A 72,089-nucleotide genomic window follows, 5' to 3' on the forward strand; every position below is an offset into this window, starting at 1 on the left:
AATACACAGGAATAGATTGAAATCGGTTAGAAATTATACAGTAGTGTTGCTGGAATATTATCATTTATTTCTCAAGTTCGGTCATGAGATTTCAAAATCATAATGTATTTGAATATGTATAAAAATGTGCATAAAACACAAGGTCAGAACTTCAATAAAGGAAAGCCCTAAAGGGTGTTTCAATATTTATTTGGATTCGATACAAGAAGTCGTTTAAAATCCAATCTTTATTTTATGCCGGTGGTAAAATACATACAAGGGAGAAAATCCGAGTCAATTGACTGGTGTAAAACTTGAAACAAGGTTGGTCGGTCGTAAAATGGGATCTTTTCCGACCCAAGACGGGTGAAATTGACAAGTAGTCGTTGTAAACAGGGCGAACGTCGTTCGGCCCTGTCACATGTGATTTCCTTCACTAGCTCAAGTATTCACCCCAGTATTGCCTTTAGTTAATCGCAATCAACACAATTAATCAAATCGTGTTCTATTGCCAGCCTCGCAGTTTTAAAAATGTGTCTATTACCAAATTTTTAGTCTATTTTCAATATTGGCAATCACAGGACGAGCGCCTATGAGATTGACCGAACTGTAAAAGTACAAAAGGTAAAGTGGATAAAATACAAGCATTTGAGAAGTCATGAGTGTGGAGACAAGCTACTTCCGGTCTCTATATTAACAACGGATGTCGACAACAATAAAATCACTCTTATTACTTGGGAAACTATTTATTAAGTAGTAATTCATTGTTGGTTTGAAATTGCAGCTGTACTATTAACGGTAATTACAAAGCTTGCACTACTATAAGCTCCACATGGTGTCCCATAAATGTTGATCACGCCGTTTTGAGATGATCCTGGAAGTAATTTCTACCAAGAAAAGTTGTGTTTATTGTAATTTCCTGTATGTATTTAAACAATCGTTTATAATTTTATAGATATTTAAATTTATGCAATTTTCACCAGAATTACGTTTCCAACAAGAAAAATGTTGTTTATTGTTATTCTCTATTTATGTTTTATCATATTGTTGATATTTTTATAGATCTTTAGTTTTTATTATTTAAATCAGAATTACGTTTCCAACAATAAACGTCGCGTTTATTGTACTTCCCTGTATATGTTGTTCGTTGATAGTTTTATAAATATTTAGATTTTGTGATTTTCAACAGAATTACGTTTTCAAAACGTAAACGTATTATATGATTATAAATTAATATTTATCATATTGTTATTATTTTATTATTATTAATATTATTATTGTAATATTATTTTAACATATTGTGCTATTAAAATACTTTATAATTACCCTGCCTAATAAATGTTAAGACCATACAAATTATTTAATAATTCTGTAAGATCCATATTGACATATTTAAAACAAGTACTTAATGGCCTATCGTATTTTTATTTTATAACAAAAACGTAAATTTTCGTTAAAGTGAGATGTTTTATTCAAAATGTTCATAACATTTTTGGTTTTAGTGCTGTTATTTATCTGAAATTAATAAAGAAGTTTTTATGACAGTTGATTACTATTTGTGAAACTGCTGTTTTTATCATGGGACCATTTAAATGTAGGTGAACATTTTTAGTAAAGCTCTTGTAAAATAGGTTTATGTTTCAATATAATAAAATAGCTTAAAATATTACTGTATTTTAGAAGATTGTTTTAGTCTATTACCAAACAATTATAGCACAATAGGTTTTATTTTTCAATCATTATAAAACCTCTGTGTAGCTTTTTAAACATAATTATTTTAAATTTAACAAAATTAAATAACTAATAAACTATCAACAATTGAGAATCATATTCAAAGTTTTTTCCTTTCCGATGCCATTTTAACGTTTGGTCCTACTCTTTTGAGACATTCTATATATTTAACTCCTTTTTTGTTAAAAATTAAATTATTATCAATATTGCTAATTTATTGATTATAACCCGTTCTGTAATAGTCCAACTCGTAATTGTATTTTTGACGATATGTAATTTTTAAAAGTAATTTTGGATCTTCTTTATTACTTCAAACGTGTTCTGATTTTAATTATCTATCCCGCACTTGTTTCGCTCTGTTCAAAGGACAATGAATTAAACAAATTAATAAAATTAAATCGAAAGTACTTGGACGATTATAAACGATAACAGCATTTACGAATTAAACAAAAACGTCCCTTATGTGAATGATGAGGTATACAAATTACACCCTGGCAAATGATTAACATCGTAATGTATCCAAATAATTTCAGCGTTGTTCATGATAGGTATTATTTAGTTTGAGACAGTGAGTTTCAGTAACGTTTTTACTCATAATTTTCTTATAATGGGCCGTACTTGTATTAAAACGCTATCAAAGAGTGTGGGATTATTAAACACTCCTGCTTTCTTTCAAACAGATAATTTTGAATAATATATTAACCAGTCTCCAAACAAAATATTGATTTAGAGAAGATTGTTTATTACATTATTTATAATAGTTTTTAATGACCGGTGATATTTTTCTTTGGAATATGTTAGCCCTTGAGCAAACCTAACAAGCGGTACTTCACGTTTGTTGTGAACGTACTTTGGTATTTTCTATTCTGCCCGGCGTCTTAGTAGTGTCATTAATTACGACTGGTATTGTCTATTCCGATTTATATGAATCTTTATACTAGACTATTGTTATTAAAATAGTTATTTTTAGCACACAATATGAGTAATCGATTTTTTACTTTGCTAATAACAAATTCACGTTTATGAAGCCGTTAATTTATCAAAGCATTTATTAATAATGAATGTTATTTATTCCGTGTCAATTTTTTTGAGCAATGCTTCACTGGCGTGCGCCAATATCTGATTCCAACTGCAATTATTTATGATTAAGCATATACTGACGGAGTGCTTAGTATTCCGCTTAAATAACTCCTTTAGTTAGTATAAATATTTTACAAATAATAAGTACGTTTCATGTATTCAGTTATGTGTTTTGACTTTTATTGTTGTTATTGCATCTTGTTCATGAATTATATTGTTCTTATACTAACTACAAATTAAGAATGGGGATTTGTTCAATTATTAAGGATTAAAAAGTTCTTAAAACAAATCTTGGATTTTAAATGATATCTCTTTCCAATTAAGTATAAAAATAGAGTATTCGTTATAATCTCATTTTAATGAGACGTGATCATTTTACAAGTGTTTCTGCGAGATATAATTAGTAATTTGCGTAATTGATGGCTTAAAACTAATAATGGTTGTAGGAGATATTGGTTTTAACAGTGAACCTGTGAACCAAGATTTACAGTGTCGTTAATTAAAGGTTGGGTGTCCTGAAGGGTAGGGGTTCGTGTGGGGGGGGGGGAGAGGGTACCCAATTAGAACCTCTTGACATCGCACCCGACGGTCACTAACATTGATTGGGATTGGGACGCAGTTCAGTTCTTTTCGGTCTCTTAAATAAATCATGCTACCAATAAAACTGTCTCTTTTATACTTAATCTCGTATAAGCTCATGCCAGAGTAGCGCATTAGGTGGTTTTAATATTCTACGAATTTGGGCACTATTAAATTCCTAAAACGTATATATTATAGTACAAATAGAAATATTTGTGTTAAGATTATAACTTTTATTATAAATCTTGTCACGGCTAAGTTTTCAGGAGTTATTAAATTTTGTATTTATAACACGTGTCAGTGAGTGTTTTTGCAACACATGTGTGAAAACACTGGTAAATTGGATTTATCGTGGTATATGCTACCCTCGCAAATACGTTGCAGATAAATATCAACTAATTATCATCTTCTAATATGTTATAATTTATAACACAAAAATTGGCAGTAGCTCAAGTTGCATTCTTAAAAAACGACGGTAATAACAAGTTAGGGCTAGCCAGACAAGTCCTGGGGCGCGTTCACAGCAAATTACAGACTTCAATATTCTGAACAACTTCCTTTCTCCGTTGGATAGCCATATCATGTCTTGTGTGTCGAAAAAGTCCTTAGTTTTTTCTAAATCGTCTAATGATCTAAGGTCACGATTTGTTTCACAAAGTGCTAAACAATTAGAGTAAAATATTTATCATTATTTTATTTTTGTTCCTGCCAGTTTGCGAGCGGAATTGATATTTTACACGTTTTTTATGACGCAGAGATCTCATTTATTTATAACATATTCACCCTGACGCCTGATATCGTGTCGTGTAGATTTTACCTCTTTGTGCGTACAACATATCGTGCATGAAGAAACTTGTATGGAAATACGTACGCCCTGCGACCCTAGCGTAAAAGGTTTCTATTTAAGAACATGCAAATAAGCCTGTCTATATTAGCGGCGTTCGCGTGCACGAAAGTGACAGAATTTAGATTAGCTACTTTCGTTTTGGCGGATCACTAACTTAATCGCGCAAAGATTGTTTTGCTGTCTCTTACTAACTCTTGTGTCGTGCTGTCGTCGGTATTATTGTGGCAAAATTATTGTTGTTAAGTTATCTGTTAATAGGTTTGACATCAGTGAAATTATATCTTAATGTATGTTTTACAGCTGTGTTTATATTAAACACTCAAGAATTAACTTCCTTAGTAATATTTATTTGTTTGCTTTTTTTACTTAAATGCGTTATCTTAATTTACTTTTCACTCGTTTGTGCCATGTTGAGTTTTCCTAATTATTTGTTTTATTCCAGGTTGGTTGCCGGATTGAATTAGACAAAATACTTGTAGGTAAGTAGGTCTAATACTTAAAGTAAAAAAGGTAAAAGTAAAATACATCCCGTATTGTACTAGCACTGCATTCATCGTATTCATCTGTAACTAGACTTGAGTAGTAAGCTCGAATCAAGAGTAATAATAAAAGGTGGATGTGTAACGTCACTATGTTAAAAATAGACTTTTACAATACATATTTAAATTATCACTTATGTGTTATCCACGGTACAATTCTGCAATTATCGGAAAAATTCATTTCTGTTCGCTTTCGCATGAAATTTTTAAAATAAGCTATAGGCTTGAAATTTTCCATGAAGCTCTTTCTATATACGAAACAGCATGTTCAATGATGGTGCATGTCACTCCGTGTAAATTTGCTGAGCGTTAGTGGACATTTCCACGTTGGTCTTATGGGCTAACCATAATGAAATTGAGAAAATGTCATAATAAATACATTTGTAAATGTATAGTAAAATGGAATGAAATTTAACAAGTGGCCTAGTAACTCATGTAGCCTAAGCAAAAAATGTATTGAGATAAATTTTTAAATTTTGATGTCTGTTACGAAACGTGTGTTACGTAAATTTTTCGATTTCCACATGGCGTAATGTGAGAATCCGAAGGTTAAAGGTATACAGGGATGGGAAATATGAAATAGACGGATCTTCAATTATCCAACACCATGGTTGTAAATGTTGTAGAGAAACTAAATACATTTAATGGTAAGCCTCAATTATATACCCCACAGTGGTGAAAGATATTATGTATTGTGTACAAAATATGGAATAGGATTCATAAACTGTGAGTTCCCTAATGGATTGGCTAGTTCTATTATAATTCCGTAAAGTACGTGTTGCATGGGAAATACTACGGGTCTATATCACGGCAGAGGTATGAAATATTTGTTGAACTATTCAATACGTCAGTGGGCGGGTGCCAAATGGTTGGCATTGGTGTACATCAACATCCAGTCCGATTTGACTCGCTAAATTGACTTTATCGTTCCATTACGGAGCCGCAAAGTGTTTAGTCACCGCAGTAAAACTAATGGCGAGTGCTTCTATTGGATAGCGGTGAACAAATGCGTATCACTGAAAATAGAAGCGTTATTCAATAACTTTTCCAACTGGTTTTGTAAATTGGATATAGCTACTCCAGCTGCATCAATAGGCTCCACAAAGGAATTGGCACTAATAATTCGTATAGGGAGTCATATTTTAAAGTGATGTTTGAATAAGTTAGGTGAGGTGGCACGAGGTTTTGTTTCAATAATAAATAAAACCGTAATATTCTTATACACTCTTAAACGTTAAATGTACAATATAAAAACTGTATTGACACTGAAACACATTTTTTATCTTTACTTTACACTGCATCCATCTCAAAGAAAGAGAGGTAACAGAAAGTATTAACGTAAAAGCTTGATTAATTGTGTAATGTAATCCGGAGTGTTTAAGAGCTGCCAGGATCGATTTCTCCCTTTCAAAAGGCATCTGCAAAAGATTGCAGGCAAGACTGTGAAGCTTGTACCAAAGCTTTGTCAAAATCAGCTTGTCTATATTCCGTTTTTGTAAATATTATTATTTCAGAGAAATTGATCATTTTATCATCTAAACAAGGCCATGGCGGTCTGATTTGTAACCTTCAGGCCACCTTCTTTAATGGATTTCAGCGTATATTAGTAATGATATTTGGATTTAAAGGACGAATTCAGGTAAACCTCCCTACATTAGTTGTATTAAACGGATACAAAGGAATATCTTACCACCTAACGAAGATCGTAAAAAAAACGTAGGGCACAGAAGGACAGGGTGGACTGACATTGGAAATTTTGGCATAAAAATCCATGAACACTTTTTCTTAGAACGGAGAGAAGCGTGTGTGCCAAGTTTCAAGTATCTAAAACCTTTCTACAAAAGGTATCGCATAGACGGAGCTACAAGGACACGATTTTTAGAAAACTCTTGAGGGGTTTTTAATAAAAAAAAAACGCAGTTACACTTGTTGACAATTATTATGAACAATAAACGCAGTTTTGTTTTTTTCCTGGTGACGTTTTAATTTTTGCATGTTACATCTCTTAAAGTTAAGTGTTATAATACTTATGGATCAGTTAGATTCGTGTAACTCATCTTTACCTCTCGAAAAAGACTGCTAAAAAAGCTTAGGTCATCAAAAATGTTCTTTCTTCTTCCAAAAAACGTTGAAATGAAGTTTTATTTTTCAATTTATGTTAAGTCATCGATCCCACTAACAAATTAATAATCAATAACTAAAGCACCTGTTGGTATTGTTTATTGCTTGACTCAATTTTCATTTCATTTACATTTTAACCGTCTGTTCTACGATGATGATCACGTATATAATGAATTGTACAATCGTATAAAACTTACTAAAAGGGTGTTGCCGAATGACGATACGAGTCCTTCATATGATGGCTTGAACAGAAATTTTTGTTATATACTTTGCCTTTATAGTATTCTAACATAGTATCCTATGTTATGAATATTGAATACATTATAAGTATATGATACATGTTTAATATTGTACTTAATCATATGTATCACACTGTCTTTAGCATTACTTATGTGCATGACACACACATATTTAAGAAATTTGTCATCATTACTGGAAAGCATAAATTCCGTAAAATGTTATCAAATTTTTCGTGATGGTTTTGTATTTGAGTAAAATTTGTGCAATGTTACTGAAACACCCAGAACACGATTCTACTCAAGTCAGTTAGTACCATCGTTGAAACCATTTGAAAATACCGAAAACCTTCAACTTGTATTCTTGGGGAAGAAATTTATTTGAAAAAGAGTATAAAACCTTTGTTGAAATGTTACAACACTAAGAAAATTATTCTTCTGAATTCAGTTAATACCGTCTTTGACACCATTTGAAGATACCGAAAACCTTCAACTTGAATTCTTGGGGTAGATACTTTACTTGAAAAAGGCTATAGCAATTTTGTTGAAATTTTGCAACATCCTTCTACTCATCAGCTAGTACCATCGTTGAAACCATTTGAAAATACCGAAAACCTTCAACTTGTATTCTTGGGGCAGAAATTTATTTGAAAAAGACTATAAAACCTTTGTTGAAATGTTACAACACTAAGAAAATTATTCTTCTGAAGTCAGTTAGTACCGTCTTTGACACCATTTGAAGATACCGAAAACCTTCAACTTGAATTCTTGGGGCAGACACTTTACTTGAAAAAGGCTATAGCAATTTTGTTGAAATTTTGCAACATCATTCTACTCATCAGCTAGTACCATCGTTGACACCATTTGAAAACACCGAAAAACCTCAACTTACATTCTTCAGCCAGATAATTTACTCGAGAAAAACTGTAGCAATTCTGTTGAAATGTTGCAACAACGAGAACATTGCTTCACTGTAGTCTAGTAGGCAGGTACAACGTTCACTGTTGTGTTACTGAACACCTGTGTAACATTGATCCTTACGAGTTACAACGATTGCCTTGCAAAGTTGTTAATTAAAAGTTAGATGACACGTTGAAGGGAAACCCAATTAGAACCTCTCGACGCTGTAACTCGCCACGGTTTGATTGGCCTCCAAATGTTCATATTTTCTTACAACTGGTACATTATTCACGTTTCTCGACCAATATCTATTATATTACCAACTGTTTTAAAATGTTAACCTCCCTCATGCGTTCATTAGAACACCCTAAAAATTACCAAGCTTTTTGTCGTAAACACACATATTCTACCGATATTCTTGCCATCGATTAATTTTACCTATTTAACACACACTGTCGAGAATATTGTAAATCTTTTGCAATTTAAGAATATTGTATTATTTCAGTTTTATATTCACATATATTTTTTAATTTCAATCAGACACCACCTTAAGATTCCTAAAAATGTTTCAGCAACAATAATTAATTAAGTATCGTTTTCTCATTGTTGTCGTTGTGGTTCCTGTAAAAAAAACCGAGTAAAAGAAATGAGAAAATCATGTTTAAATTCAATACAGCTGATACCTTAAGTTTTAGAATTATTATCCTCGCACATTTGTAGTTCTCATCAGCTCATTCACACGGAATATTCAGCAAAAAAAATGCTGTGATCGATTTGTTTGGTTTGGCTGCTGTTGTGAAACACAACTATAACTGTGCATCTGATAGACAGATGGACAGAAAACATGTTCTATAAACGAAATTGATATCGATATATGGATGATAACATCCGTTCAAAAATCGTTGCAATTGAAGCTATTTTTTGTAGGAGTTTAAAAGAATGTTTGATACAAACAATCTTTTTATTTCCCAATATTAGCCTTCATTCCGCTTCTTTATATAACTCGTGTATATAATTTATGTAATAATTCTTTGTTATCAAACATCCAAGCGTACTATTTTGTGCCTTATATACATACTCGTATATACCTGTCATATTTTGTTGCCAAACTACATCAATCGTATTCAGACGTGTTTAATACTCTTATTATGTATAATCAATCCATATAATTCCTGCAGGTATAAACATTCGATGCCCTAGCCCAGCAGTTGAATGTAAAGGTCAGATAAATATAAAACAGGCGCATACGCACGAGCGCCACGCACACGTAAAGATGAACTCATGTAGATGAGATTATGACAGGTACACATACAAGTGCTGGATTGTGCAGAGATACAGCTCTGTGATGGATGTAACACCGAGGGTTTAGCGAGACAGAGGCTGTGTGTGTATGGTTGTGTAGGAATGATAATAATTAGTTCCAAGTTCTTTACGCTTCACGGTTATACCACGCAGTCACGATTTATTTTACTGACGAATGTTTTAAAATCCATAAAGGCCAGGTCATTTATTACTTGAACTTTCATATATTATATTATTAAACACTTATGTTGCAATAAATCAAAATTATTGTTAACTTTAGTACTATGTTATTGAAATCGCTACACCTGACTTGTAATTGCAATAACAAAAGGCGTCAGAATAAATTTAAAAAGTATTATCTCACAGTTAGCGAATCCTATCACTCGACGAGCTGGAAAATTTCATTACTGTTGTTTTGTTTTCCTGTCCGAACGATATGGAGAAAACGAACTAATAGACTTTTAAGTGTGGAATGAGCCTTCATGTCTTTATACGCATCACTGATTTCGATGTTGGTGCATGTCACTTCACAGGATTTCGCTGAGCGTTATTGAATATTTCTACATTGTTCTTAACAGTAACCGTAATGGAAACGAGAAAATAGCAAAATAAAAATTTGTAAACAAACTGAGTATAATATTACGGGATTTTCAAATTTGTTACTTTTATTCAACTTGTTACTTTTTTTGCAAAATAATCAACGTTAAAAGTGAGTGACAAGGCTTTTTTTAACAGCACACTCTAGCGTTGTAGTACTTTCTCTAGTTCAAAGGAATTTTTATTATTTGAATGCTGCTATGAATCTTTACTTAAAGAACAAAAATTCGAATGTATTATGTTGCAAGATATCTCGAGAAAGATTTTATTATGTAGACTTTAAGGTTTGAAGGGTACTTCATAGTCGGGACTGGGTTCATCTTCAAGTATAGAATTTGGCTGAGTGTAATTGAAGGCTAACACTCTGTAGGCTGACATGATTTCTGTCTGCCATAAATTTAGCGAGCAACTTAAGTGAAGGCGTCCTCCTAACGAGTGTAAACATGAGAGTATTTTGTCGGTGTTGCTCGGTAATTTAATTAAGAATTATTAAAAATCACAGGGTATTGGCTCATATATATTTATCAAACGAAGCAAGCAATGAAATTTGAACTCATGCGCGCATTAGGTCTCTTTCACGATTATGGATGACCGTATGGACCGATGGACATATTTTTTATTGGACGTTCCTCGTGAACAGGCGATAATACAGTGTGTCTGTCTGTATGTTATAGAGTAGCACGATTATGGACGACCGTGTGGACCGATGGACATATTTTTTATTGGACGTTCCTCGTGAACAAGCCGATAATACAATGTGTCTGTCTGTATGTTATAGAGTAGCACGATTATGGACGACCGTGTGGACCGATGGACATATTTTTTATTGGACGTTCCTCGTGAACAGGCCGATAATACAATGTGTCTGTCTGTATGTTATAGAGTAGCACGATTATGGACGACCGTGTGGACCGATGGACATATTTTTTATTGGACGTTCCTTCGTGAACAGGCCGATAATACAATGTGTCTGTCTGTATGTTATAGAGTAGCACGATTATGGACGACCGTGTGGACCGATGGACATATTTTTTATTGGACGTTCCGCGTGAACAGGCCGATAATACAATGTGTCTGTCTGTATGTTATAGAGTAGCACGATTATGGACGACCGTGTGGACCGATGGACATATTTTTTATTGGACGTTCCTCGTGAACAGGCCGATAATACAATGTGTCTGTCTGTATGTTATAGAGTAGCACGATTATGGACGACCGTGTGGACCGATGGACATATTTTTTATTGGACGTTCCTCGTGAACAGGCCGATAATACAATGTGTCTGTCTGTATGTTATAGAGTAGCACGATTATGGACGACCGTGTGGACCGATGGACATATTTTTTATTGGACGTTCCTCGTGAACAGGCCGATAATACAATGTGTCTGTCTGTATGTTATAGAGTAGCACGATTATGGACGACCGTGTGGACCGATGGACATATTTTTTATTGGACGTTCCTCGTGAACAGGCCGATAATACAATGTGTCTGTCTGTATGTTATAGAGTAGCACGATTATGGACGACCGTGTGGACCGATGGACATATTTTTTATTGGACGTTCCTCGTGAACAAGCCGATAATACAATGTGTCTGTCTGTATGTTATAGAGTAGCACGATTATGGACGACCGTGTGTGGACCGATGGACATATTTTTTATTGGACGTTCCTCGTGAACAGCCGATAATACAATGTGTCTGTCTGTATGTTATAGAGTAGCACGATTATGGACGACCGTGTGGATCGATGGACATATTTTTTATTGGACGTTCCGCGTGAACAGGCCGATAATACAATGTGTCTGTCTGTATGTTATAGAGTAGCACGATTATGGACGACCGTGTGGACCGATGGACATATTTTTTATTGGACGTTCCTCGTGAACAGGCCGATAATACAATGTGTCTGTCTGTATGTTATAGAGTAGCACGATTATGGACGACCGTGTGGACCGATGGACATATTTTTTATTGGACGTTCCTCGTGAACAGGCCGATAATACAATGTGTCTGTCTGTATGTTATAGAGTAGCACGATTATGGACGACCGTGTGGACCGATGGACATATTTTTTATTGGACGTTCCTCGTGAACAGGCCGATAATACAATGTGTCTGTCTGTATGTTATAGAGTAGCACGATTATGGACGACCGTGTGGACCGATGGACATATTTTTTATTGGACGTTCCTCGTGAACAAGCCGATAATACAATGTGTCTGTCTGTATGTTATAGAGTAGCACGATTATGGACGACCGTGTGGACCGATGGACATATTTTTATTGGACGTTCCTCGTGAACAGGCCGATAATACAATGTGTCTGTCTGTATGTTATAGAGTAGCACGATTATGGACGACCGTGTGGACCGATGGACATATTTTTTATTGGACGTTCCTCGTGAACAGGCCGATAATACAATGTGTCTGTCTGTATGTTATAGAGTAGCACGATTATGGACGACCGTGTGGACCGATGGACATATTTTTTATTTTATGTTCCTCGTGAGCAAGCCGAGAATACAATGTGTCTGTCTGTATGTTGTAGAGTAGCACGATTATGGACGACCGTGTGGATCGATGGACATATTTTTTATTGGACGTTCCATCGTGAACAAGCCGATAATACGATGTGTCTGTCTGTATGTTATAGAGTAGCACGATTATGGACGACCGTGTGGATCGATGGACATATTTTTTATTGGACGTTCCTCGTGAACAAGCCGATAATACAATGTGTCTGTCTGTATGTTATAGAGTAGCACGATTATGGACGACCGTGTGGATCGATGGACATATTTTTTATTGGACTTTCCTCGTGAACAGGCCGATAATACAATGTGTCTGTCTGTATGTTATAGAGTAGCACGATTATGGACGACCGTGTGGACCGATGGACATATTTTTTATTGGACGTTCCTCGTGAACAGGCCGATAATACAATGTGTCTGTCTGTATGTTATAGAGTAGCACGATTATGGACGACCGTGTGGACCGATGGATATATTTTTTATTGGACGTTCCTCGTGAACAGGCCGACAATACAATGTGTCTGTCTGTATGTTATAGAGAGTAGCACGATTATGGACGACCGTGTGGGCTGATGGACATATTTTTTATTGGACGTTCCTCGTGAACAGGCTCGATAATACAATGTGTCTGTCTGTATGTTATAGAGTAGCACGATTATGGCTACTCGTGTGTGAGTAGAACTTGTGAAATACGTGAGTGCGATGAACTGTTGAGAAGCTACCAGTTTGTTATGTGCCTTCCCGTTTCAGACAAGCTCAGCTACGCTGATCGACTTGGTTTGTGAAGTTGGCTGCTTGCCTACTTACTCTTTGCTTCCTTTCAAGAACCTTCTTGTATCGGTACAAGTTGAGTTGAGAAAATGTATTTCTTCTTCGCAGTAAATCACGACAATAGAGATGAACTTTTCCTTTTTATTATTTGTTATAAACTTTTTTTGTATGGGAACATGCTCAACCTATTACTTTTACACGTTTCATAAGGCGTATTGAACTCAAGAAAAATGGCCCTCCAGCCTTAGTCGGTTTTTGTGTCAACTGAAATATTAATAATTTTATTTCTTATGCGATTTAGAAGTAATTGATATCGTAAAACCCGCTCAATATAAAACAATGTTTATTACCAGGTGTTTAGGATTTTTTAGACTCATTCCAGAATATTTTGAATTTGTCTAGATCCACAAATAACGGAGTTGTGAATTTAAACATGTCAATGCCCCTCTCTTCCCATATTGAAACGAAAAACGTACCAAACTGCCAAATAAATTGGGCAATATAAATATAAGATAAACATTTGTACTATGTCTGAACTTATTTCAGCATTTATTTAATACTTAATTAAATATCCGGATCTCTAACTTGTCGGACAAGTATGGACTGTATGTGTCTCACATACTAACTGGTGACCAATAAGAGATCAAATGCAAATCCAGCCATTGGTATTCCCAAGACTTTCTACTGGACTTCGGCCAGACGAAAGAAGACCTAATAAATACTATGTTGTTCATGTTTTTGATTCTTGTAATAATTTGTTTTACGATTTGGTGTCGTTGGTTCTCAAATTAGTTAGAGAATGAATGTTTAATTAGTCACCAAATTTGTAGAGACCTTTAGTTCTCTTTATATATATAAAATAAAGTTCTAATTTAATTGTAATCTAGTCTAACTTTATTTTGCTCTTTATCTGCCAGAGATCAGTCCTTAAATCTATAGCCTTTTACAACAATCTACTACTTCCGTACATGGAAGTGTACAGTTTATTTCAATCATACTAGTTTGTATTAAAAAAATGTATTAAAAGAAATATCAGTATTACAAAGTGTTAATATTTGTATGAAAATGAATTGCTATTTAACAAAAAATTCCAACTTAATCGTTTACTATAGCGTACATTGTATCAGTAATGCCGTATACCTTAAACATGTTATCATTTCAAACTCTGTTTCAAATCACAACCACTTTATTGACTGTTTACCGCAGATCTCCCGAGGCAAGAAGATGGGATTGGGTAGGGCTGGAAACGTACGAGACAGTTCAATCTACAACAACTAACAGGCTCGATACAATACAAGTTCTAAACCCTCAAGTTTATGGCGTACATACACGTGGCTATATGCGATTCAATATACCCGCTCCTGCTCACCGCTTTCCAGTACACTACCGTTCATCATTTTGTGTTATCGGAACCTGCACAGCCACCTCTATGTTTGCTGCTGTCTGACAACAAATGTTACAAGTATTTTACTTCCTTGTAATAACGAATTGATCAAGATTATGTTAGCATACTGTAAGTTACGTTATTGCTGTATTCTATTAAGAGAAATTACAAGTTTCCGGTTACAGTTGCGTTGAGTTGAATGCACGCTCTTTCCTGAAAGGAAAACTGTTCAGTTTAATTAATTTCTCTTCGTGCATAACTAAATAACGTAACAATGTAGGAGTACGCCACAACACTAAAGGCAGCGAAACAGGCTTCGCTTAGGTTGCATGCAAAATGTCAAGTGTGTAGCTTATTTCTTTGAGATTTCCTGCAGACAGATATACAGAAAAGACATATTTCCTTTCCCTCGGCAGACAACCGAGGAATCGTTCCACGCTAGGGAGTGATAGCCTTCAAACGTGCGATTAAATTTCATGGATGGAGATGCATCGTCATATAACTAATTCTTTTCTTTTTTGAAATGAAATTTCATCAAAAAATTAAAGTTTATATATACAATCTTTCTAAATATATCTTGTAGATAGTAGAACACGAGTTACTATGCCACTTGTTAACATATAATACGACTTAGTTGTTTAAAAATGTATTTACTCTGCGATTTTCGTTGCCATCATGGTTACTCATAAGGCCTATGTAAATAAATTAAGTAACGGTCAGTCGATGTTAAATGGAATGTCATCCACCATCATTGAATTTTATGTCACTTATATAGAAATTTGACTTTATGCAAATTTTTATTTATGAATTTTGAAAACATATAGGTCAGTTCGTTCCCAAAAAAATTTGAGAACATTCAAAAATAACATTTTTTAATTCCTTGAGTGATAGGCTTAGCTAACGCTCAGCCAAACACGTTTCTTTTATTGATGTTTTGCTAACCATTCAATCAACTTTCGTAAGCAAAAATGACTATCATTACTGATTTATACTTCAAAAGAAGGCAATATTTAAAGTCATTCCTTGTTTGAAGTTTGTTTTTTTTAATAGAAGGATTGTGCAGGAAAACACGATTATTTCCATGCATTTGCCATAGTACAGTGATACAAAAAATCAGTCACACTACGTTGCGAGATCTGCAATCCGATTTATTCTTAGGTGAATAACTAACATAACACATAATAAAAATCTAGGTAAAAACAAATAAATCATACCACAGCTTCGTGACACGCCTAAGTGTAGTTGACACACAGCGCGTCGTGGTTGTGATTCCTGACTTGTGCGGGTCCACAACGCTCTCTTTTGATTTTTTAAAATTTTAGTCTAGATTGTCGTTATTCACTTGAGGAAGAAATCAGATTGCAGATCTAGAAAGGTAGTGTTTCTGATTTTTTTTAACACAGAAAATTGCAAATGTCCGGAAAACCCCTATTTTATTTTTAAAGTCATGTTAACACGAGTGATTTCCGGCTTGCCTCATTTTCAATTTCTTATGTTTTTACTGAACAACTTCAATACTGAAGTGGTTAATTAAATACCAATGCCTCTTGGGAAGGCTCATTCATAAGGTTTTTTTGTTCTGTCAGCAATCAAGATATGTTGACTAACGCATCCCAAAGTTGTTATAGACTGGTATTAGTTCCAAGTTAAAGAGAAGACGAGGTTTTAAGATGAAAGCTCTTCTAAAGTGGAAGAACACCATATTTCTTTGCAAAAATTAATGACTTTTTGTGGGATGGAAAATAATTAAAAAGTAAAAATCAAAGTTATGATACGCTTAAATTTAAGTCTAAATTAAGTTAAAATTAAGGTCATGTGCTTAAGCCTTAATGGAAAGAAATATATTTTAAATATAGATTTGAATAAGTTAATAGAAACTTTAAAACATGTTTTTAACATAAACATATATGCCTCTAAACAGTGTCTAAAATATTTGAATTATTATGGCCATATCTATATTTCTAATAAAGGGTGTTGGGAAGAAATTACTTTTTAAACAATTATACCAAAATAGTTTGATAGTTGGTTCACTTTGTAAAAATATAAGCACAATTTTAAAATTAAGCTCCTTAAGCGTTTAGTCCTTTGGTAATGTTATAGAGAATAAATAAATAGATTGTATTAAAAACGTGTATTCGTTGAGCAAAGAAGTTTTAAATATTTTACTTTTATTAGTTTTTAAATGCCGTGCAGTAATAAGTTGAAAGTTTTATTGAAAATTGGTGAAACAAAGTTTTGAAACAATGCATTCACTACGAAATGCAGAGCCGTGACCTTTTGCTCTAGCGTGAGTAGTCGCCAGTATCCAATGTGTAATTTTCTGTCATTCCCTGAGATAGTAGTCAGTTTCTCTGTTGTCTCCGCTAGCGCAGAGGAGAAGTTGACACGAACTGGAACTGGAACAGCCGACTGGAGAGTGAGATCTATTGGTGGTGTTTCCTATGTTTAGTGCCCCATATCTCTGTCGAGGAGCCGGTTTATCATCGGAGGACGACTGCTCTTCGTTTTATGAGTTACAGTCATTATGAGGCTTCTCTTAAACTTTGCGTCTGTTAAACAGAATGTACGCGATCCTTAATTGCATTCTGTCGATAGCAGAGGACTTAACAGCTCAAAGTTTTCATGACGTTTGGATTCGATATCACACTAGAACATTTCGCACCAGCTTAAGTCGATTGTCGTGCACATCTTTACACTTTAAGGAATATAAGTTTAGTCTGAATTACAGTTCAAAAGAATCACTTTTTGAGATTAAAATACCATACAAACCATACATAGTTTTCATAAAAGAATGGTGGGATGTCAATAATTTAGAAGAAGTATGGAAATTTTGAGATTTTTAAATACTAGTATTATTGCCCTACTATTAGCCATCCAATCCAATAATTTGTTTTGGAGTTTTTGTAACAAAACATTTTGTTGTTTAGTACATAACTATTTTTTTATGATAAATGAAAAGCAAAGTTTCTTTTTTTTCTGGCTGAATCCGTTATTTTTTGTTCAACGTGAATTTCGACGCGAGTGCAAAACAGATCCAAATCATGAACATAACTTACTACGACGTTGGTTCAAGAAATTCGAAGAATTTTGATCAGCCGTGAAGTATTAACACTATCAAACTATTCGGTTGATCTAATTAGACAATCTGCACTGAGAATTCATAGCAAGTCCATATCTGGATGAAGCTTAGAGTTAGGGCCGATAAAAAAAGGAATTCACAAAGTAATACGTAAAAGGATGAAATTACACGCATATAAAATAAAGTTGTTGCAAGAATTGTTGGCTGGTGATTGTGCAGAACGTTTCAATTTCGCTGTTGAAATTATTAATTCAACATATTTGTTTTTATTTTTTATATTCAATTGTTGTGAACTTAAAACATTTCTTTAACTAAAGCAAGATATATTTAACATGTGGTTGTTATCTGTAACTGAGTTTAGTTTAGACGTTTAATTTCCATAAAACACATGGGACGACAGCTCTCAAGATTGTCATGTTAATATACTTGTAACACTGAGACAGATCTCGTCATAAGCTTAGACATTTCTTTTGTAAAACCGTAGACTTGATGTGTTTAATCACAGTCAATTTAAAATTATATTTATGGACCTATTCTCATGTAACGGCCCATAGTAATGAAAATGGTGTAAAAATAAACGGTGAGTGCCGTATACAAATATTAGTTCATCGTGTTTTCACCATCACTAAAAGCATTATTATATAACGGCTCGTAATCGGTTTCATCATCATCACTTTGACTGACAGTTAAACATGATCATGTCACTCAATTGTTTTTCGTGTATTTACAGAACTGAATCGGTTTTATAACACCACTGCCAGCAGTTTAAATTTTTAATATGGATGTCTGTATATTAATTACGGTACGGTATTAAAATTGAATGGTTTTGTAATTTTGATAGAACTATGCGAGGAAAGGGAAACACTTAGTAATAGATATTTATTTGTTGAATGTTCTTTCTGATTGTTTAATATGGGAAACACGGATTAAAAATAATGGTAATTAGTTGTGTCTCTCGTATTTCCAGTAATAGATTGTTTAAGATATTTTAAACAGTACAATAACCGATATGAAGCCTGTTATCACTTCACCGGTCACGTGGTTAGGATCCTGTTGTCTGTCGGCTACCTGTTAATCAAGTGTCTCGCACGTGTCAGTTATCTTCATGTGGCTATTTTGTTGGTAAGGATCTAATCAAAAACGTTTTCACCTTTCGTGATAAACACATGTGCTTGTTTAAAACTGCTTGTTATAGTTCATTACAGTTTTGAGATAACACGAATACTTATCGTATGAGAACGTTGGCCCTTGAAATAACATTGACGTCATAGCGTTTAGTAGTTATGCTTTGATTATAAACATCTCCTACAAAATAGGTTTCTATAAATAAATAACGATTGTAGGTCAATGAATTGAATCGTTGTAGGAATTATATTTATTAATTGTTATACTATTTGTTTCGTGTTTTAATGGTGAAAGAGCACTATTATTAAATAGTTCAAACCTATTTCCAGAGCACTGAGTAGTAAGCAATATTAAGTTATCTAGTTGTATCGTGGAACAAGAGCAGCTACTAAAAATATAATGCAGTGACTAATAATTTATTATTAAGAATCGGACAGATGCTTTTAAAATTGAGTCGTTGTTGTTGTCCATCTTCTGTTTGTCCTTGCGATACCTCCCGAAAAAAGGTTCCTAGAAATTTGAAATTTGGTAAATAGGTCCCTCTTGGCCCAAAGAGGAACTTTATTGATCTTGGAATTAAAACGATCAAAATTACAGGTAAGACAAATCTAATTCATTGGTATTGAGGGCAACTGTAATTGAAATGAGAAATTTGCAGGATTAAAAAATTGTAAATAATCTGACCACAATCATATGAATATTTTTAGAAACTTACAAATACTTGATAATGTCTAATTGATTGTAAGACTTTCGTATCGTTTTGTTTGGATTTTCGATTTATTTATTGGCCCAAAAGCCTTCGGTATTTATCGCCTTTTTCTTACATTCATTCTATTTATATTTTGTTGAAAAATACTTAAGATCTGACTAAGCATACGTTAAATAATTTGCTGCTAAAAACATTATATATCTTCAACTTTTCCATAGACATTCCCTTTAGCTCCCTTTAGCACAGATTTTGACATTTTGTGAACTCAAGTTAATTCAGAACTGATTGTTTGTGCCAAAGTAAAAAAAAAAAAAAAAAAAAAAAAAAAAAAAAAAAAAAAAAAAAAAAAAAAAAACTATATCTTTTACATTCTATTCAGACATACACACTCCTGCTTACAGATTTTGGTATATGTTGTATTCATTCATATTTTACATGTACAACAAGAAATTGTTCTGAACCGTATAATCGGTGCTCATTTAATCCATTAATTGCTTGGGAGTTACTACTAAACTGACTGCAATAATTCATTTCCGCTGAATAAATCAGCTGACATAATTGCCGAGGTTAAATCCCTAGAGTTTAATAAAATAAAAACGCGACCGTAAATATAAATTAAATGATAATGCATAACAGCATAGTAGCAATAGCTGCCTTTATGGCTGATTGTGTTAGCGAGTAAAGCAGAAGCCACCTTGGAGCAGGCTAAGCTGCAATTTACACCAATAAGAGGTTCACTGTAAGAAGCTTCTCTCATTTACATGGTAAACAGCTTGCATATCCTTCTATCCAACATCTAGCTTCTATGGATGCCTAAATTAGTGGATATAACAATTTATTCCTCTTTTAACTTGTGTATCCAGTTATTGCAAAGTGTATAATAAGTCATCGATCTGAACTTTGAATCAAAATATAATAATTCTTTAACACGATCGTAAATTTTCTTTATATTGAATTAATATTTGTAAGTTTACTTAAATTAAAACAGTAAATATATGTATTATAAAATAATAAACCAATAAGTGTTCCTTTGTTTGTTTGTTTGTGTTGTTCGGAAAAATCCTGTTTCCTTCACAATAAGTGTCTATGTTTTGTGATTCATTCTTATTCGACTTTTGTATTTTACTCGTGTATTGTTATTTAGAACTTAGGTCTTTACATTGTGTTTTTAAAATCCAGTTTCATTTGAGTGGATTGATAACCGAATGTGGTGAATTTGTGATATAATGTGGACAATTATATTCTCCTTCGAATCGATAATCGGATTATTGACATATTTTATAGAATTACCTTATCAAACAAATTGCTCTAGATACATGTTTAGAAAAACCTTTTTTGTAGTGTGAAGCTCTATATTAGAACCTCTTATCACATAACTTAGAGCTAGACATATTATTTTATAAAAGCGTGAGATTAAGTAGTACCCGAATCAGGATTCGAACTAGGATCGTTGGGTGACAAAGTTCTCAGCTAAAATAACGTTACTAATGTTCGATTATTAGGGACAGCAAATGTTAGCAATTTTAATCTGTTATTAGATTAGTACATACGATAAATTTTATTGGAATTCAGTAGTAAGGTTTGCGATTAATTACAAATGTATTGTCGGTGTAGAAAACTCTTTAGTAATCAGAAAATAAAGCACCTTATATACATACTGAAACTGCTAGATTTTATGATAGTGATTCCGGAAACCTCTACCCTATGTAAAATAGCGGCCGTTCAATATCGACTATTTTTCAACAACCGCCATTTTGTTACAAGCTAAAGCTGATGAAGTGTGGTTTGCGGCGCTATGTTTTAGTAATAAAGAGGTTTAAAATTATATACATATTGATGTAAGCTTGCATTTAAAATTTCTATGACAATCCCCATGAACCATTCTCCCAATTTAAACATGTGCTGCTTATTCAATTAAACAGGAGTTAAGATCGCCCTTTAATTTTGTGCAAAGGTTTTATATTTTATCCGTTATTATTTAACAAATGTTGAGGTGTTTCCAGGCATTTCACACAACCTATATGTTTAAGATTCAAAATGTTAAAGAATGAAATATTTTGATTTTGATATTTCTAAAATTGATTTTATATAATTTGTCATGTACTGTAAGAATTTTAACTAATCATAGGCTTCAGTTTATTAGGTAATGAATGAATAAATCTTTGTAAACGTTTAAGTTTAAGTTAATATTAGAGATGTAGCCCCAAAAAGTGTTGAAATTATGTACAATAAAAACCTTTGAACACTTTTGATATATTTTTTATTTTCGTACGATGTACATTTCAAATTATATGAATTCATTTTCAGGTACATGTTTAGGTTAAGGTACATTATGGTAATAAATAATTGAAACCAGATTGTCATATGTTTAAACTACCTTGGTGGCTAGATTTGTTGTAATTAATTTTATATGTGATCAATGTATATTGTTTAAAAGTCTATCGAATAATACATTTTTTGTTAGAAAATCTTTGTCATTTAATAATACATTATGATTAATTTTGGCACTTTTGTAAATTTCAAAATGTTCTAAAGTTGACAAAACGGGACTATTTTGCATGTGTGTAAAATTTCAAGATTTTTTTCGGTGTTTGTGTATGTATGGCCGGTGTTATTTAAATGGTCTGCATATTTTGAATTTGATGATGTCTTCAATGCTTTTATATGTTCATTAAATCTAATTTTGAAAGATCGGCCGGTTTGTCCAATATAGTTTGTCCACTATATTGGACAAACCTGAAGATGAATTCGTAGAATTTGAAATGTACATCGTACGAAAATAAAAAATATATGAAAAGTGTTCAAAGATTTATTATTGTATATAATTTAAGTTAATACCTCTGCTTGCTTTAATATTGGTGGAGGTCTCAACGTATACACAAAACACCACTCGCCGGAGGTCAAAGTAATCCGTAAATCCGTAATGACCGTAGAAACCTTGCTCTGAATGCTTAAATATGCGCGCTATTCACAAAAACACCGTGGACATTAGGTAAATGTTGACAGGCTCGCGATACAGTGGGACAAAATTGAATCGTGCTAAGGCCACTACTCTAGCCATATGCGATAAGTATAGTGTTTTAATTGTGTGGAATTGTGGGGAAATGAAACCTCTGTATTCGGCGAGACACCTAGATGTGGTAACTGGAATCTGAGATGGAACTCGTTGACCCTGTACTTGTAATTTCTTTTTGTCATTGGTTTTTATAACATTTCTTATACCTTGATTGCCCAGCATTATCAGATTATTGGCTTGAATCACCCCCTTCCTTATTTCATTTTACCCACCCCCTTTGACTACTTATAATTATTCTTGTTCCAAATATCCTGTCATTCTCTTTTATCGCTTTCACATTTGAGTTTCTCCTTTGATATTTCGCCAACTGTCATAATCATCATAGGATCCTAATATTCACCCTTCTGTATTGTCCTATACCTCCCAGCATACTGGTTCTCTTTATTAATTTTTATTATGTACTCAAACATTCCACGGAATATATACACTCCTTGTTCTTTTGGGTATACTTTCCCGCCTAAACTAAAATACTACAATAGTTTACCCTATTCTTTCTCCACGTTTGTTTCTCTTCTTCTTATATCTAACCGTTATGTAATTATTTTCCTTGTATATTTTCACAAAATTATATCAACACGTAAAGAAAGTAAATATCCCAAAACGTTAATCTGTAAGTATATACTTAGTTGTTAGTTAACTGTGAACGCTTTGAATTTGAATTATAGATAATCAATAGTCTGAGGTAAGGCTAGGCGGTTGAACTTTGTTTGTTCTCCTGCCTTAAGCAAAGCTTCTTAACTTTTCAAACTTCATTATCGTAGAATTGATCGTTCAAGCGATTCAGTGGTTTTCCAGCAAAACAGAACTATTATACTTTAGTTGAGTCTATAATACCAGAACTGAACCGTTACATTTTGCGAAAGTTTTCAGTTGAACTGTGTTTCTCGAACTTTAGCATCCTAATAAGATAGCGAAAGTGTTAAAACCAACCAATTACTATCTTTGGTGAAAAATTATTACCATATAGGAATATTAGTCATAGTGTTACAGTTATGTTCTTAAACAGCTAATGTATAATTCATTAATGTAATGAGTGTGTTTGTATTTGTCTATAGTATTCAAAACGATTATATAAAACCAGCGATTAGCACAACTATATTACTTATTTTATTCTCGGCTATATAGAAAAATACTGTAAAAATAAATCTAATTATACATCGGAACAGAGTGTAGCCACAAACACAAAAAGAATCGTTTTAAAATCGAATTAAAGGTTTTTTATTAAACGTCGCCAGAATAAAATTTATTGAATTTATTCTACATCAATTCACCAATTTTTAATAGGTATTAAAAACCAATTTTCTACACCTTCAGTAAGCTATTCTTATAATATATGATTCTCATAAATATAAAACTCAAATCAAATTCGTTAAGATTTTTTTAGGAAACTAATATTTCTCTTACAATTTAATTATAAACAATGTTGGAAATATCTTACCTAAACATTCCTGAAATTGCTTATTTCTCGGTCAGATTGAGCTGCTTAACGAAACTATTCGAGCGAATTGATAGAGGAAGCTTCTTGACATAGCCTACTGTAAGAACATTTTTAATATATAATACTATATTGATGATACAACTCGAAATACCTATTACAGTAAAGTAATGTGTTACTGACAGTTACGCGATTGTAACTGGTAAACCAGAGAGAAGTTTCCCAACAACAAGATAACAGTTAAACCACACTCACCATCAAGAGAGGGTTATACAGGGTAACGGCAGCCTAACTGTAGAACTTGGGCTCAGCCAAGGCGATAACTACTTGGAACCTACTATTCAATCAGATACTATTATAGGAACGTATAGCATTCTATCATGCGGTATCTGCTTTTCACACAATGCAATTTTTATGTAGAAATAATAAAATTCTAAATAAGTTAAAGCTTCTGCAAACCACGTATTCAGGTACTTAAAAATGAAACAAAATGTATTGCAATATACATATGTAATTGTCATACATAGTTTTTTATATGGAAAGCACAGTTTGTAGTTGTATGTCTTCTTCGAAATTTACTCGTATCGTGTTTTGACATAAATAGAGGCAAATGAATTAAATTGTTATTATCACACGTAAAATTCACAATATATTAAAATAAATAGTTCTTAAATAATAAATCTTTTTTATTTTATTTATTTTTATATTAAACTTGGAAGTTCAAAGCAGTTAATAGATGATAAAAATCTTCTTTTTTTTCGAGAAATGTTTAATCTGTAAAATCGATAAGTGCCTTAAATATTTATATTCTTAATGAAACAAGAAGTGTTTTCTCAAATGAAATGATCCACCCAATGAAATAGATAAATCATTTTTACAGGCGTGTAAAATTAATTTATTAATTACAACATATTTTATATAGCCACGAATATTTTAGTGTTGTTTCAAAATAAACTAACTGGAAACTTAAAAAATAAATACACAGTAAGCCCAAACTTCGGAAATTCGTAGAAGCGGGTAAAGTTGCAGTGAATTAGTAACACTCATTAAGCCCTAAGTAGTTTCGCTAATTCTTGACTACTCTCTTCTTCTACAGTCGTTAAATTACAGCTGCCTTTACAGATTTAATCACTCAGTTACTTAGAATATTTCAATTTTATTGGTGCCAGAATAAGGTTCAGTGGGCTTTTAAGTTTCTTTGCATCACACGCAATATTTTTCAAAATGAAAGTATGGATACTTCGACAATAAAGTAAATTTGTGGTTATAATAAAATCCGCCATGTATGTGTGCATATTTTTACATGATGTGTTACTGCCATGAATACATCCTGCAATGTTAATGATGCACTGACACAGCACTCTACGTGTATGTGTATTGCATAAATGATTGAAGCTGTGTTTACTCTCTGTTGTAAACATTTATTGATTTATGGTTGTATTTCGCAGCTCTACTTACATCTCATATCATTTAAATGTAACATATGTATGGATATGTAACTTCATCATTATTAATATACTAATATAAAGGAGAATGTGTTACGGCCATGAATACATCCTGCAATGTTAATGATGCACTGACACAGCACTCTACGTGTATGTGTATTGCATAAATGACGGAAGCTGTGTTTACTCTCTGTTGTAAACATTTATTGATTTATGGTTGTATTTCGCAGCTCTACTTACATCTCATATCATTTAAATGGAACATATGTATGGAATTCTAACAATCATTATAAATATACTAATGTAAAGGAGAATGTGTTACGGCCATGAATATATCCTGCAATGTTAATGATGCACTGACACAGCACTCTACGTGTATGTGTATTGCATAAATGATGGAAGCTGTGTTTACTCTCTGTTGTAAACATTTATTGATTTATAGTTGTATTTCGCAGCTCTACTTACATCTCATATCATTTAAATGGAACATATGTATGGAATTCTAACAATCATTATAAATATACTAATATAAAGGAGAATGTGTTACGGCCATGAATACATCCTGCAATGTTAATGATGCACTGACACAGCACTCTACGTGTATGTGTATTGCATAAATGATGGAAGCTGTGTTTACTCTCTGTTGTAAACATTTATTGATTTATGGTTGTATTTCGCAGCTCTACTTACATCTCATATCATTTACTGGAACATATGTATGGTACTGTAACTTAATCATTATTAATATACTAATGTAAATACTTTGTTTGAAGCCCGTCATTTTGTCTGCCGTGACGATTGCCATTGGCTAGTGCCCTCTGGTCAGTTGTAGATGGTTAGTAGACGAATGCAGACGTATTTTGACCTGTATTCTGTAGTTCAGTTTTTAATGATTAGTGTTGTGTATAGTTTTTTATTTGGTGCATGTTTTTAGAGTTAGTGAAGTTGACAAACAATATGGTGGTTGTGATTCCTGACTTGTTTATTTAAACCTAGTTTGTAATTATATATATATAGGCCCAGTACTTTTTATAATCTACATAAATGATCTTTGTGATTAAAATTTAAAGGGAAATATTACATCTTTTGCAGACGATACAGCTTTATCGTATGTAAAAAATAATTGGGATGATATAGAGCAAGAGATGAATTCAGACCTTAAAGCACTGCAGTGGTGGTTTTCAAAAAATAACATGTTATTAAGCCCAGAGAAAACTAAGTACATCAATTTTAGTTTAAAAACAGATCAGCAAATTTTTAGTAATTCAATTTTGTATCGATGTGTCAATTGTTTGTGTATTAACATTCAGTGCCAACAGAACTGTGCTGTAGTATCCCAGTGCGAAAATTTAAAATATTTAGGAGTCATGCTAGATAGAGAAATCAACTGGAAGACACATATTGAAATTTTAAAACGCAAACTAAACAATATTTTAAGATTTTTTTATTTTTTACAATACATTTGCACTGAAGAAGTGTTAAGAATGCTGTACTTCTCTTTGGTCAATAGTAGGCTTGACTATGGAATATTTTGTTGGGGTGGAGCCTATGAAACAAATCTAAAGCCACTTCTAACTCAACAAAAGAAATTCATAAGGTTGATTAAACGAAAACGAAGAATGGAGAAATCTTTTCCTCTTGTTGTTGATTTAAATATTCTTCCCCTTAAATATATGTTTGTTTATAAAGTTTTAAAAATATTTTATGTCATAAGTGGCAATTTACCAGAATTAAAAAATAATTACAAAAACAAATTAAGAAAGCAAGAACCAATACCAGTTCCAAAGCCTAATTTAGCATTTTTTTCAAATAGTTATTGTTTTTTGGGACCTAAAATGTTTAGTATAATTTCTTCAATTATTAGTTGTGAGAATATAAAGTTATTTTCAAAAACATTAAAGAAGTGGTTATTGGGTTTTGATAAATTAGATTTTCTTCTCTGCATAGATTCCTAGTTAATTAAAGAAAGTAACAGTAAATTTTAGTTTGAATTTATTTAAGTGGATTTTCATTTGCTTTGTAACTGCAGCAGCACACTTTTAATACATTTTTTTAGGAGCTTATAAAAAAAATCAAAGTTTTATTGAAATTTTCTTGTATGTACAAACATATTTTTGTAATAAAAGGAACCTCTCCACAGGCACTTGCCTCTAGAGGCCCTAGTTATTTTTGAAAATATTTCTTTTAATTTACGAGTGTTTTTGTTTTAATTTTATTTACAAGAATGTTACATTTTTATTTAAGTTTGCTCATTAGGTTTGTACATTGTGTATGCATTTGGTTGTTTAGGTTACTTTATTGATGTATTACATTGTGTATACCAATGTATATAATGTGTTATTGTAATATTTTCAAAAATAAATTCTAATCTATTCTATTCTATATTCTATATTAGGTTAGTTCTGTACCTGAAGAAGAGATCAGATTGCAGGTTTCGAAACGTAGTGTTACTTATTTCTTGTTTCATTAATGTAAATAGCTGAACCAGTTAGAATCGTAAATAATGATAATAGAACACTAGCTATAATAGTGTTGTCACTCTAGAAATGACTATCATGGACACGGTGGATATGGAATTATATAAATATAATACAAATGTTCTCGTAAATGGCATTACATTGTTTGGAGCATATCGCAGACAGTACAGAAGTACATTTTAAAGAAGGACTAATGGAAAGGAAACGACGAAGACTGATATTTCAACTGGTACAGCTTAGACGTGAATGGTAGAGAAATGACGCATCCATTACGAATCACATCCACATGCTGTGTGAATAGCATGTTCATTGAAGTCGATGGCGACCGCGTACATTCTCGGACGTCCATGGGCGTCGCGGATGCTATGTGAAATGGCCGCTATTATTTGATATACAACTCGTCCTCTCCTTGCATTTAGGATTTTCAAGACTTCATCTGATGGAAGTCCTCCTGATGTCATGAGAACCGTGGACATCAATAAAATAGTCTCTTGAAAACGTGGATTGTTTTAATATAATATTTATAAACACAAGTGCTACATTCTTACCTCTAATCGTTGAACAGCTAGCTGGGAGTCTGGTTCCAGATTTAATTTACACCATGTATAACCGCAGGCAAGATTAATTATGTACTGACTGAAAAGACATTGTTTCAATGATTTGAAATAAACAGTGTAAGATTTTTCAATGTTTTCATGCAACTCATCGTTTCACTGGTAATTTATGTGAGATCTTTTTCCGAAATTTTCCGTCGTGGTCGTGTAAGTGTAATATTTGATAATTTAACTGACGTTATTTATGGTTTGTATTGTCTCGAGAAGGTCCTTTTATTTCTCAGCCTCTGACAATGGCAGAGGTTCCGAAGCTAAATACACCGCTATCCGGAGCTCCGGGAAGTGAAAATATATGTTATAAATTATTTCCAGAATCTTTACACTAATAATATACACCAATATCCATTTGGTCTTAATTTTGTTGCCACTTCAGAGTTTATAGGTATCCGTATACTTATTCACTTTTCTTGCCTAGCCTGAGTGGAATAAGAATTTCGTTAAGTGATATTTAGGTAGTTTATCTTTGTTAAGCAATGCAAAGAAATTTAAAGATTATTGGGGAAAATACCTATAGTTATTAAAATTATTTGTAATTTAGATGTTAGACTAAAACATTTCATCGGCTATTGGAAATGATCCTAACGTTGATAAAATTTATCTTATTTGTACGTTGAAAGGTGAAAAATTAAATCAAGTTTGAAAAATTTTCCATCCATTGTTTAAATTATCATTTTGTGTTCACAAATGTTTTATCGTTGTTTTACATTATTATATTTGCTCGTAGTGAGGCAAAGAAAGTACTTGAGGGAAAACTTCTTCCTGTTATTTACAATTTGATAGTATTTGATCAATCAAGACAAGAAAGTAAATATATGTGGGGTTTGTTTTTATCGTTGCATCAACTAATTCATATTGTTTCGTAGTTAGAAATAGAAATTAAAATGTCTTGGAAATATTCTTCCCTAATTAAAGATTATTCTATTTAGGCATTTGCACGGCTAAGAAATAAAACGGTTGTGTTTTGTTTTTACCGCTTTAAATAAAAATAATTGCGTTTGGCAGTTTTCATACAAATACAAGATGTTTGAAAAGTGTTCCCATCATTTTTATACATTATTTATATTTATGGCTACTCACAGCATGGAAACTTGTATTTTTTTAAAACCGTTATTGTCCTTTTTTAGAATGATGTGTGTGTGTGTGTGTGTGTGTGTGTGTGTGTGTGTGTTTATATATAGTAAAATACAATATTCATAGCATATTCTACAAACAAATTAAAATAAATAAAACGTTATTTGTAAATTAATTTTGCTTCGCTAAACGAATAAGATGTGTGTGGCTCATATCATATGTGTGATAAAATTGTAAAAATGAATGGTTGAATACTAAATGAGTGGAATCGACAATCTGTCCAAGTGCATAAAATAAACGGAAAAGAGGTGATTCGTTCGCCTATAAACCCCAATAAGTGAAGCCCATAAAGAATCAATGCAGGTCTCCAATTCAATGTAAAGCACCTGCCACGTTCACTCCGTACCTTAAGCGACCAACTGCCAATATAACTTTTGTAGGGATCGTTAGTACAATGTTGACTATGTTTAACAAGATCTCTTAATCCCCGTGGAGTTTGTGGTTGCGTTCTATAACAGTTTGGCTTGTGTTCATTATAAACGTTACTTGTTAATGAATTGTAAAAGTGCTTTGTAGTGGTCAACATTGTTGTTTCGATCTGGTTCTGGGATTGCTGGTATAAATCTTATGTTATATACTCACAGTTTGAGCAAGCCAATTTATTATTAGCGTGATGCGTTTCGCTCGATCACGGCATTGTTAAACGCACACTAAAACAATTAAAATCGTAGTGTAATCTTACACACACAAGCACATGACATAAAATAAATTATTTTCAAGTTCGGTTAGGCAGGTTGTCAAAATTAAAATAGTTAAAATGCGTTGAAACCAATGACAGTATGGTCGAGTTGAGCGTCGCGTATGGACTGGTTGGATTTTACGTTTACATGTCCCCAATTAAGGAATCTTCTTCTTTATCTGTTATATCTCGCTCGAGGCGAACGCATTTTATGTATTCCTATTATTGAAGTTCTGTCATAAATGGGATTGTTCCTGCTGCCGATTCTTTCATATAAAATATTGTTCTCACTTGTACAATGACCTTATATATTTATATGTCCTCTACTCTATTTAATCCTTGTTCTTTGTGGCAATGCCGTAATATTTATATTGTATCTGCTATTATATTGCTATAATAAGAATGGTTGTAATTATTCAGAAGATCAGTGTATTATGACTGTCTGTAGTTATTATTAAGGGCTGAAATGTGGTTTTTAAAATGGGTTTTAAATGTTCTTCCCGTTTGGCCCAATAATAGTTTTCACAGTTAGTGCATTTCAATCTATAAACGCTAGATGTCTACCTATTATTATATATAAATATTTAGGTAGCGCTTAAACCTCTAGTGTGGTGACTCCCTTCTGAGGCGCAGCGGCGTTTTAGTTTGTTATTTGATTTGTAATAAAAATAAACAAATTATAATGGCAATAGCGGTTTGGAGTTTAAATTATACCGTATGGTGATTAATGAGCAGCAGCTCGTCCGGCAACTGCTTCTAATTAGATCCCTCGGTTATACGTGTAAGTGAAGGCGTGAGCCTCATTAACTTCACCGGCTGTCATTGTTAAAGCTGTGAGGTTCCCGCCAAATTATCTCATTAGGTGTCAAACAGCCGGAGAGAGGTTTTACATCGCCCGCGGCTGCGTTATCTCGCAACGTGCGGCAACACAAAGTAAATCGCGTCCCACCATCGCTGACGTGTGTCCCGTTACTTTTCACTGTTGTAAAACTGTGTTTACGTTTTGTCAGCCGTCGAGGACTCGAACAATACTGGTGTTCCTGGAATCCTGCCAGGGGCTTAATGTATTTATTCTTGTGAACTACAACAGTTGACCTTATTTTGTCGTTTTAACAATTGTGGATCTCTGTTGTTGCAATTGTAGCAAAATCAAGAGTCACTCCTGAATGCAGGAACCATTGAGGAAATTTGACAATCTTATTATTATTCTTAAACAACTATTTATGCTCTTACATCTATAAATGATTCAAATAATTCTAAATCGACAAGTTTTAAAATCATTTTTCTACCGAATTCGGGTTTTCTTTTAGGTGTTTTTGAAATGATCAGTTTTTGAAATGATCAAACATATTCGTTGTGATTGTAATTATTACATTTTAAAATGATAAGCACTTTGACCAACTGTAACATTTAAAATTTACCACCGACTTGTCATGGGGCGTTCTCTAAGATACAAAATGATTGCGGTTCGTATCGTTTGACAGGCTCACTAGTATAAAGTATCAATCAAACAAATTCAAAAATATCCTGCTGGGAAAAATAGGTGTGGAGAGATTAAAGTTAGTTTTTCAAATTATTTTCGGTTTCAGAAATTTTTTTCCTCGTTCATTATTGCCTTGTTTGAACTGTAATTGGCTCCCTAATCTAAATAGTAGTAAATGTTGAGTGTGATTGTTGAGTCCAGCTCCAGTTCACATTCCGTTTAGTGCAGCGTCTGAAACCTGATGCTGTGTCAGATTTGACTCCTGGGACTCCTGGAATGTGGAGTCGTGTCCGTCTTAAGGATCCATAAAAATATGACGACGAAGAAGCTCAAATCGAATTATTTGCATCGTTTCAACATCAGAGACGCGTACACTACAAAATATATACATATTGAGTAATGTAGGTGAATAGGTATTCTCATTATCTCATCAGGTGCACAATTCAGTGCACTACGAAGTCTGAGCACGGTGGAATATTCTGCTTTTAGTGTTGTGTTGGGCGAGTATTGATTGATCTAATTAATGTATATTCTTTTGAGTTTACCTAAAGTAATGATCATGTAAATGTGCTAATAAAAGACTATTTCATTCTTGGATTAAATTTCGTTGTTGGTAATGGAGCTTTAAAAAGGCGATCTTTTTAATGATCATTTGAAACATTTGGCGCTATTACGTGTTAAATGAACTATAAACCGCGGGAAATGAGCTCAGCAAGGACTTAATGGGGTTTGTTCAAATAGCCAGACTTGCTTCTTTTATCACTGATAGTTAATTTGGTTTTACATTTATTTCAAAACTGTTAACTCGGTACAGTATAATGTAGTCTAAAGTATCCATGAGTTTGTTTATATAAAATGGAGATGCTTCTCCTTTTACGATCACTCTGGCCTTATCCCAAAGACTGGAGTCCTGGGCAAGATCTTAAAAGCCGGCCATCTTGATTTTGACAAAATCAAAATTAAAAACGTTGAAACTTTCAAAACCTTACAAGACAATTTTAAACATCTTGCATTTTATGACCATATTTTCAGTCGCATAATGAGGAGATATTACGTAATTAAAAGATGTAACTCATACCCATGGAAGCGCAATTTCAGTTTAGTTTCGACATTGTTATTGGTTATTCAGAAAAAATCTCAAATTTTGTTATACTTTTCATTTAAATGTGGAAACAGTATTGTGAAAAAATAAAAAAGCGTATGGATTCATATTAACAATATCTTTTAACACGAGACATATCTCATAAAACGCGATTAAACCAAAGGGCATGAAGTTTTAACATTGCTCTGATGGGCGGGAAATCCAAGGTCGTTTCGTTGCAACTTGTTCTGAACAAGGAGATTAAAAGAGAGAGTCTGTACAGTCTGTACGCGGGACTCTTGGACGGTACTGATATAAAGTGCACTGGTTCAGACAGGACTTTAACCTACGCTAACCTAACTCATGCCCACGCCTTAGATCGTGTAATCAGGTCTCCGGTTTGAAACTTAGCAGAATTATAGTTTAGAATGTACTCTATTTTTCAGGTCATGTTGGTTAAAGTTCATCCGCATTGTTTTAGTTATAAATATAATTTTACTATAACTGAGTGATTGAAACTGTAAGTAGGGTACATTTGTCCTAATTGGTTTAGATGAATGTAAGTTTAATATTGTAAAATAATATTTTCATTAATTTGTTTTTAAGTAAGCATTTATAAAGTTACATATGCTTTGAAAACCCCATTAAAGCAAATTATTTTACAAATCTCTGCTTTTCAATTGATTTACGTAATAAAGGCTTTAAATACTTAGGGCATTATGGACGGAGAATTAAAATGGGTTTGACATAAATCAGTGCGCAGTAACAACTTAATTATGAGTTAATTCCTTCTTTCAAAGAGGGTTTAATTGACCCATAAAAATGCTATTCTGGTTTAATCGAATCAGAATAGCAGTAAATAAAGCCTTATCAGTCACGTGACTGCATAATTATCATATGAACTTATCTCACATTATCGGGTCATGTTAACCTGTATATAGTCCTATATAGAACCTATATATGAAGTGTGATCTTTTCATATGTTATTGTTGTCTAATATGAACTATAGCAATAAAATTACTTTAAAAATTATTGATTGTTGTTAAATAATTAAAAAAATATTGTTTGAAAATCCCTAGAAAAAAGGAACAAACTATGTGACTTGTCATTACTGTCCGTATATGAATTAATGTTTACAGTTAACGTAATTATCAGTTACAAATTTTATATTCCGCTGTGAGTTTATTATACTTACTCCATTTTACCCCAATATCTCGAGATTTGGGGTTACTGATTTGCCATCCCGGGACATACACTGGGTTACTCATATGTGGCAATGTAGTTTTTGCCGAATTCGATGGTTCAACTGGAAGTTATAAATCAACCACAAGTGGAAATACTTATTTGCTTATACTTCAGAGTATACAGTCTGTCATCTCTACATGTTCTTACCATTTCTGTCAATGTATTGCTTGTATGTTATCACCTTTTTCAAACCTAATTTATTTTCAAACATTAGTGGCCCCTATCTTGTTTTACATTCCTGGGTTTTAACACATATGCCAATATAATTACACAATAATATTACTCTTTGATAGGAAGAATATTTAGGGATTATAATTTTTGTTTGTAAATTATTCTTGACCTTGGTCAATTAACTTAATGAATCCACTTTGTACAAACTTAAGATAAAATATCTACTTTAACATTAATTATGTTTTCATTCATGTAAGTCTTCATTATTCCTCACAATCCTTACTACGTTTTATTTGATGAATCCTATCTTATTTCAGGATATTTAATCACACGCGATATCGCTTTCACTGACCGAGAGACGACCATTTCTCACACCTGACAAAGCCAGAATCGCCAAGCCAAGTGCGTCTCTATCAATATCCATCTCTCCAAGTGAAATCCGGCCAATAAGTTACTGCAAATTATTGGCTTCCTTTGTTATTTTGTTTATGTTGCTGAAATTGTTTTATAGTCAAATTAAACATATGTTAAAATATTCTATTGCACAGTAGAGTTGTATACTAAATTCCTTCGTATATTTGTTTTAGCAATTAGATATGTCACTTTTTTTAAATAGAAATTTACTTTGCACGTTTATATGTTATAACGCCTACCCGTCTCGGCGCTTTTGTGTGATTTTCCCCCTTTACATCAACCGCAAGCGTAAGTTTATTACATGTCTCACCAATAAACCGTAAACAGATACGTGTAATGTTGTGTTCGTCACTATTGAAAGCAATGTCGTATATTAAATTACTCGTACATTTTCGTAATACTTTCTTAAAAATAAAATGTATTTATTTTTACAGATATTTGAGATGAGAACTGAATTTGTTTAGTTTAAGTACATTAATCTCATTATTCGTTGTTTGGCACGTAAGTGTTGGCGTCCAGTAAAATGACGTTTTCACGGACAATTTTTAAAAGGTATTAAGCATTTAACTGTGTTCCTATCTTAAATAGTTCTGAAGAAAGTTATAAATGTGGACAAGTGTTTTAGTGTTAAGCCTCTGCATTGTACAATTTAAACCTCTTAATTAAACTTTAAGTATATTTACACGTATGGAACATTTAGACGTGTGTAAAATTTATAGTGACATAGTTTTAAGTTTTTCTTCTATTTCATATTTACAAATTTCAAAAAGTAAACACACACACACACACACACACACACACACATATATATGTATATATAATGTGTAATATTTGAAATGATTATTGTGTACATTTCGTGCCATTACGTGTTAAATGAACTCTAACTGCGGGAAATGAGCGCGTTTGGGTTCTGATGGAAGTTGTTGAAGTAGTCAGATGTGATTCTTTTATTACAAGCCATAAATTTGTCTTTTAGTTTTTACTACAGTGTATTTGGTACGGTATTATGTATGCTATATTACCTTAATGGATACTATGAAGAATATGGGCAGTCTTAAGTGTTATGAAATAGAATCTATAAAACTGAAAATTAAGATATTTGTTGTTTCTTTTTAAGTTTTCAAGAAGAAAAAACGTTATTCCTTACTATTTTATGACATAGCATTGTTTTTTAAAATTAATTTATACATATTATTATAATTATATATATATATATATATATATATATATATATATATATATATATATATATATATATATTAAAATCGAAACAACATATAGACTTAACATTCACTTAATTATTGTTTTCCACTTGAATCCTCAGATACTGATCTACAAAATTTCCCTGAATTCAAAATTATATAACGTTAAAATGCTTTCAAAATCTACAACTAATACAAATTTGTTTGAATGTCAAAACTGTTATACGCATTTAGAAAGTTTGTTATCAGGTGTCTCTTCTTTTTTTGTTTATATTTGTTCAGTGTGCATTTATACTTGTGTACTTGAAACATTCGTAATAACAACGAAATATTTTACAGTAAAGAACTTATATACTTATAAACTTATGAATTGTATTTAGAGCAAAATAGTTATATTAAACGTTTTCAAGAAAAAAACTACATTTTTGCACGTAATCTATGGTGTAATACGGTGTCATTAAATAAATTACTAACTACCTGAAGAAATTAATAATAATTTTGTCACGATAATTAAGTCTATGAATTTTCCAAGTATTTTTTAAAGAGAAAGACGTCGCTTGGCACACTGAACAGTGGATTACGATGGGTTTAACATGAAGCAGTGCGCGGTTACCACTTCATTACCAGTTAAGCCCATCTTTCAAAGAGGGTTTAATTGGCTTCAAATCAGAATGACGAGTTAAAGCCTTATCAATCACGTTACTGTAAACCGCACGAATCATCCTATTAACTAATCATATTATTGGGATATGCTACTCTTAAATAACCCAGGTTGTAAATACGTAATGTCTTATCTTTTGAAATGTTAATTATTATTCTTAAGTACTTGAAAACGATTCACTCACTGATGTATTGCGGTTTACACACTCAATTAATTCAATTATAATAATACATTACAGAACTGTTTTTGGAAATAAAGGAATTGCGCTTCCATTAATTTACCGATATTACCAATTACGAGCTCTTTTATTAAAATCATCTATCTTTCGATAGCTGCACGTTTCTATTTTTTTTATCTATTCATTCATATTTTCTTGGCTCCTTCTGCGATTTGTTGTTACTAGTATATTTGCGGTCACATTCAAGTCGACAATATTTCCTGTAATGGTAACTGCAGTACTTGTAATTCTAAAATACGTATTGCAATTGAGCATAAAAGTTTTGTTATTAGTTTTTTGAGCTTGATTCATGTAGTGTAATAAAGTAACCAATTTTACATAACTTTAATAAATATTTATATTTAAGAATATAAGAAATATAGACATTAAGAGGTATTAAACATTTAGTTACAATACTATTACTACGTTTTCTTTTATGAATCCCGTCTTATTTCAGAATATTTCATTACGCACGAGATATTTCCTATTGGCCGAAAGAACACTATTTCTCACAACTGACAAAGCCAGAATTGCGAAACCAAGTGCGCCGCTATCAATATCCATCAACTTGAAACCGACGTAATGGATCGGTCAATAAATTACTGAAAATTTTTAGCTTCGTTTTTTATTTTGTTTTTATTTCAGCAATGTTGTTTCTTCCTATGTTTTTAGTAAAAATAATATACTGACAGTAAATTATAAAAAAATAATTTTGTTGAGTCATTATTAACCCGAATTGGACTTCAATTTCAAAGAAAATTTACTCCAACGCTAACACTAATCATTGTGAATATGGCCATGTAAATTAAATTTTCCCTTGATTCTTATTTAATGCTTGTACTATAAGATAATATTTTAAAATCATCTATTGTATTAACAGCTTACAATTCCTAATTTCGATGGGAATGTTATAATATATTTTAAGATATTATTAAGAACCCAACTGAACGTTCTTAAAACCGCGTCGTTGTCAGTTCGATTGTACGATAACTCTTTTTGTATAAAGCACTGACCACAATAGGTCTGCATTCGCATTTTGTTGTTCAGTTAAATTAATTAATGTGTTTAGAGATAGTGTGCATGGCTATTGTGGTTCCTGACTTCGCGTGTCACAACGCTTTGGTAGGCTTTCTTTACTCTATCCTAGTTTATAGTCATGTATTAGTTTAGTGATATACCTGCAGAAGGGATCAGATTGCAGATCACGAAACGTAGGGTTGCTGATTGTATTGTATCGCTGGACGATGGGAAATGTCCGGAAAATCCTATTTCCTTCACAATCCTTCCATCGTCAAAAACAAACCTCAAAGAAATAATTGAGACAGTTGAAACGAAATATATTCCTGGTAAAGTACGGAACACATCTCTGTAGATATTACTGTTAATTGCATATGAATTGGAACAGCGTGCTACGAATGGCAATCTCACTAGATTTCTCCAAGCTCGATAAATATATTCTTTGATATTCTCTAATTCTGGTATAGAAACGATGCTCTCACATGTATCCGTCGAGCTAGATAACACTGTTTGATTTTTACAATATGCTAACTTAACAAGCATGTCTTGTTCAGTAAACAAAATGACAGACCGTAAAAGAGTTTTTCAATTGAATATTTCCGTTTATTTTATACATCCAAATAGCATAAAACTGGTTATTGGCATTCAAATGAATAGTTTTCACCGAGCTCTTTAGATTTAGAATTGGGAAACTTAAAAGCGACTAACCGAACTGAAATGTGTGTCTTCTGTGAAACTCTAATCTATGAATATAGTCACTACGCAAAGCTCTCTCACATCTTGATGTACACTTAAACTTGATCACTCGCAACCTAGCATAACCTTAATAATTGTTTTGTTCTGTATACGTTTATCTATGGGCTATTGGTGCGCGCTCTATTTTGAGTTCGTGTGGTGGTGGGGAGGGGGGATTTCGTTCACCAGAGAAACTACACGATTATAAACACGTTTGTGTTAGACGCATCCTTTTCGCCATACAGCAACATTTTATATGATGTATAATATATGTTACTCTATCGTGTCGCCATTGGCAAGAGGGTTCTTATCACTATCGTGTTGATAGCTCTACCGGCATGATATCTCATGTTACCCGTTAGGTGCATGATGACCAGCGGCGATGTTTTCGCTCACGCTGCGACTCCACTGATGAGCTTTCTCTATGCAAAAGTATGAATACGAGATTGTAATAAAATAAAGTACTACTATATTAAGACATTTTTAAGACTCTTAGGGAACAGAACATTGCTAGTGTTCGCAAGGCAAATATGCTTGAGGAAACTTTAGCACATACGTTATCTACACGATCGTTCCAAGTCAGTCCCCTATCAAGGAGCATTCCCAAAAACTTAGGAATTAGTTTTATCTTAAAGGAAGACCTAAAAACAACAGGCTGCTCTGCATCTGGCTGTCGGAGAGAGAAATGAACAACATTTGATTTCGACTGGTTGGCTTTCAAGTTTATTTCCGAGAAAAGAACTGTATAGCTGAATTTAGTTCTGTGAATGATGTGATCTCCAAATCTTTAAGAGATTTTTTTTAAGCAGACAGTCGTGTGGTCAGCATACTGAATCAGTTTCCCATTGTGGATTACTGAATTCAATCTGCCGACGTAAATCAGAAATAAAAGGGGCCCAAGCATTGAACCCTGAGGGACATTTTGATTTTTTCAGAAACAACATTTGAAATCTCTACGCACCGATCTCGATCCTTGAGGTAAGAATTGAGCCATATATATATATATATATATATATATATATATATATATATATATATATATATATATATGGCTCACGAGGATATATATATGCCTCGTGTGTGTTATATATTTTCCCAGCACCTCTTGCTGCGTTTACGCTCTGCCTATGAGAGTTGTAAAATTTATTTAAATCTTCTAAATTTATATTTAATAAAATTAAATTAGTTAAAATAACTTTTTATTCTTAACTAATAACGTAAAAAATCTTAACAAACATTTACATCTTTTGCACAGTTCTTTACTCGAAATGTGGCTGTGATAAATTGTCTTTAAAATTCTTGTCTGTCTTCAAAGTTTTTTATTCATAATTAATTTTACGTTATGAACTGCTACCATTCATAAATGTACCTAATATCCGAAAGTTGAACTACTTGGGTATATATATATACCAAGAAGTTCAACTTATCAACTTTGTATTACGTGTGGTAGCGCAGTCTGCCGGAAGGTAAAACATACCAAAATCAATAACAGTTTATAAATTAAATATAGATTAAATAAACAATTTAAATTGGACCAAATTGTGAATCTAAACCATATATATCTTGGAAATCGAGGATATATAATATATATATATATATATATATATATATATATATATATATATATATATATATATATATATATAATACCATTACACCACAGAGCGCTTACTTTATTTAGTATTTGGCCGTACGGTATCTGTTACATATGCGTTTAAATGAGCAAACTCATATATGATCGGAAGACCAAATACTTGTCAAACGACTTTTATTTACATTAAACTGTATAAATGCCAATAGCCTTATTTAATTTCAATAAACATTGAATCACAAAAAGTACTTGCGGCATATATATATATATATATATATATATATATATATATATATATATATATATGCCGCAGAGAAGCTAGTAATTCAGACTTTAAATAAAAACACGGAGCCACCGACTCGACAGCCGGTGAAGACGTCATCAATAACCCCAGTAACTCGCACCACCCGCGCTACGATACGGCTGCGGGCCGCGATATGCGCTCATTGTGGCGCGCACGTTGATGACTATCGACATTTCGCAGCTTCACGGGTTCGTTAAAAAGGGATTATATCGGACCACAATGACGTGGTTTGTTCTATTTATACACTCTGTTTAAAGGTTCGTTAGTAAATGACTGAGTGGTTCGTTTTATTTTAATATTGTCGATTGTCTGTTGGTAAAATTCGGTTTGCCTAATGGTTATTATAATTGTGTTATCAGTCCAATATTTATTTCTATAGAACTATACATAAGTGTATTCTAAAGCTTGATTGATTGAAAACATTGGTAGTTCTTAGGCTGAGGCCCGTCAGCCGTACGACTCATTGTACCAACCAAACACGATCCATAGATAGGCAGTTCTTAGTTGGTTTCTTCTGCGAGTTGAAGATGGGCGACTCCGAATCTGGTTGGTTGCCATCCTACAGAGACTGAGCCTCCAGCAGTCTTCTTTCGTAAATACCAGCGCTACATCGTTAAAGAGGATATGCTTAGCAGTTTGATTCCTGACTGAAGACTATACAAGGTTTCATTGTTACATAGTCCTATCAGGTTCATTTGTCAAGCGACATTGCTCATTACTCTTATTTTAAGTTCGAGCGTATATGACTTCTAGTTCGAATGGATTATATTTCCGACGCCATGATTGACTTTGTCGTGTTGCCCTAATTAAGAAAATGTATACATACGTACATAGGTCTGAGAACCCTAATTAGGTCAAAATTTTCATACTTATGGCCATTGAAATTAACTTTGGTCTAAGACATTTTTTGGTGCCATTATCGATTTTGCCTTGTTACCCGGATCAACGAAATATATAAATACGAAGGTCTAAACAACCTACTTGAGTAAAAAAAAACAAGTGAGCAGTTTTTTTTATAAAAAGTCTTTAAAACTGCAGCAAAGGTTAGATAAAGTAGTAACTTTGTCTTTGATATCTGTATTACACTAGTGACCAGCGACTGCATACTTGATATGTGGTTAAATGTCGAGTTAAAAGTACATTTTTTACTAAAACTTCCAATTTTATCAATGGAAAAACCTCTGTGCTGAACTGTGATTACATACAATGTTACTTCTAAGCTCTATGCTTTTAATTTAATTTAAAATTCGATTGTTCAGTTTTACTATAATGTTTACATAGGACAGTTATTTGACAATACTTAACAGACTCTTTACATTAACACCTCTCTTTCTTTCTTTGTTTTCATTTTTTATGTGTTAAACCAATGTATTTTTAGTATGAATCTCCACAAATGTATAGGAAAGTGGGTGAAAGTCCACCTCTAGTTCAAAAGATAAACGTACATGCCAAACGTGATGTTTTTATCTGTCATGGTTTTTTATTTTGACGGATGTTCATTTATCAGTCAGTCAGTCAAGGAATCTTCTTTTTTTACATTATAGAGAAAAATAACTAAATATTTAATTTTACTAATCATTTCACAATATTCCATTTACTACTATTAACTTTGTTTTATTGTGTATGCAAAACGATTAAATAGTTTTAATTAAAGCTTCTGTTCATTTTCTCAATATTTTTGAGTGTTCCAAGTAGTTAAGGATAAGGTAATAGGTTCTCCCGCCAGCCATAATTGTCGGAAGATTGCCTTTTGACCGAGTTTAATCTTGCTGTAATAGATTTTTTATCAAAGCAATTTCATTTTCTTATTACTTTGTATATTTGCAGTTAATTTATCGATAACTTATCTTGTGCAGGATTTCTTAATGGTGTTTAGTCTTTGGTTAGAGTTTCTCATAATTATTTATTGCAGTTTAATAATAAATTGTGATTACAAGACTTTTTTACTTAAAATTGGATTTACTTAAAATTAATAATGAGCTATTTATTCTCGTTAAAACATTATATGGCATTTTAAATACTAGTTTGAAACCAAAATGTGTTTCTCGTTTGCAACACAATAATTGCACAAGTCTTGACAACTTTTTCATTATATTGATCTAGCTTTTTCTTACAGTATTCTCCTGAACTATTGTGTATATGAAATGGTTGTAATATAAGTTGAATTTAATGATTAAGGAAGGAAAATAATAAAATCGTATGGATAATTTTTTGTGTCGATTATATACATTGACTAAAATATTCTTAAACTCAGTATATTGTAAATGAATTTGTTTAACAAATCAGTTGCCATGGAAATGGTTGAGCACTTCCCCTAATCTCATTAATTTAACTTGTATATTGAAGTAACCAATAATGCCTTTACAACGCAGCAGTTGTTAAACATTTCGCTCTACTTTCTCCTTTCCGATTCACTCCTTTGTACAGTTCTGTGCTTTGTAAAGTATTACTGAGACTATTTCTAGTGGTCTGGGGATTTATCACATGGTGCTTATCGTGTATATAGCCTATTTCTAGGTGACCTGTTGCTTTACGGTGGTCTAGGCACTCAGACTTTCTTCTTTACTAGTGAAATGCTTTATAGGCTAAATAATTATTTTATTATTTTGGACTTGACCCTGTTCCGAGCTATTTCAGAAGCACATTTCCAGGCTCAGAATTGCCGCAAGTTTGAGGGTGCAGGACAGCTGGTTAACTCTTCTTCAAAAGTATAACATTGGGTTACTAAAATCGTTTTCTCGAAGTGTAAGATACCTTAGGCTGTTTATTTATTTATTTATCAACGGACAACCATTTTTATAAGAATAATACAAATTATTAATAATTCAAGACAGACAGCATAATCGAACAAATTTACAATAAAAACATGGTGTGTTAGTTTTGACTATGCAATAAGTATAAAAAAATAACAAATCATAAATAACACTAACCAACTCGAAAACTAATATAACTTGAGTATAATAACAATAACAACAACAACAACAACAACAAGATAAAAGAAAAACAATGATAAACATTTAAGAATTAACAAGATAAATTTAGAGCAAATAACAAACAACAAGAAATAAAGTTAGCAGATCTACTTGAAAAAGTCTCTACAGTTACAAGAAATTAGGCAATTAACAATGTACAATCACATTCAGCAGTGCAATTTTAGAAACAATTATTAATTCATTAAAAAAGTACAAAAGAAATAAGTTCAATTTACCACCAAGCTATTAGAAAAAAATAATAACATAACGAATAAATAAATTAAGCATCATTGAGCATGGTGAAAAGACCATTTCTAAAAAAGCTATAGCTACATGCGAAATAGTCCAGATGCTAACACACCAAATTACCCAAATGATGGACTCTGTTGCTGAAAAAGTTGGCCCGATAATTGGTGTCCATGTGCTTAGGGATGAAAAGCTCCCTGGACCTAGTTTGAGCAGTGGGGCATCTGAAGGAGATCAAGGCAAGTAGTTCTGGAGCATCCACCAAGTTGTTCAGCAGCTTAAACAGGAATAGGACATCATGGACACTTCTCCTGGTAGAGAGTGGGTGAAGAGACAGAGACTGGTCAATCGCCAAAATAGGAGCATCTCGGTAAGCAAAACCCAGTCTCACACCGACCATTCGCAAAAAGCGGTCCTGAATTGTCCGTTTTCAGGTGTTACCTAAACGCCTGAATTTCCTTATTGTGTTTTAGTCTTATAACTCAGATTCTTCGACGTTCATGGCTATAGTTGTCCCAGGTACACATACAGCATTCAGTGATCAAATAATGAAACAGAAGATGCATAAACGATCTTCGTAGACTGACTACGGATTCCATGTGGAGTTTAATTGGGTTGCTTGAATTGAAAAAGGGCAATATTGTAGTTACCAGAATGGGGGTGTCAGAAGAGAAACAGTTTTAAGAGCGCAGTATAGTTGGTACTATAATGAGGCTGTTTAGTAGGTACCAGAATGGCACAGTATTGTGGGTGTCAGAATGGGCACTATAGTTGGTACGAGAAGGGTTTTGTTTTCTGGGTATCAGAATAGGGTGTATAGTAGGTATCAGAAGAGGGCTGTATTTTAGGTTCCAAAATGGGGCTGTATAGTAGGTACCAGAAGGGGGTAATACTGTGGGTTCCAGAATGGGGCTGTATAGTAAGTACCAGAATGGGGCAGTATTGTGGGTACCATAATGGGGCACTATAGTTGGAACCAGATGGGTGTTTAATTGTGGATACTTGAATGTTGCTGGATATAAAGTTCCAGAAGGAACAGTTTTGTGGTTATTCAAATATGGCTAAGATACAAGTCTTCCGGTTCACACAATGCTGAAACAATGCGTACACAATTACCTTCTTTAGACCTTTCGACCTTGCTTTGGTGAGCCTTAATCAGCCTAAGGATGAGGGGGTTGTTTGATGGTTTCTACAAGGGGTCATGCCTCGCTATAATTTATTTCTTTATCCCTGTATCTTCTTCCCCCATTCGTTTCCGATTAATTTGCTGGCCATATTCAAAAACTTAGAATACCGAGTCAGGTAACATTGCGAAACTATACCTAAAGTTTTAATATACAGTTTGTCAAATTAATCTTTGCATGCAATCGTTAATTCCAAACAAATTAACCGCATTTAGTAATCGTCCACTTTGGTCTCTATACTTCAGTTCTTTTTCCTAAAAAGAACCATATACTGTTGTTACTAGAACACGAATTAGTGTCTTTAAATAAATTAACATTACGTGGAATCACGGACGAAATTGGTTTGTTTCCAACACTTGCTTTGTTGTTAATTAATTATCAGTTAAAGTAAGCCCATCATTCAGAGGTTTAATTGGTTTTATTGGAACAATGGGAGTATATCCTGACCAATCAAAGCACAGAATTAGTTAACCAAACAGCTGATTAAGTTACAAGGGATTGCTCATAATGATATTAGGTAACTTGGATGTAGTGGTATAAATGTTCATTGTATCGGATAGTTAATTAGAATATGTAAAAAAGTGTTCGTTGAATTGCATTATATTTATATTTAAACCGCTTTAGGATCTTTTACGATTTGTTTATTTTGCGTAATAATACAACTAGTTTCATTTTCATGATCAAAACTATAAAATTGTAAAATGGAAGTTGAGACATATCATAATAAATGTTCAATTTATTTAATTGATTATTTACAGTTTGGTTACAGAAAATTGAGAACCATAATAAACAGTAATAATTAATGAGATATATTATGGGGGAAAAAACGAGTATATTGATGTACTCGTATATTTAACAAATAGTTGTCATTATTGTTGTTATAAACAATGAAATGTATTGAGTAACAACACTGTAGCGTATTTAAAATATAATTTTTGTATCAAATATTATGACATAAATTAATTGGTTGGGTATGAAGTATTTATTTAAAAATCGGTTTCAAACCAAAAGCAGAGTTGTATTAAAACTGTAACGCAAGAAGCACACACAATTCAAGACGTCATAAAATCTTATTGAACATTGCACTACTTCTTATTATAAACACATTGTGTCTATACCGTGTTAATATAATTTTCCCAATGCTTTTCTACGAAAATTTTTTGTTTACTAAAAACTACCTTTACTTTCGAAGACGAGTTTTTCATTTTATATTCGTTAATTATGTGTTTAATATGCACTTTATGGCGTTCTTTGATCCTAACATTTGAACTCCACGTTTAGTGGCGATTTAGGGGTTGCTTAACTAAATTTTAGCGAATAATACATGTATGAAATGAAATAATACATGACAATAAAACTTCCATCATAAATTTTTAATAACCGCTTAGAATATACGAATAATTAAATTAACATAGTTATTATCTGTACAGCTTCTTTTGACGTCTCTTTAATTAATTTTTTTGAGGATTATATATAAAATTGAACAACTTAAAGTTCTAAGAATAGTATTCAGCTTTTATCACAAGCCCGGACCAGAAAAAGACATCTGTATTCGGGTCATACATCAAGTCGCGTGTCTCCGAGCTTGACTGTTTGCATACAATGCAACTCCCTCTCTTCCATACGTGCATCCCCTCATAACTGTGCTTCTGACCTCACTCACTTGTGCTCCTAGATTTGAACAGTTATGTGTCAATCATCACCAGGGCCTCAGCCTAGTTAGTTTTGTGAACTGATACATTCTGATTATTGTAGTGAGTTTGTTCATAGTTGTCAATGTTATTATAGATAATTTAACTTAATTAGTGCGGCTAATGGTGAGCTATATAACTTAGAACCTATTATTTTATAAGCGTTTATTATTGCCTGGATCAACGTATCTGTTAATCAGAATTCTTATTTAAACCATTATTGTTCAAGAGTATCGTGCTAAAGAAACCAAACGAATGCATTTTCATTCTCTAAACGACGACTCACTAATTTCCTCATCCAATTATCAACAAAAAAGACGTTTCTTTGGCGTAACATTATTCTGTAGCAGGTATTAAGTCCTCTATTATTAAGCTATATCATCGTAGATTACATGGCTGGATTCTAAATTATAATCATTCTTCTGTTAGATCTCAGTGTTTTATACCGGTCAATTAGATTTAATTTAAATCGTAATTTGAATGAAATAGTTAAATATAAACATTTAGTGTCAATTACGGACAAAGTGGTGTGACAGTGACGTAATAAATGGGCGGGACCATTCTGGTTGCTCTTGTGAAGTTGGGTGCATCGTGAAGTGTATGCATTAGATTTGGTAAAATGAATCCACTGCACTCGTGCTGAAAATGTGTTTTCGAATTTAGGCCGTATGAAAAACAATGAATAATGAATATCGTAATTTGTGAATCTTGGACTTACTCAAGGTTAATAATTCGAACCATTATTGTTCAGAGAGTTATTCTGCAATAAGGGCCATTGCTCGTACATTCGCACGTTGGTTGTCCACGTCCACTGAGGTAACGCCACACTTTATCCATTAGGCGCACAATTATCCACGGCCCCGCCTAGTGATGAGTTTTATATTGAGTTGTGTCCGACAGCTCCAACAGCAAGCGTCCCTCCCTCGCCTTTCTCCTGCCGACATTTCACACTCGGTTGGCTCCCCACCTTGATGGAATATTTTACCTGCCGGTTGCGCATTTTACATTTTAAGTGAATTGTTTATTCTGGGAGACTGCCATTTGCAAACCTCCGTTAAAACAGTTCTTGCTATACGTATGGCTTTAACACACAAAAATAAACTCTTGAAGCATTAAATTTGTTTAATAACATGTAAAGTTGTTGTTAACATAAATTTAGATATGAGTACTCGTTAAATTCAACAAACTTCTATACAAATAACTACTATCCAAAAAGTCATTAAATTTCAACTGAGCAACAAAAACCTAATAAACTAATAATTTTCTACTTACACTAATTTACTAGTTTATGTTAATCTTAACTATAGATACGTTAATCTTAACTTTTGAACTACTTATAAAATACCTCTCCTTGTAGTTTAGCAGTTCAGATGCACAAGATATATCGTTATTCGTTTTCCTCATTTCCTTGACATACGTGTATTTTTTTTCATTGGAAACTACGGATAGTAAGTAAACTGTGTCAAAATAGTTCATACTATTCTATATTGGTAATATTATTCTAAATCGTTTTAACATTCAGTAAAAATTAAAAACAAATTTCTAGTGAATTTCAAGAATTACTTTTCAAGTTTTTACGTACCGGGTGCTTTATATTTTTTAATATTTTAACGTGAATATTATGATTCGTCTTCTATATTGGTCGCTATGTTAATAAAACTATTTATTTATAAATTATTAGTAGTTTAACCTGCTAACAGAGTTCATTTACAAAATACATAATTTTGTAAGTTCACAACATTATTATGTATCATATGAGATTAGTTATTTCTTTAAGAATGGAAAAATGATAAGTAAACAAAAGCAAACATTTTTAAACGTACATTATAAAACTCACGACTGTTTGGAGTGTTCAACCCATTGCCTTTCTGGAGAGAAATATTTTCGTTTTCTTGCTCCCTCTGCAAGGACTCGGCTCCGCTCGCAAGTGATATTTTTGCTGATATGTGAGGCGGTGGTAGCAGCACGTGCCAGGTTGCTGATGGGATCTTATATTCAGCACGACGCCGATTCAGCAAAAGTCAGCGGCTCCTTGTGCTTTTGTGTGCCGCACGCAACCTTTAAAACAATTTTAAGCGTACAAACCAAGTATGTTACGAAGTCAGTGTCGCGTATGAGGCCGCAGTGTGTAACATGTGTAATCTTTTTTTTTGTTCAAGATTTAATTTAAATCTTAATTTGAATGAAATAGTTCATTATAAATATTTAAACATATGAAAATATATTAATATTATATATTTTTGCATTTATTTCTACAAAAAAGTAATCATATCGTTTGTTTTTACAGGTGTGTATTCTATGGCAGCTGATTTTGTTTTGTGTAAGTACATTAACCTTATCTTCTCATTATTGTGCATAGTTTTATTGTTGCGGTCATAACCTCTTATAGACAATGATGTAAACTGTGTTAAAGCTTGTCAATGACAATATGACAGTTGTAAAGTGGGGGATTCGTGTTAAACGTTTACAGTGTCGGAAAAAATGTCCGACCATTTTAAGTCTTATTTCCTGGCTTCGATAATTCGAACGAAAAATTTAAATACCTATTATAAATTAATTTTGACCTTATTATCTGACCATTACACTTATTGACTTTTATACTTATGGACATTGTAGCTGCTCGCTTTAAAATGAACACTGCGATTGAAATTGAAGATTTTTTCATTAATTTACAACATAAACTTATGTAGGACATAAGTAAAAACAATTTCATTATTTATATGCATATGCTTTATTCATGTTATAATATCTGAACTTGACATGTTTTTTGAAGTAGGTATTGGTAGTAGGTATGAAGTAGGTATTATTGTCAATAAACCTATTATGCCTCATTGAAAGTATCAGATTCACTGTAAAAGTATTAGAAGCTTTAAATTGACAGTTTAATTTTAAAAACATTTGGCAAATATGTTGCCAGCGTATTTTAATATTAAATCTATATTATTTTTTGTTGTCCACTAAAGCTAGGTTTTTACAGGACTCATTTATATCAGCTTATTTAAAATTAACTGAAACGGCAATAAAAATGTCGTGTAAACGTGATAATAAAATACATTTTTATTGTTAATTTAAAGTTTATTGTTGGCGATGAAGCTTTAAAAGGGTGCTCGTTGCTTTGATGATTATTGTGTACATTTCGTATCATTACGTGTTAAATGAACTGTAAACCGCGGTAAATGGGCGCAGTCATGCTCTGATGGGGTTTATTGAAATATCCAGCCGTGTTCTTTTATTACTAGTAATTAATTCGTGTTTACAATATTTTGCAACCATAATATTTGGAACGTCAATACAGTATAAGTACTTGGCTGTAAAGGGCGTTTACGAACTCTGCGATAATCGTTTGGCAATTGGTACTTAGGATCAAGTCAAACTAAAAATGCAATATAAACATGGGTTAGGAAGGAAAACAAGATAACATATTTCCATTCATTATCTAAGTGAGAACTGTTTTGGGTTTTTAATCGATTTAAGAACTTTTCAAATTTATTTTACATTTTTTAATTACCTATTGACCTTTTATATGTCATATGAAGCATGAACAAAAAGAATAGGCTTGGAAGAACATTGCAAAAAAAATTTTAAAAAACGAATTAGCAGAGAATTTTATAAAAATAGCAGTTCCGGAATGCAATGTGGCATAATATTTCGAAACGTCTATATACATTTTGGACCACTTTGTATTAGAAAGTTGGATACATGATACACGTGGTTGAGTCCAAAAAGAGACTGTTATCATGTATGAAAGCAAAGCAAAAGATTTACAAATCGATTCACTGTTAGTAATAGTATAGTGGTATTGTTATTGTTAGGGAAGGAAGACCTTTATTTCTCCGATACGTACCTCTCTGACACATGACACGCCGTTTTTTAAAGTTCTCGTTGTTTAAAAAAATATATACGTATTACAAATTATTATTTTGTCTAAATTATCGATCGGTCCAAACTTCTGTTTCGCTTGGTAATCATCATATGTTTAAAATTGCTACTACACAGCAGAAATCATTTTGTGTTCTCAGGTTTGCGAAGTGCAATTCCGTTATTTCAGTAAAAAGACGTTTAAGGTGTGGGTGCAAATTGATCCTCGTAATCAGTGGAACAATCGCAGATGTATCAATAGTTTGTAAATACAGGATTTGTATGTTAAAGACAGAATCCTGTCTGCCCTCGTGTTCCTGAAGAAAATACTGCGTGACTTCAAACTGCTTTCCAACAACCATCATATGTTTAAAATTGCTACTACACAGCAGAAATCATTTTGCGTTTTGTGTAAAGGTTTGCGAAGTGCAATTCCGTTATTACAGTAAAAAGACGTTTAAGGTGTGGGTACAAATTGATCCTCGTAATCAGTGGAACAATCGCAGATGTATCAATAGTTTGTAAATACAGGATTTGTATGTTAAAGACAGAATCCTGTCTGCCCTCGTGTTCCTGAAGAAAATACTGCGTGACTTCAAACTGCTTTCCAACAACCATCATATGTTTAAAATTGCTACTACACAGCAGAAATCATTTTGCGTTTTGTGTAAAGGTTTGCGAAGTGCAATTCCGTTATTACAGTAAAAAGACGTTTAAGGTGTGGGTACAAATTGATCCTCGTAATCAGTGGAACAATCGCAGATGTATCAATAGTTTGTAAATACATAATGTGTATGTTAAGGACAGAATCCTGGCCATTCTTCATCTGTTTACGGCCCATTCTTCTTTGATAGAAACACGGTTAACCGTCAGCAGTATCTCCGTTTGTTATAGAATTGGTTCTTTCTGAGCTACACATTGGTTCAAAGACAACTTCATTTTTCAATAAGACGGGGCACCCCCTCACGCGGTCGCCAATTGCGTGAATATCTGAAGGAAACTACCGAACCGTTGGATTGGTCGTCATGGAGCTGGTGACTTAGCATGTCTCCACGGTCACCGGATTTGACACCATTTGACTTCTTCCGGTGTGGTTTCGTTAAAGACAACGTTTACGTTAATGTACCACCACTCCCACAGAACCTGGAAGAGTTAAAGAACTGAATCCGTACCGCCGTAACATCAATTAGGATTATAGGGAATGCTATGTTATTAAATAATTCCCTAATTAAGAAATTAAAGATATATAATTAGTCAAAATAATAGTATTGTATTTACAGAGAGAGGATGATAACTCTTTATAATAATGACCAAAACAAAACAGGTGGTCTATATCTTTTACAATATTAAAAATAAATTGCTTGCCCGAGTGTGGGAGAAATTTCAGTATCGATACGATATTGTTCATGTCCCTGATGGAGGACATATTGAACATCTGTAATCTGAAATTGAGAGGTTCATAATTATAACTGTTAATATTCGTATATCTTAAAGTTTATTAAATATATACACGAAATACGTATACTCTTTTTAAAAACCCCCTGTATTTTTACCAACGGGAGAATTTATGTTAACTCAGCATTGTAATAAGTACCTTTATGTAAAATGTTAGAAGCATTGATTTACAGTGAGTTTACTCTTATTGTTTATTTATACGTCACAATAACATATGATTTGTTGGCCACTCTTTTATGTTATGTCTGTCTATTTGTCTCAGAGTATTTTTCACTTTAAAGTTCTGGAATAGAGGTTATATTTTCGTGCAATTTTTTGTAACGATGTTATAAGGCTTTTTCTTGCAATTTATACTTATGAGTATACTTGTTACTTTTTAATTGTTATTGATGAAATTTCACAAAAGTATTTCCTAATGTTAACGTTATTTCTTCTAATTGTACAAGAAACAAACGTGTCCATTTTACTAACAGATTGTACTAACTAATCATTTCCTCCTTTGATGTTTTGAAAGGATGGCGTATTTATTTACCATCATCTTTACTACGTTTCATTTGATGAAGCCCTTATTTTATTTAAGGATATTTAATCACACACGATATCGCTTTCACTGACCGGGAGACGACCATTTCTCACAACTTTACAAATCCAGAATAGCCAAGCCAAGTGCGCCGCTATCAATATCCATCAGCTTGCCTGAATCTGACGCGGCTGGTCGGTCATTAAATTACTGCAAACCATCAACTTCGTTTGTTATTTTGTTTTTATAGCAGCTATTGTTTTATATAGCTAGATTGACCATATGTCTAAGTACAGCCTTTATTATATCATGTTTATAATCCATTACAGTTGTGTACACGACGCGGCGTATTATTGTTAGTACATTTTAATTTAAATAGTTGAAAGCAAAGAATATTTGTTCTTGGCATAATAATTTGTAATATAATGTAAACTAACATAATGTCGAAGACACAATGTCTAATAACCTTTGTGAATCTGGTTAAAATCTAATGTAAGCTAATGTATTTCCTCAATTCGTAGTTGACTTGCCGCGACGTATTCTTAGATACGCCAAAAACCTATTCAATGATTTATCGAGTGACAAACCTTGTGTTGGACGATTTCCGATATAAGTCTATTTTCATTTGTATTTTATTCACTTTGCTGTTTAAAATTTGATGAAGAGGTTTGAACAACGAGTGGTGTACGTCAGTGATAATGTTGACTTTAGATATCCTAAAAATGTGGAGATACTTAGAAGCAAATACTTATCTGTGTGTTGTTGTCTTGCAGTGTCTATGTTGATCATGAGAAGAGTCTTCATGTGTAGCACTAATCAATCCACTCAACTTTGTCGTTGATAACAGATTGTAACAAGTGGTTCTCATCATGAACGGTATCTTGTAATATATTATAGACTTTCACGTTGGTTTCGTCTATTTAACTATGATTCTTGTAAAGAGGCGAAGCGAAACATGGCTCTAGCCGGTAATGATGTTTAGTCCAACTACCCATTTCGTAAGGGTTGACGCTTTATACTGTCCATTCGGTCGGAAAATGAACATTTTGGTCTTTACAAGTATGTTATTTTCAAGATTTCTAATAATTCTTTATATTAGAATGTTTTACTTTATATTATATTACTGTTTTCTTTACTAGCAGATAGAACCCAAAAATGTATTTACACTAATCCTTGCTTTCTGCACTAAGAGAAGTATTTGTATTTACATTTAAAAATACCAAGGAATGTTTTTATTCTTAGTCTCACTGCAGAAAAAACAGAAAAGGCACTTGTGGGAGTGACCGAAAGAAGTGACTACTTCTTATAATGGGCTGTAAATATCAATCTTGAATAAGTACTTTTCCTAATTATTAAATGATTATTTTTATATTGTTAATTAATATGAGATATAAAATTGTTGACATAATAACATTTTATATTTTTGATTAATTTTACATATTTTTGTAATATATTTACATGGAATAAAATATTACAATGATCATTGGCTTCTTAATACTAAATTAATAAATATCTATACATTTTCACTACAATCTTGTATTTCCAAAATAGTTAGTTCGTTTTCATTGTAATACATTCTAAAAATTAAATTATGTGTTTATAATAAATGAAATATGAAATCAAAATTCTAGAATAAAATCTTGTAAAGCAGCATCTATTATGGTTCCATATTTCTTGTTAAAATAATGTATATTTTTTATCGTTTTACATCGTTAAATTTAAATTATCTCTTAAAAGTCAATTAATGGTTTTGACGTTTCTTAGCCAAATTTATATTAAAATCTGTTTTACGTAATTTATTTTTTAAGTGAATGTAAGGTAAGGCCCAATGTAGTTGTGTAAAGGTTATAATTATAATCAACTGAAAGACTAATTTTCCTCCTGGATTAGCTAGCTAACAAAGTTGTAATCAATTTATTCTCAACCCCTTTTTAAATCTCGTCTAGACGAAACTAGTAGTGAACTGCAATCGGAAATAACATTAGTCGTGCTGAAATTCAATTTAGAATCCGATGAGTTTTAAATACAGCTATTAAGTGATGCAGTATCTTAATCATTTTTAGTTTCTTTGCAACGATTTTTTGCCTTTTTTTGTGTATTAAAGTCAACGTAGCTACTAATAGCAAAATATGAATTGATTTTGTACATTTTGGTAGCTTTTAAATTGCAGCTTAGTAACCTAACCTGATGAGTTCAGGAACCAAGGAAGGTCTGCAGAAGCAGGCATAGATACAGACGATGCGATATTTCGGACAATACTAAATATTATTAACGTAAATTTTACATTAGTAATAATATGAGTAAACCGTACAAACAGTTGGGAAACAAATCATTGTAAAACACTACTAGATTAGAGAAGCGTTTCGTTTTTTTCCTATCATATACAATGTTATGGTTTATATCTCCCTTTTAATCTATCGTAACAAATTTTTAATTAACGTCAACTTTTGTTAGTACAGATTAGATGTTTGTATAACGGTTCGTTAACGTCTCGGTAAAGCTGTCATTATACTTTGAAAGCATAAGGAAAACAAACATACGTGACACGAAACCAAAGTTTTTTCTCGTGCATCCATTGGTCGCCAAAAAAAGTAGTCAATTCAACAAATATATGTTATCAAATTCTCTAAATTACAGAATTGTTACCTTAAATTGCCTTAAAGTTTATAAAATACCTATCAATATACATAATCATAGTGCCTCCTCTTTACGTACAATTTATGATAGGAAATATAAAGTTGCTCTCTGAAACTCGTTTGGTTGTCCTCCACATCATACTTCGTACTTTACTTAACCACTGGTATAAATAATATAAAAATAAGCCCGTATTTAATTTCTTAGCAAGATTCCTGATGCGCCCCGCCTTCAGATCTGCTTGGGAAGGTTTAACTTTAATCCATCTGTTTTATAATTCCTGTTTAGTTTTTGCAGTTCACGACAGTTTTTGACAGTCCTACTGTTCGTAATGATATCGTTGACTATTGTGCTTTGTCACTTTTTGACCTTTCAGAACCAATTTCTTTTTCAGATTGAATCGTGAGAGGTCTTGTAAACATGTGAATTAAATATTAATTTAAACAAACTCTCCAATAATATAAAGTTTTTATTTTTGTGAGGCCTTTTGTACTCAATGAGTACATCTTCGGACTCACACAACTGAATAAAAGTAATATTCATGCTTTTATTTAATTCATGCTTAAGTAATAAAAATAATTTAAGAAACATGCCAATATTAATGTATCTACAAATTCCAAAATTAAATTAAAGAATATATTAGGAAATCCCAAGAATAAAATTAATGAAGAAGAAAAATCTGGAATTTATCAAATTAATTTATTGTGACAATTGTGATTTAAAATACATTGGCCAAACGAAAAGAAAGTTAAAACAGAGAGCTAAGAAACATAGGGCATGTTTAAAATACCAGGAAAAAAGATCAGCCATGGCAAAAACACGCACTTCAAACTGGACACTCTTTTTCAAATGTAAAATTATTAAAAGAAGTACAAAATAAAACAATTCCTTGATGCATATGAAACAATTTTTATAAAAAAGAACCAAAATAATCTGGTAAACAACGAACCTGGGCCTTTTCAAAATTCACCGTTACTTTATTTAATTTAACTAAATATAAACTTTATTTTTATATATACATATAACATACTGTGCTGTCATAGAATATTACCTCTTTGTATTTTTAATGACATATGTTTTTTATTTAGTACAAAATTGTTTATGTTACTATTGTTATTATTAATTTTATTCAGTTGTGTGAGTCCGAAGATGTACTCATTGAGTACGAAAGGCCTCACAAAAATAAAAACTTTATATTATTGGAGAGTTTGTTTAAATAAATAATATATAATTTCCAATAAGACAAGAGCTTCAAGAATGTGAATTAAAATTAATTTTAGTAACGTGTTTTAAACTTGTCCCTTAAATATCATTTCGCTTAGGTGTTATCAAATCTGTTAGCTTATATACAAATAGTACCACTAACTGAACTGAAGTAAACTTTTTAGTAGAGTATGCATCAGAGATTCATTTAATCATTCAGTAACTAAAATAATGCAGTTTTGGACCGTTGATTGTCCACTGAACTGTGTTAAAGTAAAATAAAACGTGTGTATAGACACACGGAGCCACCGACTCGACAGCCGGTGCAGACGTCATCAATAACCCCAGTAACTCGCACCACCCGCGCTACGATACGGCTGCGGGCCGCGATATGCGCTCATTGTGCGCGCACGTTGATGACTATCGACATTTCGCAGCTTCACGGGTTCGTTAAAAAGGGATTATATCGGACCACAATGTGTCATTGGATCTATTTATCCACTGTGTGGGTTCGTTCATATGTGACAGAGCAGTATTGTCAATATTGAACAGATATATCAAAATTTTAAAATTATGCAATAATTTCGGTAAATTCGTTTATTCCTGGTGGTTATGCACTGCTAAATATACACAAGGTGTAGAAGTAAGCCACACCAACAGACATCACTAAGGTTATGTAGTAATAAAAGTCATGAAAAATTTTAAGTCTACTTATGAAATCTTTCTCAAAATACTTGCCACATTACACAATCCCAAGGACTCCATAGAAATTTTCGAATATTAATCTACATAACAAGTTGCAAAAAATTATGTACTCGTATTTGTTGGCGTGGTGAGGTGTTGAATATATGTTAATACGTGACACAGTGTACATGTGCTTGTACACTGATTATGAACATATTCTGCTATTTTTTCGTTGCCATCCTAGTTACACATAAGACCAATGTACAAATTCCAAAGTCTATTAGTTCCTACGTTTACGAGATTTCGTTCCACGGATACGCAGGAAGATGGAAAAACAGCAAAAACTACAAAATTATATTTATAATATTTTATATTTGTACAAATCGTTTTATTTACTTTAGTAGTTAATATATATTTACACACCGTTGATGGCTTTTTATTTTAATCAAATGTATAATATATTATTTTTTGTAATTTAACTAAAAGTGTTACTTTTAGTCACTATTTACTAATGTGTTTTAAATTTTTGTTCTAATCGTAAAAGAATTGTGTTTGTAAAAAGAGTAAAAATAGTTCCAATTAATGTATCTAGTTTTTACGGACGCTAACCCTCTTTACAATCCCTTTGAGTGTTTGAGGTAGCCGAGGATAAGATAGTAGGTTCGCCCCCGTCCATAATTGGCACAAGATTGGGTTTTGACCGAGTTTAGTCTCGCTGTTAATATATTTTTCTTATCTAAGCAATTTCATTTTGTTCGTTACAGTTAATGCATTGTAAGTTTATCGCGTATAGCATTTAGCCATGAGTTAATTTCTAGAAATGTTTATTTGAATTTTAAAAATTCGTGCTATAAAACTAAAATCTGTTATGAAATATTGTTCAAGTGAACGTTATCTTTTAGGTTTGAATCTAATACTAAACTATTGTTTCTCTCAACAAGATTGTCATGTCGTTATAACTGATATGAGAGTTAGAAAGCAATTACTGATGTAAGTGATATAGCCAACAATAAAATTTAAATTAAGAATTAAAAATTCTCGATTCCTTCAACACAACACCAAATTGTTTAAGTTACTTTTTTCAAAATAATCATTGCACGAATCTTCCTGATATTTTTAATAAATGTGTTGTATCGTCTACATCTAGAGTAATATACCACGTCATATTTTAAAAGAATTTGTGTAAGAAAACAATGACAGGGTGCAATTTTTATGTAAACTGTTTGATTTATTATTATTTCAATAATATCTATCTATTTTATCTATAATAAATATTTTTTTGTAGAAAGTGACTTTTTTGTAGAAAGAAACAAATACAGGCTTAATATTCCTATATTGGGAAATATCGATTAATTTTGGTAATACCTCTATAAAGGCAACATCAGTTCAAGTTAAAACAATTTTGTCTTCAATTGAGTTGCAATCGTAGTCCCAAACATTGTACCAGTATAAGGAACGTCATTAGTCACCTTAGTATAAGGATGGATGATGCCCGATTTGACATTTCACATCAAAATTCTAAGAGAGAAAATATAAATAATATTTGGTACACTTCTGTTATTAAATTTAAAGGAACTTAATATTGCCAATGGAATTTGAGCCACATTCTAAAAAATTATATCATAGTTTAAAAAATATTAAAATAGCTTATTTTAAAATTCAAAACGCCCTTTTTGACTGATTTTACATTGGATACATTTACAGTAATCTCAACATTGCATTATTTATACAATTTGTATAATCTGTTCTGTGTAGTTGATGTTTTAAAGTTGTATGTTTGTTTACGGCAAAGCTATGTATGTATTCACTAAAGCGGTGAACTAAAATTACGATTTTAGGCCCAATGACTTTCAATAATATACAGTATATAAATTAGTGCATTTAATTGTAAAGTTTATATTGCTTATTATTTGTTTTGCTGTTGCGCATTTTAAGAGATATACAACTGTTGTACTAATAATATATAGGACATGATTACAGTTAGGTTTAACGCTATTAAATTAGTATCGATAGGATTAATGCATCATTGCATTAATTAACATATTGTGAAATTAAGTATACGTTGAAAACGGTTTTGTATCTAACACTTGCTTCGTTGTTAATTAATTATCAGTTAAAGTAAGCCTATCATTCAGAGATTTAATTGGTTTATTAGAACAATTATAGGAGCATGCCCCGACCAATCAGAGCGCAGAGTTAGTTAACCAAACAGCTGATTAAGTTACAAAGGTTTGCTCATAATGATATTAGGTATGTCAAATAGTTTTATTACATGCTTGTTATATTGGGAGTTTGGTTTTCAAAACAAGTTTTAAGTATCGTGGAATTTAATTTCTTTTTCTATTTAATTCGCTTACTTTCATATATACTTATGCCTTATTCATATTGTACTCTAAATAGTTTGTCCACAGTGTTGGTGGGTTCATTTTAAATTAGTGCAGTTTTATTTTCACAATCGAAATTTTCAATTTTAATAAGAACGATAAACCCTCTTTTACTATTTTTTATAAATCATACAATAATAATATTACTTCGAGGAATGAAAAAAATATCCAAGTTTTACAAAATAATAAAATTTATATTTAACATTTATCATACAAATATTTACAATAATTACATTCACACATAATCCATGTTTATTCATACCCGTGTGCATTATAATTATTCCAAATGGCATTCTACATTTGGATTAATGTGTTAAATTGTGTGATGTGGCATTATTTAATACTGATTGTAACATTGAAACATGTTTACAATAGTTTTGGTGTGTTATGCCACTAATGAATAAAATGACGTATTAGCAACATTAGTTTCGTAACTTGAACTGTAATTAAATTTACACCTGTAACGTTATAAGCACAAACACTACACTTCCCTGGATACGGAATCTAACTTTCCTGCTGTCCTATGCACTCAAGATGATGTAAGCTCTTATTGCATGTTGTATTATCTCTGATTGTAGCGACTGTTTGCCTTTAATACGACATTTCCCATTGTCAGTTTTTTTTTGTCATTTATTTATTTTATTTTACATTTCAACGGACATCTCCATTTTTCCAGTTTTGAACAATAATTAATGAACTCAAGACACTGACGTATACATGCTTAAATATATAACAAAAAAAATGTGCGAGAGGTATAGATGGCAATGACAAATGAGTTATAGTGCGTGCAATTGATGATAAAAATTTATGATTTGTGAAATGAGGGGTCCCCTTCTACCCTTTTCTTTAGCTTTTTTTAATTTTTTATAGCAATATTTATTAAAGGGCAGATAAGGGGATTACAATTTGTCCCTAATGAGTTACATACAGTTTAGAATGATGCTGACATAGAAATGCATTAACAAATGGTGTATAATAATATTAAACAAATGTAACAGCTTGTGGATGTAAAACGTAGATAAACTGTGAAAATAAATAAACAACCACAGTGATAAATAGAGCAATAACGATTAATAACTATTTAAGTGACGAAACGGATATAAACTATGAATGACAATAACGTAATAAATTATTAGTGCACCGTGATTTGAACTATGGATAACAACGAACAATAACAACAATAAATTAGCACGAAACAATGTGAATAAAACCATGAATAAACAAGAATAGACAAGAATTAACAAGACACAATATATAAATAACAGCAATGAGAGACGCACAGGTAAAGTATAAGAACGAGTGTCTCCCCTCATTGTGCAACTCCTAGGCAGATAAATCATACAGACCGGCGATCCTCCTCTTGAGCACTGGTATACTGTCCACAAAAAAGTCAACGATGTCGGCGACGCTATTACCAGATCTCTGAAGTCGGTACATCGTATTGTTTGCTGCGTAGCTGGTGCGATGTTGCTGTCTAGCGAACAGGTCTCTGGAGCGAGTGGCTGAAGGGGTCCTGAAGAGGATCTGGCTCAGCATATCGGGACAGTCGATCTTGCCGTTAAGGATCTTTGACAGCAGTACAACGTCAGCGGAGAATCTGCGATCCGCAAGAGTCAGGAGTCCCAGATCACGAGACACTTCCCCGATGGGAACCTGACGATAGAGAAGACCACTCCTGACACCCACTATTCGAATAAATCTTCTTTGAATAGTCTCTAGTTCATCTATGAGAAACTTCTGGTGGGGATTCCACACTGGAGAGCCATATTCAAGGATTTGGCGTACCAAAGTACAATACAATGTTTTTAAAGCCGTGTCACTTAAGCCTTTTGAGAAGCGGGAGACAAATCCAAGCATTTTGTTTGCACTGCATCTAGCATCTAGTTACGTTGGACAACGCTAGAACCTTGCAGAACGTGTTATTTAATAAATAAACTACTACTTTTATTTTGTATTATAAGTTCGTAGATTACATGATTGGTGGTATCATTTGAATTCATACGTGTAGTAGGTTTACGAATGACCACCATTTATGACAGTTTAGGAATCAACAAAATGGATTTGGGACCAATGACTACTTGAATAAAAGACCTTAGCTTTTATGATCAACTTACATTCACTTCATGCAATATTGCAGCAGGTAGGGTTTGAAATGTGAAAAAAAATTTGATGTAAGAATTATCTCGGCTGTTAGTTAGTCAACTTAGTGCGACAAATTCAGATCTTTATTTATGAAGGTAAAGAAAAAAATAGATTTTCTGGAATGCTTGTAACAACCGTTTGATATAAACTGTTTTTTTGGTATCAAGAATGGTTTTCAAGATATTGACTACATGTAAAACTCATGAGAATAAATTAATAATATTCCAGTGAACAAAACATCTACCTACTTCTTCTGACTGAGCTGGAATATTTTACGACACATTGTATATATCAAGTACTTATCAAGAGCTTAGAGCAAGAAACAGTCACCTTTGTTATGATTATATATCACGTAGTGTAGCTGTAGGCGTGACTGCATACAACGAAGCTGTGACGTAACTGTTGTCTGACGTCACTCTCAGGTACGCTTCAATTTCAACAGTTATTTGTAAGTCACCATTGGCTGATTCAAGTAGTTATTGTTATTTTTTTACTGATGTGTCCCACTAATTATTGTGTATTATAATAAGTGTCTTTTACTTTTTGTTTGTACTAAATTTTGTATTTCATTCTAATGTTTTATTGTGTCTATGCAAAATTGTATTCTCTTGTGTCAGTAAAATCAAAGTATGTTTTCTATACCTCCAGTATAATGTATGTAGATCAGTGGGTTTCAGCTCCCTGTTATAGTTGGAATTGCTATGGTCCGACCATATTTTAGTAACAACAATAAACATTTCACACTCTCTATTTCGTTCTATTAGCTTTTTTGCCCGAGCTTATTAAACATTGCGTTGACTTACCATAACTAGAGTAATGCATTGTTTTCGCTGACATATATTTATGTTTTCCTGTACCTGTATTTAGGTGCTCTTGTTTTATCGGGATGGTTTTCCAACCCCTTCTCTTCTAACGTAATAGCACGTGTTGTTATCTCGGCTCATCAACCCCCCCCCTTCCGTCCCTCCACACCACCATTACACATCCGCTCATACGTACACCCCCTTCCCTACCGCGGTCCTTATCTTGTCGGCGAGAATGATTTTACATTAGCCACGCAGTTCCTTATAATCGAGGTCCTTATAAATTACCTGCTTATCGGCTTACTTATTCCTGTATACTAACACTAACGGATTGTTAGTTCTTTACTGGCTTCAAATTTGGTAAACTTTCCAGTATTTTATTGAAATCCTTACATATTATCATTATTAGATTAGTTTATAAAACTAAAACGAAACAGTGGATGATACTATCATACCCATGATAAATATTTAATATGTTGATAAATGTAACACATCGTTACAATAATTCTTTGGCTCACATAACCATTTTGGAGAACAATTTCCCCAAGTAAAGCTCCACTGCTGAAAGTAAAAACATTCGGTTTACGTGTTTGAACATAAGCCGTTGATCTACTTAAAATTCACCGGACTTAAACTTCTAGTTTCCTAAAGTACTTGAAGTTAATCTGTTGGTAAATGTAATTTCCTTGTTAACTTAACCGCCTGGCCGAAACAGCCTCCCAGTAAACTAAACTGGACTTAAATAAACTTAGCGGATAGTTAACCGTAGTTTTGCGTGGATTTACCCTTGGTAAACTCTCGATTCCGAATGCTAGTCATTTTAAGGTCGGTATCTAAAGTAATACTTAGGTAATTTAAACGGCTTCGGTTAGAAATATTTGTATTTTAAAGAAAATTATGGTCACATGCCTTTAAGATACCATTTCCGAAAACGTAACAACAAAACAAATTATTTTATAATCATTCCACGAGGTGTAATATGAATTTGAAGCAGCATTTCGGGATATGTTATAACCAGGGCTAAAGAAAGACTTTTGAGAATATTAATTTTTATACTATGTGCATAAAACATGACTGGAGTGAGTGGCGTGTATTTAATTTATTAAAGCATAATTTTCTTCAGTAAAATGTATTAAAAACACACAATTTCCTTACATTTTATTCAATTATTAAATATAATTTCCCTAAGTCATTTGTAAATAAAAATTGCCACGCTCTAAAGTAGTAACTCTTTTAAATTCTGTAAATCTTTTTTTATGTAGCAGTTTTTATTTGGACTTGATTACAAAAGTCCTCAAATTTCTTATTTTTAATTCTAGAAATTCTTTTTGGAGCGGCAAAAAATATTTCTGCTTTTTATGTCTTCAGGAAAGTTACCGGAAAGGGAATTTAAAAAATTGTTTTCCCAATCATAAATCGATTGTACTACGTTTTTGTACACCATCTGCTACAAATGCAACTAATAAAACCAATTTGAATCTCGAATAAAAGATCTTTCTTATTTAGTAGTTCTAAGAATAAGTAACTAAAATTATAAACTAATGGATGTTTTAGTAAATTTTTATATCATACACTGTGAGTTTTTATATAATAAGTAAGTACGGGTTGCAGCTAGTTAAGACCTTGGTCTAGCATTATAGAATCCGATGTAGTAAATAAACTCCTGCTTTTCCATATCTCTGTATACTTGACAACTACATTCAGTTTCAGCCAGATCATTTAATTCATCAAGAACTAACGTGTGTACTATAAAACTCTCAACTGTGAAATAGTGGGATATGATTACATATTAAGAAGCAGCTGTTTATCGTTGCTTCGCACATAACTTTTTAAAATCGAAGTGCGTAAACTTTATTGGAAAAGAAATCATTTATGATAAGTTATATACTGGAGCTCGCGATAGTTTTTAAACAAAAGTATGCTTATATATAAAATGTTTTATTTCAGATTCCATGGTTAAGAGATTCTGAAGTATAATAAAACACTTATCTCTGTTGACTACAGGCGGACTTAGACTATATGACAACTGATTGCCGGGATTGTCCCCTCTCCTCTCCTCTCCAAACTAAAGATAGAAAAATCCGTTGACATAAGTAATTATCCTATTTTTATTCATTTATTTTCACTCAATATTTGTATTTGTTTTTGTCTACTTTCTCTGCAATATTGCTAATTATCCTGTCATATCCATAAGTTATTCTACTAAGATAACTTCCTTCAATTAAAAAATGTATAAAATTAATCTACACACTGCTCAAGATAAAATTCTAAGCCTAACAATTTCAACTCTAGTTTACGCACAGGCCATTTGGCTCTTTTCACTTATTATTTTAAATTATTCAGAAATTATGAAGCAAATTTAATGCTGTTTTTACTAGGTATGTGTATATATTTATATTTTAATTTATCTCTTTATTTAATTACATGGATTTATTTCTTGTGATATAAGACGTCTTTATATTATTTAGCGTTAATTATTTAGTGTTAATTATTTTGAAGTGTATTACTAGAAGATATTTGTATATTTTGCATTAGTTAGATATCCAAATGCTACATTTGTTATCCTTTTCAATATAAAGATTTACTTCTGTCTTTCATTTTTGTGTGGAAATAAACGTGATTTGATTTTATTTTGAAAAGGTCTTATTAAAGGTTTTGTGCTTGTAGAAGCATACATTTCTGGTTGAGTTTGCCTGCTCTAATACCCCGATTATATATATATACTCTCGGAATCCTATTTCGGCCAAAAAGCTTATACATTCGGATCAATTCCATAAATTGAGTTCGCCTTGTTCCCTTGAAATAGAAAACAAATACAAATATTGCTAAAATATAATTTTTTTAAAACACAAATAACACAATTTTTTTTGAAATCCACTACATCCAAAAAGGGTTTATTTATCTGCTTTCTGGTCTAATTTTTATAAGGATTTAGAACATATTTGTACTTATGTACTTACTGAAGAGATATTGCTGTCAAAAAGTGTATTTTCCAGCTGACAAATTTGTCTATTCTCGGTTCGTTTATTTACGGTTCATAGTTACGTTTGTGTTGTTGCCCGACCAAGAAAATGTACACATATGTAGTTTTTGGAAACAAATTTAGATGAAACTTTATCAACTTCGGGTCGGCAATACCTGTATGTTTGGAGCAATAATTGATTTATTCCTTTAGTCCGATTGAGGAAATATTCGTGACCTCAAAAACACTACTTTTTATAAAAACAATTAATTCTATCGATTGTGTTCTGCTAAGACACATAAAGGGAAGATTTGAAATTGCTTAAAACTAAGTGTATTCAAAATTTCATTATAATCGTTTGTAATAAATTTTGCGTAATAAAAGGGTTGCTTTTTTCGGATTGTAGTCTCGGAAAGAATTACTATTTGAGGAATATTTGTGCCCTTCGTTTTCCTGACGTTTGTCCTCACGTCACAGTAGATATATACAAAATTGTTGAGGGAGCCAACCAATTTTGAGTAAATCATGTCGAAAAATTCACAGCTTTGTTCATTAAGGTGGTTTTTATAACGGCGTTTAAATAGTAAATAACGGCGTCTAAACCATCCAATAGATTAGATGGTTTAAATCTACTGATACAATTCGTTATAAAAATTGCAAAGTAACTTTGTCTTTGCAATATTCATTACACTATTGATCCAAAAATTGCACGTATAATATTTTATTAAATTTAAATTTAAAGAAATGGTTAAGCCACTTAGGCGAACTTCAGCTGATATGTCGACGGGTGTTTACTATCAGTAAAATTTTGATGATGTTTTGTAAATATTACCATTATTTTTTCGAATTCCAAAATATAGAAAAAGATATAACCGAATGGGTCCAGCCATTCTCGAGAATAGTGCTTAGCAACACCTTTAGTGATTAATTTTATTTATAAAATTATTAAAAACAGTTGCCACTCACTATTTGCACGGTCAAATCGTCAAAAACCTTCCGTAAGTACTGAAATAGCTACTGAATCATAGAGAATTTTTAGGAAAACGTGAAAGCGAATTTTATTCTAAATGTATTCATAGGACAAAAATATTGGCTTCATTAAAATAGAAAATGATACATCCAGGTAATAAAGCGCGTCCATTTAATGGTTTTAGGCGCGGGAGAAATTCCAGGAAAACGGTCAATGCAAATGAAGATCGGGTTTTAACCACTAATGAATCTGATGCAACATAAATAAATAAACAGTGGTATTGCATATATCATAACGTCATGGTTTCCCCTAAGAGGATTGGGCTTTCAGCGGGTAGCATGCTTAATATATTATGGGAAGAACAAAGCACCAGCGTTGTGTTTTCTACTAGAGATTTTTAAATATTTACTACCGAAAAATCAATTAGAGAGCAAAATAATCTAATTTTTTTGTCTGCTAATCTTCATTTCTCTAACCTTGACAATTATAGTGGTTATATTATTTATTTTTATCATTTTATTTTCGTATTTACTATTTTATTCACTTGGACTATAAAAATTTGTTCGTTCACTGTCGGAAGACGTTATTTACTGTACACTAAAATGTACCGTCATCACAAAAATAGATGAGCCGTTCACACGGGCGGAAAGATTTACTATTCTGTGGAAAGCAGACTGAGGCTCACGATTTATCCCATCGTTAATCAGAACGAATCTTACTTGCAATCGTAAAAAATCGTAGTTTAGAAGTGGACATTTTTAGTGGTCGCGTTCTGAAGACCTCCGGATCCAGCTCTTTGTCTCTTAGTAGGTGAATACTTTGTGTCATCAGTATTTTTGTGATACTTTGGATGTACTTGGTATTACCATTAATATTCCAGCTGGCTGTGGCATGATAATGAAAGCCTTAACCTATAAAGTACAATCATTTTAGGAAGTTAAATGCGTCTTAATAAGACAGGACGTGTTGCAGGGCTGAATCATTTTAAAATGAAACGCTTTATATGGATGTTTTGGTATTTTATTGTAGAACGTGTTTCATGAGCTTAACGTCACATATAGATTCGAGTCTCACGCTTTAATTTGAATTAAAACAACTTTTACGCTGTTTCTAACAATACCTATATAATACACATTTTAGTACACCTTTACAACGGATTATCGAAGGACCTGTTAGAACAAAACGATGCTTTGTTTAAATTAATTGGTCCATATTAATATAAAAAACCAACCATTCCTAAAAATTAAAATCAACAAATGTTTGTATTTTACTGAAAAATGTCTTATTGGTAATTTTACAGTATACTCTGTTCTATTAGTAATAGTTTATTCTAGTGTTTTCTCGTTACGATCTTGGTCACCGTTGAGACTAATGTAACGTTCTAGTATTGTACTGGTTACCTTGCCGCCCTTTTAACCCCAAATAAAAGAGTATTCCAAGCTTCTAGGACCTATCAACAAAATTTATTGCACAGATAGATAAACAAGATGATTACGAAAGACCCGAGGAGGTCTAGTTAAACCGATACAAAGATTAAAGGATCCGACAGAAAGATGTAGCGCACGGATGGACGGACTTTCCTTTTACTCTTTGACTAACAAATCCACTGATCTCTTCCTTGGACTAATAAGAAACTATGTTCCAAGTCACAAGTCTCTAGGATCTTTCTATGTGGAGTTAATGCACAAACGGATGGACAATGACACGAATGCCCATGTCTTGTCCTTAATAATAACAATACCAATTGTCTGGTGAATCAGTAACCAGCTTTTGAATTTTTAAAACAATGTCTGTTTTGCAATCACTAGTGATTTTCCTAGACTGAGTAGAATGTACAGTGTTTCATGTATGGACAGTTTTATTATTCTGCTCCCGGCAAAAAGCGCAAATGTATAGATGTGACATTCTTCTCTATTCTGTCTACAGTGATTTTGTTATGGGAAGGTACCAGAAGACTCGAGTATATATACTCGTGGGCTGGTACTATGATCAAGACTTTAGTATGTCGCAGTTTAGTAATACTGTTTATACTATTTCAGCTTCTGCGAGGAATAAATTATTTGCCAATTACCGTTGTTTCGAAAGGAAATCTGATTTTCATATATGCCATAGTATTTTATATTTTGTGAAGTTTAGTTCTACACGCATAGAATTCTGGCCGAAATCTTCATTTCTATTTTGTTTTGTTTCTATGTTTATATACTGAGAGAAAAGTGCACCGTCGGTTGAAGAAATAAGGATAGTGTGGTTATCGTCAAAAATATTCTGCTCAGTTACCATTTAACTGATTTATCTATGCCAGCCTGAAGTTTTATATGTACCCATTTACTGCGAGTGTCTAATCGGTTAATCAGCTAACCGAACAGACGACCGAATTGAATAATCAAATATTCCAAGTAATAATCTTTAGAATGTTCGTACAATCCAGACCTTTACTGGTGGTAAATTTAATTCTTTTTAATAGCCCATAATATTTTACTCATTATATATATTTTATGTTTACTTGCAGTAACATTTATTTACTAAAATAATATTTTAATATTAGACCGGAATAAATCAAAAGACATGTGCGTATTATTGTGGTATTAATTTCAAACAATTTATGCTTTAACAACTTCTTTTGAAAATGCGTCTTTCGGTATTTATGGAAATTTAGTATTTGCTATAAATCTATTTTTTTCACCAAATGGAATTGTTATGTGTTGCAGTAATGTTAAGTTCTTCCCCCTTGTGTAGTACGTGTCAATCCAATTCAGTAATTTTTTAAAATAAAACACGAGAGGCCGATTCCATTTTAAGGGTTATTCTGCTCGTTCTAATGGATCTGTGTATGGATTTTATCAATCAGAAATATGGGGGAGAGTCACCTTTGCTACGATCTCAGAAAGGATTTAAATCTGCGCCCTAAATTCCAACGTCCAAGACCGCTCGGCAATTACCTTTCCCGATTTTCTCTATTCAGGAATTAAATAATAACAGCAATGATATCGTAATAACCGTCTAATCACTTATAATTCCTAACCGTAAAAACTTTTATTTAAAAAAGTAGTCTGTAAGGGACTACAAATGTTTATTTAAATTTAAATCACAGATAAAACATTAAAGGATATACTGTAACTATATCCACGGATGACTTACTGAAGGAAGTTGAAACAAAGGTAAACAGAACACATACTAGGTGTACATCACCGTTATCCCAGGGGTACTGTACGTTATGGGATGGTGTGTACAGTATAATAATCATGGCCGTAGACGTGTCCACTTCGCGTGAGTTGTGGGCGCTTCTTTCTCGGTGCCACAATCCTGGCCCGACAGCTGCACGTTCTTCTTTGTTTTATAGAACGAGGAAATGGTGGAAATGGACTGCTTGAATTTGCAGCAAACAACTTCTAATCGTCATTTTCAATGTTAATTTTGTAGTATTTTAGGTTTTATATCTGATTTAGATAAATTCACGCAAATCGTGCTAGACAAAAGTTACGTTACAGAGCACATAATATTGTTTTATTATTAATTTGAACTATAGTCACGCACGTAATAAAAATACTTAAAAGTGACAAAATGATAAATTACCTTCACATTTATTATTTTTTCCGTTAGGTATTATTGGATTAACTGGTATTTAAGCAAATCTACTGTTTGCGAGTTAAAATCCATATTCTTTATGCCTATCACATGAACTATGACCGTCTTGTTAATGTAACCGCAACAACTACTGTTCTAAAAATACAACGTTTATACTAAGACTAGCTGTTTCCCGCGGCTTCGCACGCGTCTCTTAAGCTTTGCCCGTATATTTCTTTGCCTTCAAATAGTGTTTGGATATTTTAATATACGTAACTACTGTGTTGTAATTGCAGTTTATAATGTGCAGGCGCTTTGATAACTTTTATATCTTGCAGTACAGCCTGGTGGTTAGTTACATCAATGGGCATTGCGTATAAACCTTCTACATAGAAAAATACAAATTTTCATAGTGATCGGTCCAATAGTTTCTGAGTCTATAAAGGACAAACACACAAACATTCATTTTTATATATTATGATTGCAGAAACAGTTTAAACAAAATTTGTCGTTTCTCTTAAGCTTACTCTATGCTTTAAAACTATAAGTGTAAAGAAATTTATATATAAATATATTTTTTGTCGCATTATATATGTTTACAAAGAACAGCTGATTAAAAATTTGAAAAGACTCTTTCACTTAATAACATATGTTTGCTGCAATGCATTTCTTACGGGTATTTCTGTAACCAGTGGGGCGGAATCCTGAATCGGGAAAGGGATAAAAAGTATCCTATAACCTTCTACAGATCAAGACGAACAAATTAAAAAAAAAAATTAGGCGAATCCGTCCAGCCGTTTGTGAGTGATGCTGTTACACACGAACAGTTTCATTTTTATATATATATAGATAATTAGCAGTGACTCAGATTAGTTAACAACCTTATGGGCGGGAAACCCGGTGCCAGATCAGCTGCCGAGCATGACGCGACCAGTAGTTATCAGCTGATCGCCCTCCTGCTGTGCCGAGCCACCAATGCAATCAACAGTGACTGTCCAAGTAGGACACCGCCATCGCGCCAGCGCCGCACACTCAGTGTCTGATCAGCTGAAACTGAAAGTGGTTCAGCCCCTTGCATAACACTTGTCGCCTTTATTTTACCTATTTCGTATGTAGTACTGGATTTGGATTTGTAGGCTACTGTTTTTATCGGCGATGCTTCTCTAAGGTCCGTCCTGTTGCTCCTGGAAAAGAAAGACACCGTTAGAACAATCTTTTCTACAGAGAAGGGTGGCAGCTGTATGAGGAACTATCATTTTGTCTCGAGTCTTAAAAAACAAGTTATACTTTTATTATATCCATATTTGGATTATTAACGTATTATTATTATTCATCTGTTACTTTACTTCTCCGTTACTTGAATACAACAAAAAGAAGACCAACATGAAAAAATTCGCACTTTTTTATTTCATAAATTAATGAAATAATAATAAAAGTATATGAAGTGCAAGAGCAAAGATTCAATAGTAGCTAGTATCATAAAATGATATTGTGCTTATACTGCATGTTAAATAAATTAAGCAAGTGAAAATGCACTTCCTCAGCGATGACTCGCTAATTACCTCATCCCAATTATCATGAAAATTTGACTTTTTTTATCTAACATTATTATTTAGGTATTAAGTCCTCCGTTGTTAAACTATATCATTGTTGATTACATGGCTGGGATATAAATTATTATTATTATTCTATTGCGTCACAGGTTTTCACTACCAATGACAACTTCATCAATTACCGGACAGTCTGGTGTTTGCAGTGACGTAATAAATGGGCAGGAACGTTCTGGTTGCTCCTGGAGTTGCATGCATCGTAAAGTGTATGCATTAGCTTTGGTAAAATCAATCCAGTTAGATCACTCGTGTGAAAAATGTTTTCGAAAGAATTTAGGCCCTAGGAAAAAATTTGGAAGAACAATGAATAATGAATATCGTAATTTGTGAATCTTGGACTTACTCAAGGTTAATAATTCGAACCATTATTGTTCAGAGAGTTATTCTGCAATAAGGGCCATTGCTCGTACATTCGCACGTTGGTTGTCCACATCCACTGAGGTAACGCCACACTTTATCCATTAGGCGCACAATTATCCACGGCCCCGCCTAGTGATGAGTTTTATATTGAGTTGTGTCCGACAGCTCCAACAGCAAGCGTCCCTCCCTCGCCTTCCTCCTGCCGACATTTCACACTCGGTTGGCTCCCCACCTTGATGGAATATTTTACCTGCCGGTTGCGCATTTTACATTTTAAGTGACTTTTTCAATATAATTATACATTGTTTATTAGGTTTTAAGTGAAATTCAAACTTTCGTTAGGACACAAACACGTGTGGT

This window comes from Homalodisca vitripennis, chromosome 6, assembly GCF_021130785.1.
Source record: "Homalodisca vitripennis isolate AUS2020 chromosome 6, UT_GWSS_2.1, whole genome shotgun sequence".
Lineage (NCBI taxonomy): Eukaryota > Metazoa > Arthropoda > Insecta > Hemiptera > Cicadellidae > Homalodisca > Homalodisca vitripennis.